Genomic DNA, 63,813 nt, shown 5'->3' with positions numbered 1-63,813 from the left:
TTTTCGCTCGGGGCCGTGGGGGCACGTGACCCCATAGGCCCCAACGTGGGTCCGCCCCTGGGTTGTGTTTGGCATACGTGAAATAAATGTGACTAGCAGGAGCTATTATCCTTCAATATGATTCTTAGTATTTATTTCCACCTTATTTTATTGTTTGATTTGGACGAGTATGCAATTAGTAGAAATAGATTTTGTTTATGTGTCATTTAATTTATGATTTTGTTATCGCATGCCAAACATGTCCTTAGTAGGTTTGAGAAAATATCTAAATTCAAGGAGGTAAGTTCAATTACCAATTATCGAAGGGGGTAAACTCAATTACTAATTAGTGTTGAGGGGGTAAACTCAAAAAACCCTTAAAATTTAGAAAACAAAATAAAGTTGTACGCAAAACTAATTTATTGTGAAGCTTGATGGATATTGGAATTCACTACTAATAATCTTAGTCAAATCTGATATCAAATTCAAATTATTATCCTCCCTTAATAACTCCAAGATTGGTTGAAAGCAATCTCAAATTTTTGTAAGATAAAAATGAAGAACTTTTATAATCTAAAAAATCCATAACCCACTTTACTTAAAATATCATGTAATTTGAATCGGTAAGTGTTAGTTTCTTAAGTTAACGGAAGTACAATTAGTTTGAAACATTACACCACATTAAAAGAGATAACAAAACTAATATAATGGTAACTCAAATATTCATGTTAGGGTTTCATCTACTACCCTAGTGGAAGAGTTAGAAATCCATGAAAATTAATAAATAGTTCAATCCAGAATCAACAAGTAAAGAAAGTGAAAAGAGGAAAACAATAAAACTGGATTTATGTCGATGAAACCCGTCCTCCTTGCCATTCCCTCTTTCCTTTTTCTAAAACTTATATTCGGTGTAGCTTTTGAATTTCTCAAAACTTTGCGCCCAAAGAAGCTAATGTTCACCTACAATTGAAAGTTAATTTGTGAGTGTCTGTCCTAGTCTTGAATTCTTCCCGTTTTATAGATTGGAAGAAGTTGATTTTTTTTGTTGAAAGGGAAAAAGTTGGTTGAATTAGAAATTTCTAAGAAACGTACCTAGACGACTTAAAACATATATCGCCTACTTCCTTCTTAATGTGTGGGACTTGGGAGGCAACATGGTCGTAGATAGTTGCAAACAGATTTCTCATTGATCTCACAAGATTACATCGATATTTAAAGACCAAAAATAACAAATTCTCAACTAACAATAACTAACTATCTAACAACTCATAACAAAATAATAACAACCATTTTGAAGTTATGATCCTATACACTTATGTTGGAAACACACCAAACCGACACACATACACTATTACCCCCTTCAAATTGAAGTGGTATGAGAACACACTTTCAATTTGGACTTGAGTAAATTGAATCGAGGGCTAGGGAGAGCTTTGGTGAGTGTGTCAGCAGGTTGATCGAGAGTAGAAATGTAATGAAGCTTGATCATTTTGGTTGCGACCAGTTCTTTGATGAAGTGAAAGTCAAGTGCCAAATGCTCGAATTTGGAGTGAAAAACTGTATTAGATGTTAAGGCAATGGCTGACACATTATCACAGTATAATTGGAGAGGAGAACTCAAGGAACAAAGCAAGTCCTTAAGCAAATAGCAAACCCAAACCACTTCAGCAGCACACTGAGCTAAGGCACGATACTCTACTTCAGTGAAAGAGCGAGAAACAATAGGTTGTTTCTTTGCTGACCAACTGATTGGACTTCCTTCTAAGTAAATTTTATAACCTCCCATAGATCGACTATCAAATGGACTACCAGCCCAGCCAGCATCAGCATAAGCTTGAATTCCAAAAGAGAAAGACTTAGAGATTCGAATACCATAAGAACTAGATCCTTTGAGATATCTGAGGATTCTCTTAGCTTCATTGAGATGAGAATCAGTTGGCTTATGCATAAATTTACACACTTGACTTACAGCAAAGCTAATGTCTGGTCTTGTCCAAGTAAGATACTGAAGAACACCAACCGTGCTTCTGTAGATAGTGGGATCAGTGAGAGTAATACCATCAGATGGTAAGAGTCTTGATTTAGCTGCAATGGGAGTAGAACAAGGCTTGGCACCAGACATATTGGTCTTCTCTAGAAGATCCAATATGTATTGAGACTGAGTGAGAGTGATTCCTCCCTTATCTCTTTGAGCTTTTAAGCCTAAGAAGTAATGTAATGGGCCAAGATCTTTCATAGAGAATGTGGTACTTAATTCATTAATATGCTGGTGACACAGAGATGAAGAAGATCCAGTTATCAAAATGTCATCCACATAAACAAGCATATAAGCCACAGAAGTACCACTTTTATAGACAAATAGAGAGGAATCTATTAGATTTCTTAAATCACAAACCTAGTAGGGAATCCACCAACTCTTCATAACAAGCTCTTGGAGCTTGCTTTAGGCCATACAAGGACTTGTGTAATTTGCAGACATAGTGTGGATGAAGAGGATCCTGAAAGCCAGATGGCTGAGACATAAAGATAGTCTCTTCCAAAGTACCATGAAGACAGGCATTGCTGACATCCAGCTACCTAATATCCCAATTGTTTTGAACAACAAGATTGAGAAGCACTCGAATAGTTATGGGCTTAGCTACAGGACTGAAAGTATCAATATAATCAATCCCCTCCTACTGGTGAAAGCCTTTGGCAACAAGCCTAGCTTTGTATCTCTCAATAGAACCATCTGATTACTGTTTAATTTTATACACCCATGCATCCAACTAGATTTTGATTTGGTTAAGGAGGGACAAGAGACTAGGTGCCAGCTTGTTGTAAAGCTGTGAACTCTTCATTCATGGTTGTTCTCCACTTAAGATCCTTGTTTGCTTGAGTAAAGCAGGTGGGAGTAGGTGGAAGAACTTGACACAACAGTATAGGAGATACGGGATGTTTGGTGGCAAGTAACATGAACTTGGCTCGAGTTTGCATATAATGATGATTGGTGGGAATAGATGGTATTGGTGATAGAATATGAGGAGATAGAGGAGGGACAACAGGTGATGGTTGGGGTAATGAGTTGGGTGGAATTGGTATAGGAACAGGCGAAGAAGGATGTGGTGGTGTAATGGCAGGTAATGGTCAAATTTGAGGGAAATGAGAAGTAGGTATGATAAGAGAGGAACTTAAAGAGGGAAATGGTGTAGTAGAACTAGATGGAGGTAAAGTAGAAAGAGGATAAGGAAAATGGGACTCATTAAACACCACATGTCTGGAAATATAGACTTTCCTAGTTGCTATGTCCATACACTTATAACCTTTATGATCCTGAGTATAGCCAATAAAGACACAGTCCTTACTTTTGTGAGATAACTTGTTAGAAGCATATGGTTGAAGCCATGTATAACAAGAGCAACCAAACACTTTGAGAAATATATAGTCAAGAGAGATATGAAAAAACTTCTCAAATGGATTTTGAAACCCAATAGCTCTAGTTGGAAGTCAATTAATCAAAAAATTTGCAGTATAGAGAGATTCCAACCAATAAGACTGAGGTAGATGAGATTGAATTAAGATAGTTTTAGCTACCTCAAGAAGATGATTGGGGTTTAGACTCAGCAACCCCATTTTGCTCAGGGGTGTGAGGGCAAGACATCTGATGAGAGATTCCTGTATTTTGAAGCATTTCTCTAAAAGAGGAATAAAGAAATTCACCTCCTCCATCAGTTCTTAAAGTTTTAACCTTAAGATCAAGCTCATTTTCTATCTTTGATTTGGAAGTAGCAAATTGACCTCTAAAATCTGATTTATTATGTAATGGAGTATCCAACAAAACGTAGAAAAGTCATCAATTACATTTGCATAATATCTGAACCCACTAACAGAAGGTACAAGAGAAAAACCCCAAAGGTCGACATGAAGCAATTCTAAAGGTTTAGATGCATTTGACATTGAAACAGTAAATGGAAGCTTTTTGCTTCTTCCTAATTGACACTCATTATAAAGTATAGGTTTGGGAGATGTATTATTTGGAAACAAAAAAGGTTTAAGCTTCTAAAGTGATTGAAATGAGGGATGACCAAGTCTTCTATGCCAAAGAGATGCATCTGAAGTGTGAGCGTAGAGAGCTGGTGTCTTATTTGTTGTCTTATTTTGAGTAAGGGAAATAGGGTATAAACCAGCTTCAGTTGGCCCTTGGAAAAGAGTCTTGGTCGAGTTGAGGTCCTTCACATAATATCCAAAAGGATCAAATGTCAAAGAGCAATTGTTATCAGAGGTAAATTTATGAACAGAAAGCAAGTTATGAGAGGCCTGAGGTACTCTAAGTACATTCTGTAAGATGAATCTTTTATTGTTTTTAAAATAGGAAGAAGAACCAAGATGAGTGATGATCATACCTTGACCATTAGCTGCTGAAATCCTCTCATTACTAGTGAAATTGGAAGAAGAAGAAGAAGAAGCTAGCTGGGAGAAATTAGGTGTGATATGATTTGTAGCACCTGAATCAGCATACCATGGGTTTTGCCCAAATACATTAGCTGAAGCAAGCATAACAGCTATGTTGGATGGTGGATTCCTTCCTTGATAAGAGAAGTTAATTCTATGATAACACTCCATGGCAGTATGACCGACCTTGTTACAGATTTGACAAATTGGTCGATTATTAGAAGAAGTTAAAGAATTCGAATATAAAGATCTATGAGGATTGCCTCTGCCAGAATTTTGATTATAGTGACCACCTCTTCCTTTGGTTGAGTAAGAACCTCTCATGGAGTTGTTATAAGAATGATTTCAATTGAAAGAATAATTGAAAGAACTGCCTTGAAAATTGTTCTTGAACTGAGAATTATTGTTAGCTGAAGAAGCTAATAAGGCATTACTATCAGAAGATGATGTTCTTCTTCAATTTATCACTAATTGTGATTTCTTCAGTCAATTGCAGATTATGCAATTCATTAATAGACGAGGAGGATTTCTGATTCGAATAGAGGTGGCAAATGCATCAAACTCAGAAGGCAAACCACTGAGAATACTAACAATCACCTCTTTTGAGGAAGCTGGACTTCCAGTAGCAGCAAGACTATCACAGATCTTCTTGATCTTAGCAAGAAACTCAAGAATCGAAGCCTTTTCTTTCTTGCAATCACGAAGTTGTCGCTCAAGTTGAAGAACATGAGCAGTAGAAGAGGTAGAAAAATGATTCTTCAAGGTTCTTCCATAATTATGCTGAAGAACTCGTGCCAACCACATATCAAACAACTGATTCAGATAATGTTAAATTTATCCAGATTAGAAGAGCTTGATCTTCATCCATCCATTCGAGATATTCAGAGTTGATTATCTCTTTAGCTTCATCGATATGCTTTTCAGGACAAGGTTTTGTACCATCAATAAACCCTAGAACTTTGTATTTTCTTAAAATTAGAAGAAACATTAATTTACAGGCAAGATAATTGTCTGGTTGAGGTTTAATTGGGATTCCATTTCCCATTGGATTGAATGAAAGAGAAGTAATCTTGTTGTTATCCATTGATTCTTAGTAAAGAAGAGAAAAAAAGAAGAATTGGAGATTGAAATTTTTATAGAGAGAAAATTTTAGATAGAGAGAGACGAAGGTTGAAGATGATGAACCAATAGCACTGATACCATAGTTGCAAACAGATTTCTTATCAATCTCAAAAGATTACATCGATAGTTAAAGACCAAAAATAACAAATTCTCAACTGACAATAACTAACTATCTAGCAACTCATAACAAAGTAATAACGACAATTTTGAAGGGGACTAAACCAACACACATACACTATTAGTAGATTGGGCAATCTGATGGATCACGTGTTGTTTGTAGGGGACTAATTGATGAGGAGATAATTTCATTTCAATGAGTGGAACCCAATGTATTTCTTTTACTACGATATAACATGTGACGGTAGGACACAGATTTTTCTATAAATATGTTACGAGAGAGTAATAAAAATACAACAATAATTATAATTATGTTAAGTTCGTAGTCATCCAACTCAAAACCAATTGGCAATGAGTGGAGAGGACCTATACTTTATATTCTTGGTTGCTAGTTACCCATTCTCCCATGTGGGACTATTCTCACACGCCCCCTCACGTGTGGGGTTCTTTGAGCCTAACACGTGTGTTCTTTTTCTCTACGGGTGACGTGGAGCACGTGTGGCTTTTAAGCCTATCACGTGTGGGCCTAGCTCTGATACCATGTTAAGTTTGTGGCCATCCAACTCAAAACCAATTGGCAATGAGTGGAGAGGACCTATACTTTATATTCTTGGTTGCTAGTTACCCATTCTCCCATGTGGGACTATTCTCACACGCCCCCTCACGTGTGGGGTTCTTTGAGCCTAACACGTGTGTTCTTTTTCTCTACGGGTGACGTGGAGCACGTGTGGCTTTTAAGCCTATCACGTGTGGGCCTAGCTCTGATACCATGTTAAGTTTGTGGCCATCCAACTCAAAACCAATTGGCAATGAGTGGAGAGGACCTATACTTTATATTCTTGGTTGCTAGTTACCCATTCTCTCATGTAGTACTATTCTCACAAATTAAGTTAATGTTTGAGAAGAATAATGGTGAAAATCTTATTGGGTTGTTTGAAGAGAGAGAAGATGAAAAAAAGAAAGAATAATGTGAATTGAAAGTCTTACGACAGGATAGAGAAAAATAGTTTGAAAATTTATAAGAATTGGGTAGTTATTTTGATTTTTAAATATTATACGAACCTCTTTAAAAGGAAGGTCAAAACATATTCAAAATGTTTAAACGTCTGAAATTTATAGATAGATTTTATGACATGACAACAAACTTACGCCATTCGATATGTAGATATTTAATTTTTTATTTTAATGTCCAATAAAATATTATGCTCGTAAAATATTTGATTGCAAAGTGCTCCTTCTTCAACTTTTCTTTTAGCTGATTAATTTTCCATATATTAAGACATGTATACTACCTTTGGACGTGAATTTCTTCACAATTATATGTCGCCCTTCACTTTTTTTTGTTGAGAATGTAACTTAGTTATTTCCATTGAAATTGACACGTAAAGACCGTCAAATATAGCCCAAAAATTAAGTACTTTACATACTCATTACAAATTCCAGCTTTCCCTAATTAAGCTCGGTTGTAATACTCCTTTTGTTTAGGTCCTGCCTCTCTTTTTGACAAATTGGTCCAGTTTTTCATCTGACAAGAGTTTCAATGACGCCCTTCAAGTGTCTACAATCCTCGGTTTTGTGGTGATTTCCCTTATGGAACCAAATTGTGGCATCTCTCGGGCACTTATCCTTTTTGCTTGGATTCGATAGAGGTAGTCTAAAATTTCTTCTTTTCTAGTCAATAGGGTGCACTTACTGTGCTCCAGCTGAGTTTTTTTGAACAAACCTTTATCACTTTGATGTCGATCTTCTTTTCACTCTTCTTCTACAGAGATCTTGCTCTTATAGTGGTTTGTGCCCCTCGTTTAATTTCAGGAGTCTTTCTTTACCTACTATGACATCTTGTACCTTGCCAATCATCTTTGCCGAAGTAGCAGGCTCTTTCTTCGCAATTTCGTGGATCAAGCTATTATTTCGAACTCCTCAATAGGGTGCACTTACTGTGCTCCAGCTGAGTTTTTTTGAACAAACCTTTATCACTTTGATGTCGATCTTCTTTTCACTCTTCTTCTACAGAGATCTTGCTCTTATAGTGGTTTGTGCCCCTCGTTTAATTTCAGGAGTCTTTCTTTACCTACTATGACATCTTGTACCTTGCCAATCATCTTTGCCGAAGTAGCAGGCTCTTTCTTCGCAATTTCGTGGATCAAGCTATTATTTCGAACTCCTCTTTTTAGAGTTATCCCAACAATGTTATCATTCAGGCATTGGATTTGCACCATCTTAGCTCTGGACCTTAACCGAAACTTCTTCAGCAACTCTCCTTTATTCTGGACTAGGCCCAATAGATTTTCCCAGCTTTTCTCAGGCATTTTGCTGTTGTAAAAGATTGTGTAGAATGTCACGACGAGCTATCGAATGACCTTATGGTTCCTTGAAGTAAAGTGGAATAGCAAGATTTGGTCGTCCCCTAGGATAGTGGGGAAAGCTCACCACATTGTTGACTCGTCGATGGTTTCCAAGCTCATCTTTTGGCCTCTCAGCATTTAGGATTTCCATAGTGAAGGGAGGTGAGGTGACTTTACCTAGACTTTGTATTTCTCTCTCTGCCATCTTCCTTTTTCACGTCTGCCAACTGCTGGATCATCGGAGATCCAAGTGCGGGTCCATCATTTTCATGGTTGATCTCTAGTATGGGAACGGGGGGAGCGCTCAACCCCTCTCTTTTGACAGAGCCTCTTCATGTTCCTTTTGTAACCCCGCCATCTCCTTTTGTTTTTCTTCTTGCCTTTTCTTTTTTGTTGCTTCTTCTTCCTTTAATGGAAGCCTTAATATGGTTTCCAGGTTATTTTCATGGCCACTGAACGAGGTCGAAGAAACAGCTGGCGTGGCAAGCAAGTTTTTCGCAAGGGATTGAATGGGTTCCCTTTTTTTTCCTCGATTTGTCATTGCTTCTTCATCCAATCCATTTCTTCTTCCAATTTCAGAAAGGTGGACTGCATAGCGTCTGCGTCCCGCCTATTTTCTTCCTTCAACCGTGCGATATTTGGTAACAGTTCTTCACCGGAAAACATGGTGAAATTCATGTTACTAAATGTACATGAACTTGTGGGAACGAAATGCTCAAGACATTGTTATTGGTGACCAACGAATGTTAAGGGGTTCCTAAAGTGTCTCCCCTTCCTTTAGCGCCAAAGTTATGATGTCGGGAAGTGCTTTTCCCAAATATCGTCCTGATGATCAAGACCTCCGATCTGATGATGAACTATCCTTATGTTTCCGAGTGGATTCAGGTGGGCAAGAGCCTGCGGAAAACGAAGAAGATACTCCGACGCTCAAGTTAGTGGGGGTATTTTTTACCGTTTGAAGATATAATTCAAAAGTCTGAGTTTGGAAGATGACCTTCGATCTCTTTCTAGGAATAACCTGAAATTCTTATATAGTTTTGGATGACCGCCACAGAGCACGGCTGAGATGATGTGGTGGCAAGGGCCCGATCTTGATGGTAGCCACGTTTATATGGTCGTTTGGAAGATAATATCTTTCGACTGCATATCTTCTTATATTGATGCTCTGACACATAAAGGTTCATGTATCTTTAACTCTATCTAGCCTTCCACGTCACTGATGTATTCTCAAGACATATTAGAGCCGAAGGAGACCAAGGAGACCAAGCTTACTCTGACTAATCTTCCTGCTCTTGTGTTCTGACAAGGGTAGGTTTCAGGTTGCAATTCTGACTCAGATCCACCCTCCATCTTTCCTCGAGGAAGAGTGAGGCTTAAGGTACTGAGATGACCTTTGCAGACCTCCCCCACTGAACCAAAGCAGGGTTCTTACTAGAGCTGGATTGGCTTCACTAATTTGCTTGCCTCTGGACTTGCGTAGGGTTCATGCCGACCTCCAATATTAGCGCTCAATTGGCAGACTTCAGTTAGATACACCTCCCTGGTGGCTTTGACGACGGTTGTCTACATGCGTTCTTGGTTAATCTGTTTACTTCTTGACTTGGTCCAAACTGACCAATATTTGGCTCACTAGTCATGAATCAAATGGTTGTTTCAAACCCTTCTCTTCATAGTTTTGCTAATGTCATCATTCAGGTGTGGGATCTACACCATCTCGTCTCTAAGGTGCTGTTTGTTTTTTTTTTTTGGGTCGGAATCTAAACTGGCTGAATCTGAATTAGCTGAATTGAGTTGGCTGAATCTGAAATGACTGAGTTATACTATAATTTGGATGTTTGTTTTTTAAGTCTGAATTACAAAATCTGACTTAAGATTTTGACATTTATACCCCTGTTTCACAATCTAAACAAACATAGCCTAAAGCCTAAACCCTAATTTCTCAATTCTCATTTGAGTGAAATAAAAGAGAAAATCAAAACCTAAACGGCTAAACCTAATCGCCATTTCTCTCTCTACCGTCTCTCTCTCAGCCTCTCTCTCTAACGGATGGAGCTCCGGCTATGGAGCTCTCTCCCTCGGCAAGTTAAACCCCTCTCTCTCTAACCGATCTTCAGGCTCTTTTCTCTAGATTCGCGAGAAACCCTCTCTCTAAATACCAAGTCAAAGAAAGATCCGTCCTCATCTACCTCTTCAACACCCATTTCATGAACAGTTTGGGTGGTGGTGGTGGTGCTTAAATGATCATCAACAATGGTGGAAACACATCCAGCAGCACCTGTACCAACTCGCCAGTATATGAGTAAATCAAAAGCTTCCATGGTTAAAAGAGACAGTGCAGTGAGTTTAGGATATTGGGTTGGTTGAGAAGAAGAGGTATGAAGCTTTTTTCTAGGGTTAACTTGTTGAAGTGAGAAAAAGGGTGAAATGGAAAATTGAAAAGTTAAAAAGAAGGATGGAGAGTCTTGTTCCTGTCTCGGTAGTTTTTTAAGGTGGTGGCTTGTTCCGGTGGTGGTGGTGGTGGCTTGTTCCGGTGGTGGTGGTGGTGGTGGTGGTGGTGGTGGCTGTAAAATGTTTGGGTATATGAGAATATTTATATTTTTTGGGGCTATTAGTGTCATTTAACTTATTTCAGATTTGGGTCTCTATATTCAGACTTGTTTTGAGGTCTGAAAAATGTGAGTTACTTTTCAGCTTATTCAGACATTTACACCATTCAGCCAATGTTTCAGATTTTGTAAATAAGAAAAACAAACACCTGAAATCTAAATTAATCCCAATTCAGATTTCAGATCTGAATTTTTTCAAAAAACAAACAGCACCTAAGTCTTAGCCAGAAGTTTTCTAATGATTCTCCTTTGCTCTAGACTAGCCCCAACGGGTTTTCCAGCTTTTATCCAACATTTTTGTTGTTGTGAAAAGTCGTGCTAAACTTCGTAACGAGATCATTGCTTACAAGTACAAAACAGTTTTACACTTCACAATTTTACATTATCAGAGAAGGGCCCTAAATAAAACTTTGCACCGAGCCCGCACTGATTTGCAATATGTTCAGAGATTTACAATATGTTCAGGATTGCCTTTCATTCGAAGGGTAATTTGTATCTTTGTACTTCATTTTCACCAGAGTTCACTCACAAAACTTGCAAATACCTAGTTATATAAAAAATCCCCTGACTTACCACTATATTCAAAAGAAATAATTCTGTCGCAGTATTTCTAACATTAAGAAAAGAAGTCATAATTCTTGTTACAACCACTAGATTTCTTGTTTGTATTGAAAATGTCTCTCGCTACCGCTCAGAGATTGTGTGGAGGATCATTTGTTCCTCGCCTTCTCCTAGGTATATGCAAGAATCTGTACCCGCGACTGATGCTTATACCCTTGGGAACTTCTAAATTTGAAGTCAACCATTTGGGAGATCACTTTGTTTTCTCCGAACAAATAATTGAAATGGAATAATAATGGCCTTGATTCATCAAGTTCAAATTTATAAAACATAACACAGGTGGAGAAAATATCCAAAACTCAAACTAAATAATAGATTGAAAATACAAAGTTGTGGGTTTCGGATAACGATTAAGTTGTACATTCTTCCTAACAGACCTTACTAGGAAAAGAACTCTACTACAAACTAGGTTCAGTTTTGATTGAAAACTCAAACTCGAAAATACAAAGTTGTGGGTTTCGGATAACGATTAAGTTGCACATTCAGCCTGATGGAGAAGAAAGTTGAACCCAAGCAAATTCCTCTTTATAGGCGAGTTTTGATTCGCAAGATTCTTCACACGTGTAGATAGTTATTGTTGCCCAATCAAGGGAATCTATATCGTTCTTCACACCAAAGTAATAAAGCAGTTGCGGCAAAATCTGAAAAATGTGAGATGTTATAAGCAATAGTAGAAAAATATTTTCACTGTTTTTCAATGGAAAAGATAGAGGCGACAATTACAGTGCAAAACATCTGTTATTTATTTTACCAATTACAATGTTCGAATCTCTTAGAAGACTGTATGAAACTAAGAAGAAAGAGAAATCCTAACCTGCATCTCGAAACACAGAGGGCCATTACAGCAGTTGCATTTGGGTATATCTGCTTTAGATGGCCGGCCACTTGACGTGGGCCATAATGGTTTTGCCTTGGCATCTCGAGAATACCTGTGGTAACATGGGAATCAATCACGTGGGGAAAGTATGCTTCTACAAGAAAATGTATATAGAATGCAGCAGCCATTTTTGGTGTTGTGGCAGAATAAGAAATCAAAACATGTACTCTTCCTACATTTCTAAAGTAAGTGTTTCTTGTGTTTTCTTTCCATATCCATAAAAATGAAGTGATCGAATATGTTGTATGTGTTCAGCTTCAACAACAGGGTAGCGGAGTAATACTGATGTAGCCATCGGCACATGGGGGCACCCGAAGTTTGCAATAAACTGGTATATCTATAGACATTTCAGCTCTAAGGTATACTATGTAGATGATACTCAGATACGAGTATCGGATAATCAGACACTTCAGTGGTATGATATGAAGTTCGGAACGTACTTCTTATGTGAACTTTTAGATTTTAGATACTTATGTTAGGAGGTAGGACCATGTAGTATTACTGTAGGTAAATAAATTTTATATATAATGTAGCAATGGTTGATTGAGAAGTGAAAAAAAAATTGCTAGTAAGAATACAAGACCTAATAACTAAGACAATAAAAAATATTTGCACGCTACGCTATTTACGCTAAATGTAACTGATACATTATACCGATTATAGGCTTTCGTGTTACATAACATGTACGATTTCCCATTTCGATGAACGTTTAAATTACAAAGCATATGGAAAGTTTGCTAAGAGAGTTGGTTTTGAAATTTACGAAACCAATTATGGGTTCCATAGTATTTGGTATGGGAGTTGAATTTAGAGCTATATGATCCATTCACATTAGGCCATTCATGCTACCTAAATGCTGCGGAAGTGGAGAAAAAAAATTCAAATGCATATTTACGGTATTCAAAACAGTTACCTTAATACTTGCTCAGGAGCTTTAGCAATGCGTGTGTGAAAAGAAGTCCAGCTCCTTTTATCATCATCTCCCTGCTTACGAGATTTAATGAGGCTACAGACATTTGATGAAAAGGAATTTTAACTATAGAAGAAGTACGAGCAATTTGTTACCTCGAAATCAGCCATCAACGTCTTGTATGTTTCATCCACTTGCTCCTTGACAACTAATGAGGTTGAGAAATCCTCCTCAGCTGATTCTGTATCGAATTCAGATTCATCCTCATTTATGATCTCAAACTCTGGCCATAGAGTAGTGGAAGCACCTGCTCGAGAAAACGGAAGAAAAGAAGAACCTTAATAGCTAAATTGGATGGACCTTGCATTACAAACGTTAAGCCACTAGTTCATGGAATATTTTCACTGGTTAAACGTTGTCCTCAACTTTAAACAGATTGCCTTCTTCCCAAAATATCAATAACTTACTCTTGCTTGATTTATCAGAAGACTCTCTTACTGTAATTGTGCGATAAATGGGCAAACAATGTAGCCACATCATATACTGTTTGTTATGGCTATTGAGGTCTTAGGTTTTACCCTTGTAAATCACGAAGATCCGCTTTTACATATTTGATTATTTGCAGGAAGTTCATCCCTATTTTAAAATGCTTGAAGATTGAGTCTGATCTGGAGTTATCTTCTTGCACAGTTTTAATCTTCAAATACAAATGTTAGATAACAATCAGGACAATCTAAATTGATAAACATGCCTGCAACATATCTGATGTGTGATATTAATTTTGTTGTTACTCAAAGAAAAATGAAATCTTCCTCATTTTACTGAGTGAACCAACCTTGTATGGTCTCTGTTGAAGTGATTCTTCCATTACTGGAGCTAGATTCAGATGACGGACAAGATATGCTAATTCGTTGACAAGCAAGTTTATGCCCTGAGCGCCAATGCCTAGCCTAAACAAGAAATCGATAAGTTTGTATAATGCCTCGAACGACTAAAATGATGAAAAAGTAATAACATTCACTACCTGGTGTTTTTCAGAACAATAGCGTGCACTTTGACAACTACTGCAGATCTTGTCTCCTTTCCAAGTACCACACCAAGAACAAAGTGCAGCTATACACAGACAACGATAACCAGTCATGAGATGATTCATCAGAAAACAAACTAGGCAAATGCATATTTTACAGAGAAAAATAATTTGCTTCCTCGTATTAGACTTCAACTTGGTTTTATTAGAGAAACCACTTGGATATGCTTCATCATTTTGGAAGGATATAAAAACCCCCAGAAAAGGGAAATAATAGTTTTCTGTTGCGACTTCTTTGGGAACAAGTTGGAATGCTAAACACAGCCCAATTTCCAAAACTTGACTACAAATTTATATCAGATTTGCGTCGTGTTTAGCAGTTAGAAAATTCTTAAAAGTTGTAGTACTTTTGAACCACGAACATGTTTTTGGGTATTGAAAATATCGAGAGTATAGACTAAATTATTCGAAGTTTGTTCTAGTTTCAGAATATCATTTGAAAATTCCAAACTGGTTACAACCTTCAGGCTCGAGTAGCATAAACTATAAAACATAAGTAAGGTTACTAGCTACCTCTAACTTCAGATGATTTACTCGTCTTGTCATTTTTTGGGGGCTCCGCCGAGTAATAATTATTTATGCGAGGCAGCTGGCAGCGGAAAACCTTCACACTAAGATAATCATTTTAGTGTCAAGAAATGTTTTAACTTTAAAACAGGAAAATTGTGCATAAAGAAATGATTGATCTTCACATATAATACCTTCGAGATGGAGATTCTGGTCGGCGTTTCCATTGTTGGTGTTGATCCTGGAGTAGACAAGCCATTGATGGGCACATGAACACAAACAACGTACGGTGAAATGTGTATTCCTTACCAGAGATTGGAGCATAAACCTAGTTATCAATTACAGTGCTCTCGTTAAGCTATAAAAATTTAAATCTTTGACATGTCTATGCCAATGAGGACTCTAATCACTAAGAAATTGTTTACCAAAGAAAAAGGAAAAACACAAAGCGAACTTGTGGGTGTGGTCCTGGACTTTCTTGCCCCCAGTGGGCTTGGGTCTCTCTCACTCTAAAAGCTAGCTCAAGAGGACAGCCTGTCAATCACACTTATGAATGATCCCCATTCACCACCATGTCCCACAACCTATATAAGACTAACACCAATTTTTCACACATTAGGCCTCGAAGACTATCTCCCCCCTTAAGAACCCTAAGATTTTGGTTTTCCTAGACTCTGATACCATTTGTGGGTGTGTCTTAGACTTCATTGCCCTCCAGGTGCTCTTGTTCTTCTCTCATTCAAATCGATAACTCAAAAAGGTGAGGTTTCGAGGGGGATAACTCTATCCCCCTCACACTTATAAAGTGACCACCACCCCGTCCCACAACCAATGTGGGAGTAACTACGACAATCTTTCGCTTCACGTATTTTATCTGAAAGACTATATCCCCTCTTCAAAGGACCTATTCGCTCAAACCTAGGCTCTAATACCACTTGCGAGTGTGGCCATGGGGGACTTCCTTGCCACAGGGCCTCTCTCACTCCAAAAGGTAGCTCAAGAGGTAGGGCTTTCTCTTACACTTATACAATGACTGACCCATCAAATAAATAATGGGTGCCTCATTATAGAAAAAAATTTCTAGGTTACAAAAATATTGGGTGCAAAATCTAGTTTTTCCCCGAAACCATCACCACCACAACTTCTCTTCACATTGGCTTTTCTTCTTTTTGTTCCTCTTCTCACCACCACTATCATCTTCATCTTTTTTTCTCTCTCTAGTGGTGGTTGTGGTGGTTGCGGTCGAAGGTGGTGTTGTTGGTCATCAGGTGGTGTTGTTGGTCATCAAGTGGTGGTGGTGGTGGGTGATCGGTGGTGGTGATGGTGGGAAGAGAAGAAGAAGAAGACGTGATTTTTCCAGGGATAGCTGGCAATGGCCGTCAACATGCTACCCTTGCCACCATGAAGAAAACTAGAGGTGGTGGGGGCTGGGAGGAAACAACAATAATATTTCACCCTATTTTTGTACCCTAGAAAATTATTTTGTTTCCAAAAGTGGCTGCGCAAATAATACCTGAAGCAAGAATTGCAGAGGCTCCCCACAAATGTCACAGATACAAGATTTTCCGGATGGAAGATTTTTTGGATCCAACCAAGCCTGCATTTGGAGAAGAAAAGGTTAGAGAAAAATATAATTTCAGCATCAACCTGAAATTCGATGAACAGAAAAGGGAGTCTTTTTATCATACAGGTGTGCCTCCAGCTTTGCTAGGAAAGAATTGAGGGAGAAGGGAATTGATGTTATTGGGCTTTTCAAGGAAACCTAGGGTTACTTCATCATCTTCTTCAACATCATCATCATCATCATCATCAATATCATCCTCTTGTTCCTCTTCTTCAAGGGATGAGATTTTGAGGGAACTAAACTTCTGCAAGGAATTTTGTTTCAATATGATCTCCATTTCTTCATCATCCATTTTGTGTCAAAGTATATCTTTCATAGACAACGGATGGCATAATTAGAAAGCAATCACACAAAATTTGAGCTGATAGGAGACAAAAAGAAATTTCCGAAATATGTAATCTACAGATAAAAAAACATCAGTGAAATTACTTGATTCAATCAAACAACCAAACTTGAAGTCCTTGATAACAAAAAAAAAACTGTCATCAATTGAATTATTCAGCAAATTCATGAATATGAATATGGTGGTGGTGGTGGTAGTAATAAAAGTTTTAATGGTGGTAGTACTAATTATCATAAAGCTAATGCTATTTATACTCAAGCCATCAAGAAAGATCCCTCTAATGCCACTCTCTACAGGTTTTTCTTTAATCTTAGTACTAATTGTGTATTACTTGTGATTGTTCTTTAAAATTAGTATCTAGATGTGGGTTTTGCCTACCAAGTACTTTTGATAACTCTAAACCGATGTGCTTCACCTGGTACATGCTGAGTACCTCTACATCCAAAACCCGAACAAAACCCTAGTTGTATTCGAATGGAGAGAGAGAGAGAAGATAGAGAGAGAGAGAGAGAGCGAGAATACCTGGTACCCACCCAAAAACGTGAGCTTCTTGATTTGTTTTCGTCTGGTTTCAGCAAGGGAGATCGTTCATGGAGGTGGGAGTTCGTCTGGTTTAAGTTTGGAGGAGGAGGAGCGATTTTGGTTCAGTGGTATAAGCGCCCCACATTTTAGTATCCAGCGCCCCATTTTCCCCCACTTTTATTAGGTCTGGTTTTAGTAAATGGTGTTTCGGTCATTTCTCTCTCTAACGGCACAATACAGTTAAATCTAACGAAGTTTCCTATCGATCACGTCTTTGACACCGCCGGCTTCTGGGTGCAGTTTCATGGTATCCCGTACTATTATCTAACTTCAGCGACGATTAACCGCCTTGCAGGTTGCCTGGGAAACTTCAAACCCACCACTGATGAAGAAGCAGCTAAATGGTCCTTATACGGGAGAGCCAAAGTGGAATTCAATATCTTGGAAGCTTTTCCTAAAAGGGTTAATTTAAAGTTATCTATTCAGGATCCCGTTTGCTAACCGAAATATTAGCAGGGAACTAGGATCTTTCTCGGGTCTCGACTATTCACCAAGATCAGGTGTTTTAGGGGCTTTCCCGGAGTCGGATGAACCTTCGAGGGAAATTACACCCAAAAACCTCTCACTAAATGACAATTTTGGTATTATTTTGAATGATTTGATACAGGTGAAACTCACACGAATATCGGATCAGCAGGAGTCCCCAGTCTCCCCACTTCGACTCAGTCCAGTCAATCCGATCACAGATCACACAATGCTCACTAATCCTAGGACAATCAACCATCAAACAGTCACAAAGGGGCCAACATTAATGGAAATTCCAGTCTTGGAGGACGACAAACAACGCCGTCAGTTCAAGAGGTCGGCGAAACTGATAACAACTAATCCAACAACACCAACGGTCGCGGCTACCGCAAAGCCGATGGAGGAATGAGTATACTATCGTGAAATTGTCGTGGATTAGGGAACGACACGACAAAGAACGCCTTATACCAGTTCCTTAAGGCCACTAGGCCGAGTATTGTATTTCTTTCAGAAACTAAACTACTTAATATGTCTACTTTACCGCTTTATAATAATTTAGATCTTCATAATAGATATCATGTTCCTGCCCAGGGTCGTGGGGGCGGGTTGATTGTATTGTGGTCTGAATCTTTAAATGTTACGATTAATTACTATTCTCAAAATGTTATCCACCTTACCGTTTTATGTAATACTACCAACTGTCCTTGGGACCTGTTTTGTGTTTATGGTCCGCCTAGACTCCAAGACAGGGCATCCTTTTAGGATGAACTCCTCATTAGAATATCTGGAATTAATCGGCCTTTTTGTTGTATCGGTGATATGAATGCTATGAATGTACAGGCGGATAAATGGGGAGGCTCAACTAACATTCCTTTCCTTGAACATTTTCAGCAATTTATTCAAAATGGTGGTCTGATCGATTTGGGATTCAATGGTCCAGCCTATACCGGGACTAACAACAAAGCCATGCAACACCTAACCAGGGAGAGACTAGAAAGAGCACTTTGCAACACAGATTGGCTAATCCAATTCCCGGACTCAGGATTATTTCATCTCCCAAGATATGACAGTGATCACGCACCTATACTATTGAAGATAAAAGCAGAAAATCATATCTTTAACAAAATCAACAGGTTCGAGGCTTTTTGGACAAAACACACAGAGTACAAAGATAACTTCCAACGTAACTGGGACTCATGCTAAGGTGAGTTTTATGATAAAATTCTGGAGGTTAAGGATCTCACTAGAAGGTGGAGCAAAAGAGCTTTTAATTTCATCAAAACAGAATTGAAGAATTGAAAAAAAAGGTTAATTCATATCTAAGCTCTTGACCCTACCGACGAGACTCTTAACATAGAGTGGCTATCAGGAAGAAATCCTTTATCTGGAGGAAATAGAAAGATCTAAACTAGAGCAAAGAGCGAAATCAAAATGGGTGCAAAACGGCGACAGAAATTCAAAGGCTTTCCATGCAGCAATGTCCCAAAGGCGACAAAAAAAACAGAATTCACAAACTCATACTGCAATCAGGTTCAGAATCAACCAACATAACAGAGATAGCAGAAGATATAACCAATTTTTTTCAGAATTTGTTCTCTGAGGAGATAGTGAATCAGCCCCCGATTGAGATACTGCAAGCATACAAAGCCATATCAGACGAAGATCTGGGCCACGTCTCAAGGATCCCAACGTCAGAAGAGATAAAGGCAGTCGTTTTCGAGATGGGGGCTTTAAAGAGCCCTGGACCAGATGGACTCTCATGTATATTCTACCAACACAATTGGGACGTTCTCGGAGGAGAGCTCACTCGTTACGTTCAGGAAGCGTTCCGATCAGGTTCAATCGACCCAACTCTTAACTTTACGACTATTGCCTTAATTCCTAAGGTCACGAGTCCGAGTACGGCCTCGGATTTTCGACCAATAGCCTTATGTAACGCCATTTACAAATTCATCACTAAAATTATTGCTAATAGGATTAGACCTTTCTTAGAAGACAACCTTATGTGGACACAAAATGCGTTCGTGCCGGAGAGACAAATATTAGACAACATAGTGGTAACCCAGGAATTGATTCACTCTATGCAACGGTCCAAGGCTAAGAAGGGAGGTTTCTCCCTAAAAATGGACATGGCCAAAGCCTACGACCGGGTTAACTGGTCCTTCCAAACCATAGTCCTGAAGGCTATAGGCCTTGTTGGCCCTTTATTGAACCTCATTGAGTCTTGTGTAACCACAGCCCAATTCAACATACAAATTAACGGGGGGCTCCACGGGGCTTTTAAACCATCAAGTGGTCTTAGGCAAAGGTGCCCGTTATCCCCATACCTATTTATTCTAACCTCTCAATCTCTTTCCATACTTATCCATCACTATGAGAGCATGAGTATTTTTACAGGTTATAAATTAAACAGAAGTTGCACTCCGATCTCGCACTTACTCTTTGCCGACGACCTAATCCTATTTGGAGATGCAAATCAAGACAATCTAAAGGCTATAATACAACTGATGGAGGAGTACACTGGTTTCTCGGGGCAGGCAGTGAACTTCACAAAGTCATCGATCTTCTTTGGGAAAGGGGTCCCTCCACAAATGCAAAGTCTCTTCACCTCCCAGCTTCAAGCACCTACAATGACAGATCAAGCGAAATATTTAGGATCCTTTATCCTAAAGTCAGGTAATAGAATTGACTCCTATAACTGGTTGACCGAGAAATTTAAAAAATCTTTAGCAGGTTGGAAACAAAGGTTAGTATCGCAAGCAGGACGGACAGTTCTCATAAAATCAGTGCTAGGCCCTTACTGTACGTACCCCTTCAGTTACCAAATGGTACCCAAATTCATTCTAAACAAATTAGAGAGAGAGGAAAGGAGTTTCTGGTGGGGACACGAAATTGAGGATCATAAAATGCATTTCATTCGATGGGATATTATTACTAGTGCAAAGAAACATGGAGGTCTGGGCATACGATCACTAGAACAAGTGAATGAATCTCTCATTGCAAAGATGGTGTGGAGATTCCTTAACAATCAAAATGCCATGTAGGTCCAAATTCTCCAGGCCAAATACCTCAACAAAGAAAATTTTTGGACAGTAGACAAGAAACAAAGAAGCTCACCATTCTGGTTGGCTATGCTCAAGATCAGAGATGTCATGAAATCACATATTACATGGGTAATAGGCAATGGTAAAGATATTTCTATCACAGAAGACCCCTGGTTACTAGAAATGACTAACCATAGACCCAACATTATTTCAACAATACCATCAACAATCAACAAGGTATCCGATCTAATTATTCAAGGCACCATCCAATGGAACCAAGACATTATTGGAACTTAATTTGATCAGGAGACAATCACAGCCATTAACAACATATTTCTGCCTCACAACAATCAAGGCGACATACTAATATGGAGTCTCACTGAAAAAGGAAATTTCACCACAAAGTCCTACTACGCAGCAATTAAAATGAACTCGGATTTACCAGAGGAGCTCACTGACTTCCCATGGGAAAAGATATGGAAGAAACAACATATGGATCCTAAAATACAACTGTTTATTTGGAAACTGATCCCCAAAGGGTTGGCCACTTTATCTAACATAGGTCGACGAATCCCTCTCATTGATCAGGGATGCAAAATATGTCTATCTAATGACAGTGAGACTCATGTACACTTATTTGGTGAATGCTTGATGTTCAAAAATCTCATACAAATCACAAATGATCAAGATATAAAGCAACTAGGTCAAAATCCAATTCAAAATCTTAAAGACATCTTAAACATAGGAGAAGGGGAGAATGAGGTATGGTTTAAGTATACTTATTTCCTTTGGATCTGGTGGAAGAATAGAAACGAACACCACTTCAGGAACAAAACATTGGATATGGATCGCATCTGGTTGACAACCAAGGTAGAACTAAAAAAAAAAAAACCTTCCTTATCTTATTTAGCTCCGTCCCTTGAAAGCTTGCAGGTAAACTCATGGAACCCTCCTGTACCTGGTCGTTTGAAAATCAACGTCGATGGTTGCTATCGACCAGGAGGTGCGTCAGCGGCGGCTGTACTCAGAAACTCAGATGGAGAAGTGTTGGACTCGAGGGCTATCATCTTCCCACTTATCTCAGCTATTCACAGTGAGACCAGGCCGGCAATGCTAGGGCTAGAACTGGGTGAAGACCATCTTTTATATCACTTCGACCTCGAAGGAGATTCGAGGGTTTTATACACCCTTCTATCGGACGACTCTGAGACCCCTCCATGGAGATTACAGGCGGAGATTGATTACCTGCATGGAAGGCTGAGAGAAAGGAACGTGTCTTTCTACCACTATGTGAGGGAAGCTAATACGGCCTCCCACAATTTAGCCGTTGAAATGTTAGCCCCTTCGGTCTAACGGATTAGCCCTTTCATTTCTTTGCTTATTGTATGTAGTCCTTTATTCTGACGATGTAACGGACTAAATTGATTTATGGAATCGCCCCTTTAAAAAAAAAAAATCTAACGAAGTTGGGGGTTTCAGTAATTAATTACTAATTAAAGTGGGGGTTTCAGTAAACGCATTATCAGAGTTGGGGGTTTCAGTAACTCTCTTTGAAAAAAAGGTTATTTCTCAAATGGCCCCCTACTTTATGACCAGCTTCCCGTAGCCCCCTACTTTATAAAAAATATCCAGATGACCCCCTTTTTTCGTTATCGTTAAATGTCCGTTAACTCTCTTCCCCATCTCATCACCTCTGTCTGCCACGTCATCTCTCTCGCCACCTCATCATCTTCTCTGATAAGGTCGTCGGCTGGTCAAAATTTCCGGCGACCTTCATACTTAGAAAAATAATTTCTCTCTCTCTCCACCTCACCTCTCTCTTCTCCGACGACCTTTGTTGGAGAAGAGAGAGAAAAAAATCTAAGTATGAAGGTTGCCGGAAATTTTGACCGACCGACGACCTCATTGGAGAAGATGACGAGGTGGTGAGAGAGAAGACAAGGCAGAGAGAGGTGATGAGATGGAGGAGAGAGAGTTAACAGACATTTAACGGTAACGGAAAAAGGGGCGCATCTGGGTATTTTTGATAAAGTAGGGGGCTACGCGGGAAGCTGATCATAAAGTAGGAGGCCATTTGGGAAATAACCCCCAAAAAAATTATCACTGAATTTTTTTGATGTTACGAAATAATTGGTCTCATTAGAAATATCAAAAAATCGTACCAAACAAACACAACATTTCGAACAATTCTTATCCAGACATAAACAACTTAAGATAAAAAATTTACTTCGTTGTGCAAGTTGCTATAGTTGATCATTTATGAAGGGAAAAAGATAATGCTACACATTATTGACTCTTCAATAAGATGCGCCCTTGAGATTCTGATCTGCAATATGTCGACTCCAAGAATTTTTTTTTTTACGAAGGGGAAAGGATACGGAAACACGAAAAAACGAAAATAATACTGATTAATGAAGAAAGTAAGGGTAATTTTACCATTCTTTGGTTCTTTGATGTATTTCCTGGAAATATGAGAAAATCTGACTCCTTTGAAAAGAGTTATTTGTTGTCGGATCTTCACCATGTGTGCTAGAGATTGCCAATGGATGTTGTTGTCGAGATTGTTGAGGTGATTTATGAGGTTAGAATTGCCACTTTCGATGTGCACATAATCCATGTGTTCTTCAACTGCCCAGTTTATACTATATAAAATAGCCTTAGCTTCACATTCTTCCCGTTTCTTGATCTGGTTGTATTTGTTGACGCCGTGATGAATTTGTTGAGGTGTTTGTAGACTATGCATTTGATTCCTGCTATATTAGACGGAAGAGTAAAAGAAGCATCCGTATTGATTTTTTACATAGGGGTTTGCCGGCGGAGCCCAGCATGGATTATTCTTTGTCACCTTGTGTTTGTTGGATTTGTTGTTTTGAGTAGCCATATCTGAAATCAGTTGTATTGTTTGTTGTGTGGTTGTGTTGAAGTTGTTAATTGATTTACTACACCTGGCTTTCCATATAAACCATGTAATGTGAGCAAAGAGTTTAATTTGATGTCGTTCTAATTTTTCCCATGTAATTATCCACTCTTCAACCGAGGAAATGACATCGGTCCGTACCGCAAAGTGAAACCAAATAGTTCTGGCATTGTCACAATGTAAGAGAGCGTGCTCTTTTGTTTCTATTTGGTTGCAGTAAGCACAATAATAGTTTTGTCCAATGTATTTACCAATCTTATTTTTCACTGGTAAGCTAATAGTACAACAATTTTAAAGAAATAGTTTAATACGCGGAATTTTATCAATTTTCCATATGAATAACCAGTTAGGGACCATACTTGAGTTGTTCAATTGGTTTTCCTTGATATATCTGTACATCGAGCTTATCGTATTGTTTCCGACTTCGTCAATGGTCATCTGAGTTTGTCCCCTTCAGTAGACTCAAAGTACGAATAATACTGCAAATCTGTGGGTCAAAATTAGTATTTATAGTTGATTCCATCCATTGGTTATTGTGGATAAGTTGATCCACCCACTTAACGTCAAAGTTAGTGTGATTAGTGATTGGAGGGTGGATGTCCTGGAATTCAGTAGTCAGTCCAGATGTTTATGTTGGATCCTTTATGGACCTCCCAAAACATCAAAGTATTAATTGAAGCAATATGTTTTTATAGATTCATCAGTGACTAGGTTTGGAGAGCCGGGGCGAGGAGAATTATGGTAGTATTTGGCTTCAGTAGTTCAACCCAAGGGTCCCATGCTCATTGAGCAATCTCCAACCCAGTTTGCCTAGAAAAGCTTCGTTGTCAATATCCGGAAGGCGAAGGCCGAGACCGTCCAACTGTCTTGGGGAGGCAGATTTTAGACCAGCTGATGGTGTGAATGGTTTTGGTTTTTCCCCACCAAAAAGACCGTTGGGCGGTCTCAATGCATTTACTTATGCCCTTGGGGAGAGCAAAACACTACATTTGGTATCGAGCAACGGTTGCAGCTATTGTTGATAGGAAATAGTGCGACCAGCTTGGGAGAGAAGGTTAGTGTGCCACTTGGAGAGTTTGAGTTGGATTTGATGGATGATGAAGGAGAAAGACTGGATCTTTTTGGCTCTGATGGACAAGTTAGTACCGAGATATTTATCCGACAAAGAAGATTGCTTGACTTTGAGGTTAAGAATCAGCATACGTTTGAATTTAGGATGAGCGTTTTTGGAGAAGAAAATGTTGGATTTGGCATTTTTGATCATCTGCCCTGAGGCTTAAGAGGCGGCAGTTTTTTCCGTTTGAGGGAAAGTTTCCCTTTGTGTTTATCTCGGATTCGGGATATGTGAAAGTTCCTAAGTTCAAGGATCTTTCATGGTTATCCTACCGATGTGATAGATCTTCTGGGAGAAGTTTCCTCCCTTAGACACATGGAATCCAAACTTGCTTAAACACTTCCAGATCTGTAACCAACTGAGATCTCTAAGGATATTTCGGGATTGAGTCGGTAAGTCAGTGCGCTTCTGCCTGCCAGTTCTGGCGTAAGGCATCGACCGAACCTACCGGACCCCCCTCATTCCTCTATAGGCCTTGATGAGACATGAAAATGTCCCATCTGAATCTCTTAACTCGGGTTAGTTAGTCCAGTTCGAGTTGTTACTCTGATGTTTTGCTTGTGTTTCCTTACTCAGGTGTTTTCTAAGGAGTTTAGCGCGAAAATGGATAAAAGAGGGGCATTTTGGTCATTTTGTGACAAGGGTAGCATGTTAATGTTGGATAATGTTGATGCTCGGATGAGAAGAGGGGTCCATGGCGAGTTCGTAGGAGAAAACGGGAGTCCAAACAGAGTCCGAACGAGCAAGATAGACTAGGTTAAAGTTTTGGTCAAAGTCAATTGACAAAAGACCAAGATGGACACGTGTCGCTGACCAGAGGCGCAACATATTCGCGTGCGGTATTCACTCGGGCAGAGAGGTACAAAATTCGGGATTCTTAGGGGTTTGATCAGATAGAGCCGCATCTAACTATTTTGTGGATGCTCCCGCGAGATCCAATGGCCCGGTTAGCTTTCGTCCATGTGGCAAGATCCGAATGCCTGTTGCAAGCTTTTAAAGAGCGCCGAGAAGCACTGAATCCTCCGTGTTTGACCTTCACGTGAATGGCCCAAAAATCTTGGGAAATCCTTGCATCTTCTCTACTGATAGTTTAAGAAAGTTTCTCTTTTAATATAGAGAGAGAGAGAACAAAGAACGTGAACAGAGAGAAGAGAGGATTTTTTATAGAGATTCTATTGTGGGCTAATTGAAGAGGAAATCTAGAGAATAATATCAGAGAAGGAGAATATTTGATAGAGATGGAAAGTGGGAAGGTTTGAGATTTGAAAACAAGGAAGGTTTGAGTCCCACGGTTATGGAAGGTAAGGCTACTTATATTCATTTTTATCTTCTACTTATATGGAAACAGGGGATTATGGAAAGATTGGAATTCGGTATAGATCATGAACCTAGAAAGAAATATTATTTCTTTCTCCAAACAGAGTAAAAATCGAGTAGAAATCAAACAAGACAGAGATGAAGACGGATAGAAACCGAGATGGAAAGAGCAAAGTGAAGGAGATTTTCGAATAATTTTGACAGTGGAGTGAGAGCTGGAGATTTTGACAGAGATTCATGAAGATTTCTTTCGTTAACAATGGAGGAGGATTCAGAAATATTTGAAGGAGAGAAGATATTTTCTAGAAAAAAAAAGACCTCTCGGCTGATTATAAAAGAAAAGAGAGAGCAGCCATTGAGGACATCTCTCGATTGGGGGTCAAAATCAGCCTCTCAAGCTCAATTAAATAGGAATATTAGAGAGAGAGAGAGAAGAATATTAGAGAAAGAGAGTTGTCATCATCATCATATCACGGTTTAGAGGACAAAACAGAGAGGGAGAAAACATCACCATCATCACTCGTTTTTTTTTTCTTTTTCTTTTTGTTTTTGTTTCTTAGTGAGAGAGAGAGAGAGATTACAGAGGAAGAGAGAAAGATTGTTTAGAGATTGATATTACAGAGTTATAAAGAAAGACAAAGAAATTCGGTTTTGATAAACTATTATCTTCATTTTGTTTTTGATTTTCTTTTTGTTTCTGTTTTCTTGGTGAGAGAGAGATAGAATACATAAAGATAAAGAGATTACAGAGAGTTATAGTAGAAAGAGAGAAAGAAACAGAAAGTTAGAGAGAGAAAGATAGTTGGGGAAGACGAGAAAATCGTTTTCCCTTAGGGTGCGTTTGGCTGATAGATGGGAAAATCAGAAGGAAATCATTTCCAGCAAGAATAAAAGTTATGTTTTCTCCTCTCTTTGCTTCTTACTTTATTTTCCGAATTTTATTATAATTGCCATGAGTAAATAACTCTTTTATCTAGGGTCTTAGATGAAGTTCATCATAATCATTTTCTCGGTACAATTTATTAATAAGTTTTACTGTTTTTAATGATAAAATCTTCCGGGTTTTTAGACCATTCATGGACTAAAATCTGAGTTATATAAAGAATTCGCTAATTAAATCCAAATAAATTGTCGTTAAAATTGTTAGGAGGACGGATTCAGAAAAACCCTAGGTTATCTCCCCCCATTTGAGTTCATACATTTGTTTTAGTATTTTATTATTTTATCTTAAAAACTCAATTTTAAAAAGAAAAACTGTGATACTTCCAAGTCTTAGAATAGGTTTAACTAGTCTCTGAGGAACGAACCGGTCTCTCCGGAAATATTACAACTTGACACCCGTGCACTTGCGGGTGTAGACCTATTTAGGAAACTTTCTAGGCCCATCAGGCCTAAGGGCTGATCTGGCCATGCCGAGAGCGTAACAGGGCTGGCTTCCTCTAACCGATTTCCCAGTTAGGGGAGTGTGGCAGATCGTCAAGGATTCAGCGGTCCTGTTGCCTTAAGCCGGGTTAACCCGTTGGACTTCAGGTCTGATCTTGACTCTTCAGACGTTAGTCAACATCTGGACATTTTTATGCGTCATCAGGACTGATACCTCAATCACTAAAACTGGGGGATAGGATAGAAGCGTGCCTAATGCTCTATCGACTTAATCCTGAATGCTATCAAAGATCCCAATCATTTAGAATCCTACGTATTTATTAAACATAAGCTTCGAGAATCCCTCCCATAAGGAGGAAATTTCTTATAAACAACCTACAAGCCCAAAAACATAATCTATCAAATATCCTTGCACAAGGTAACTTTTATTAATCAGACATACAGGATAATCCCAAAGAAGAATCATAATATTTCACAACTACGAAATTGTAGTTTCAATCCAACGTGGTGGATCTCAGCCGACTCATCATCATCGCCTCCCTACAATCGGTCAAGGCGGCCTATAAAAGGTAATTAAACTGCCTCGAAGAAGGCAAAAACAAAACGAGAAAACAAACTCTCTCAACACAACGTGTAAGCTACAACTCCATAAACTCGTATACTCAATAGTTTAACTACAAGGGACATCTCAACTCGGATTCAACATAGTAGTCTCAACACCTTGACTGATTCTAGAAACACAAATTCTGACGTCAGCAAATTGGTGCTAGAAGGAGCTTTGACTCCAGCAAAATCATCATCTTTCGTACCCCAATCAAACTCGATGCCTAGCGGAATCCTATACACTCTTATTTTACTTTCAAGATTACTTTATAACCAACAAGTCCCTCACAAGAATAATCGAACACCGATATCAGATTCGATGAAAGAGGATGCTCAGAAGCTATAGAGATTACTCTGGAAACCCCTGAAAAACCAACCAGAAAAACTTGCTACTAAAGGAAGGCATTAATGAACCACAAGACCTGATAAGACTGAAGGGAGCTCTGAAGGTGAACCGATTGTCGAAGTAGGCTACGAAGCCATGAAAGAAGTAAAGTCAACTCATACTAAAGGGATCGACATAAACGCCGATATAACCTTATCGGTGCAAATCAAAGATTCTTCTTTCAAAGGTCACCTATATCGGCAGTATCTGTTCGAGGAAGAAAAAGAAGATTCGGGTTGATTCTTGAGAAACCATCGACATATCTTTGCCTTTGGAACCGACGAAGTGCTGGGAATCGACCAGTCGGTCATATCTCATAAGTTGACATCAAGGAAGATCACAAACCAGTAAAACAAAAGAAAAGAAACTTCACACTAGAGAAGCATGTTGAAATAGCTAAACAGGTAAACAAGCTACTGGACTCAAGAGTAATATGAAAAATGCACTATCCTGATTGGCTGGCAAACGTCGTATTTGTCCCTAAAAAGAGTAACACTTGGTGGATGTGCATTGACTAAACTGACCTCAACAAGGCCAATCAAAAGGACAACTTTTCGTTGCAATCAATTGATCAGTTGGTTGATTCCACATCGGGCCATGCTTTGCTCAGCTTCATGAATGCGTTCGCTGAACACCACCTGATGATACAAAAAATGGTCATCAGTTACCTTAGGTCAATGATACAAAAAACTGACTTACCTTAATCCATTCATTAAAAACACTCTTTTCACATTTAACCATTTTTTCTTCCTCACTCTATGTAAATTCACTTGCATTTGTAATGATATAGCTAGTGTCTGTTTTTTTATTTTGATTTGTGATTCAATGTGAGGCACCCCTATAATACCGCATCCTGGTAACTCTTCTTCCATCATTTTCTCTAAATGAGAAAGATATCCTGATCGAAAACTATTTCCACCTTCCAATATCCACCAATGGCGATTTCGATCAGACACTCGATTTGTTTGTCATCTTCTTTAGGTAGCCATATATGTTTTGGTGCTTTATAGCGACATTGTGAATCAGTATGAGGTGTCATCTGGAAGTATAAGAAACAATTATGTCACATAAAGTTCAAATAAGTAACCAACATTCATGATATTAATATTCGATGTAATTCGAAAAAGAAATAAACCAGTTATTTTATCTAATATGAAACATTTTGAAGATAATAGTGAGAGGAAAGTATGAGATTCAGAGTTCCTAGATGTCTGCAACTCGTTCGACATTTTAGATGTTATTTGATCCCTCCATGTAGACCACTGTCCTGAAGAATCGATATACGATATTGATCAACATGTGGTTGTGTATAATTTAACGTATGATGGTCTAATGCTTCTTCTAATGGGTCTACTGACATTTCTTGACGTACATATCGTATTCACATTCCAAGCACCTGAATATTTCATGTTAAAAAACTATGTAGCAGTGGTAGGTGTGTGCCCTTCTACTAATTATTTAGATGATAGTGTTGACCTCTATATATTGGGCAAGAAATACTTCACTATTAGGATATCCAACATCAACGAGGTAATCGACCTAATAAAAGAAACTACAAGTTATAATTTGCATTTAAGGTGGGACAAAAGGTACAAAAAAGCTAATCACTGAAGCCACATGGTTATACAATGCAGAACTTTCAATCCGTTTATCTTTTTAAGGCGTCCTTTAGAACTAGAGAATTCGCCACTGATCCCTCCTAACAAGCCAAAATGTAATGAATTGCATATCTTGACAACACACTCCTAATACATTAGGAGCAATATCAATCTTTCTTGTACGATAACGATGTTTGTCATTTTCTGGCACACATTAATTCTTGGTAGTGGCTTTGGGGAATAAAGAATAATCTCCGGAGAATACAAATTTGGTCAGTTAAAATTGCCTTATAGTGTATATTTATGTTTTGACCCTAACATAAATCTGATTGTTTATTAACCCTTAGTCTTCATCTTCATCCCCACCTTACCTCCGAACCCAAATTTCTACCACCACCATTATCGTTACCTGGGATCAATCCACCACCACCATTTAAATATCTCTCCCTCCTTCTCGTCTCTTCCCCCACCTCTTTCTCATATTCCCCTGCTTTGTCTCAAAACCCCATCAGATCTCGGATTTGTTGGGATCTACCTTCTTAAAAAAAATTCATTTTTCACATAATTTCACTTTCTTTCGTGATAGGTAAGTAGGTACAGATTTCATTTTTTATGTGATTTCGTTTCATTTGTGGCATTTTGAAGAGAAAAAAATCTTCTTATTTTTAACTTCTTTCATTTTCTCTGGTTGATTCATGAAAGATTTAACTTTTTTATATGATTTTGTTTCAGTTTTGTACTTGATTCTTTGAGTTACTGAAGAAAAATGACAATTTTCCACTTCAAGATCCGAGCTATATTGGCCAAGTTAGGGTTTCTGTTTGTAGTTTTAATAGATGATAGATAGAGAAATTATAGAGAGAGATAGTGGGTTCTTGAAAATATGAGATTTTAACAAACTTCCATTAATAGATTGGAAGCTTGAAGACTTTATCTGTTCCAATGAGAAGATTACTTCGTTCTCTTTAGTCTTCTTCTCTTACTAGCTATAATCACCTCTCTCTGCTGTAAAATCGCAAGTTGTCGAAGTTTCAGTTCTTTTCCGACTGAAAATATCTTTAAGGTTGGAACAACCATTGCCAGAATTAAACTCCACATTACCAAACTTTGCCAGAGATTGATGAGGAAGAGTCTTTCCCCTTTATCGTCTTCTTTAACTTACTCGGATCCGTTGGACTTTTTAGAGAAAGAAAGTATGAGAAAGAGAGAGGACAACAGTGGGTGAGAAGGGGAAAAAAGGAGAGAGAAGAGGTGACAATGATGGTCGGAATGGTGGTGGGAAGTTGTTGTGGTGAAGGTAATAAAAATGATAAAGATTAAGGGTTAATGTTTGACCAAGTGAGTTCTTGGACTAAAATAAAATATTCCCCCCGAGAATATACATAAAACACGGATTCCCTAGAGAATTTATTCCCCGGAGTGTGTTCTTTATTCCCCAAAGCCGCGGTCTAATAATCTTACATCAAAGTTAATTTTTTATTCGGTTAAGATAAATTTCTTACTTAATTCAATCTAAAAATATTACAACTCAAAACATAAATAAGATGTATACCTTGAACCATTTCCATTTTGAATCGGTTGAGTTTTCAGAGACAAGCGGTTTTTTGAGCAAAATTGATTGCAACTAGATTACCCCGTTTAACACGTTATTGAAACATCTGAAGGAGTTGAAGGAGATGTCCTTCGACCAAGGTGACAATGCGAACAATTTGTCGGATAGGACAATTGATGTGGAACATCATCAAGTCCGATTGATTTAGGGATCGTAGAGTTGTAGCTAGAGATCAACTACGATTGTCGAATTACGAAGTAATTCGCGGCTAACTTCGATCGGATCCTACAACGGGTTACACATAAGAGTGACAAATTGATCTAGGATATGACTAGTGGGAATGAGATATAATCATGGGAGTGTCCCATAAACATATCTCACAGGCCTAAAAAGGAATTAGGCATAGATAGTACAAAAAGGCCAAAAACAGGGTTTTGGGCCTAGATCGGTTCGGGTACTTCTAGGACTCGGATTGGGCTGAATTTTGGAGGGTTGGTTTCTGATATAATAAATATTATATCTGCCAATTTTCGTGGTGTTTGGACACCTCCTCCTTAGGTAATTGAGAAAATACCAATAGTTGCTATTTTCGACTATTTCCCTAAATCTTATTCTAAAGGGTGTTTTAGGAAACCTAAAAGGAGGTGGATTCTTATTAGGGTTCTATATAAACACTCTTAGGGCAGAGAATAAGGTGTGGAATTTCTCTCTAAGCTTTCTTACTCTACCACATCAAGTAGAGAGGAGAAAGTGAGCTAATTCCCATTAACTATCTATCTAGTCAAGAAGAAAGGAGTTCTTCTTCCAACCACCATTGGTGTGCTAGCTATACAACAAGGTGGGAGATCAAATTGATTGCTCGTGTCCCAAGTAGAGGAGCTACACTTGAAGCTCTTGGTCTTCTTTAATCAATTCAACTAGTTCGAGGGAAAAGCGATTAAGGTAATCTACTATCTCCATTAGTTTAATTACTAGTTTTGCATGATGATCTTGGGGATACTAGTGTTAGACATTAGATGTCGTTATCCGCTGTAAACACTAGTATAAGGGTATAAATCCCTACAGTGGCGTCAGAGCCTCTTGCAATTAACTAGTTTTTGCTAAGAATCGAACTAATTCATATATGATATGCTTGATAGTTTGAAAATTGAGTTTATAAAAGTATTTTAAAAGGTGTTTTTAAAAGTATTTTAAACTCATAAGTTGATGGGATTCAATAAATTTTCAAATTGAGAATCAAATTGATGATTGAAAGTGTTTTAAAAACTCAATTTGATTGAATTTTGATCTAATCCATGCTTGATTAAGTTGATAGTTATGTTTAAAAGGTTTTTTTAAACATAAGAATTTGATTGATTTTGAATGGGATTCAAGAATTTTTTAAATAGATTTCAAAATTTGTTCTTGGAAGAGTTTCGAAAACCTAGATTTTGATCCAAAATTGGTTTGATTAAGAGTTGTTTTTAAGTTTTGGAAACTTTTGAAAAACAAAAATTTGGAATTTTAGAAGTGTTCTAAAAGGAGTTGTTTTGAGTTTAGGAAACTCCCAAAACAAATTTGGAAAATTTTAAAAGTTTCTAAAAGTTTCAAAAAGAATTTTAGAAGTGTTCTAAAAGGAATTTCAAAATTTTAGAAAAGCTTTAAAATTGGAAAATAGCAACTTAGAGTTGCATAAGAAAAAAAAAATTTCTTGGAAACTAGGGTTTTGAAAAACCCTAGTGTCCGGCCAGGAAGCTTCCTGGCCGGACCGGAAGCTCCTGGACGCGTCTTCTGGACGCGTCCAGAGCAGCTGCAACCAGAAGCTCCTGGACGCGTCTTCTGGACGCGTCTAGAGCAGCTACTGGGGACGCGTCTTGGAGACGCGTCCAGGTCGCGTCTAGGACGCGATCAGCAGCTGCAAGGGAGCTTCCTAGACGCGTCTGAGACGCGTCCAAAGCTCTCAACCAGACGCGTCTTGGAGATGCGTCTGGGAGGTTCTGGGTGTCTCGGACTAGGTCCGAGACACCTAGTGCTGGTCCGGTCCAGCACCAGACACGTCTAGGACGCGTCTGGTACATGGACTAGCGTCCTGGTTCCGGCCAGGACGAGACCAGGCCTTGATAGGCCTCGGCCAGGACATGCCGGCCCTATGGGCCGTGCTATGTCCGGACCTAGTCCGAACCCTTTTGTGGGCTTGGGCCGGGACTTGTCTAGGACTTGTCCCGGGCTTTTTCGAGGCTTTTCGGACCGCTAAAAGGGACCATCATTCGAGTGGGAGTTTTTGCGAAAATTTCTTCCGATTCCAACCAAATAATTCCAAAATCAATCCGGGCCATCCAGAAGGCCAAAACGGATTTCTCTTTAAATTGATTTATGAAATCATGAATCGAACCAATATTTTTTCCGAAATTGACCCGGGCTTTCAGAACCCAAAACGGAGTTTTTTTTAAAGATGATTTTAGAAATCATAAAAGATAAAACCGGAACGCACCATTAGTTAAATTCTTCGAATTTAGACTTAAGGACCGTAATGTGACATGTGATGTCAACAAAAGTATCTCCCAAGATAATCATGCATATATAATTCTTAGCCTTGATATATTATGATTGCATGTGATGTGAATGCGGGAAACTAGTATGGCCATAGATTTATTTCTTTATTCTTGTTTTAAGCACGGATGGGTGCATGCTTTGTAATTAATTTTAATTTCAAGTTTATACGATCTGCGAATCGTTAGAGTCTTGTAATTAGAGTTTAGGGTCTATGATGAGTCCATTGAAGAAACTCGAGGATGAAATCCAAAGCCGAGTGGGAGAAATCAATGGAGGTTCAAAGATGGCGATCTAAGACAAACCAAAAGGCGAAACAAGAAGAAAACCAAAGGAGATTAGATCTTCTAGGTTAGGGGCCATACTAGGATCCATGTCTGCTTGATTTACTTTCTCGCGCGCATTTACCTACTTATTTACGCTTTATGTCGTGGATGTTAGTTAGGCTAAATAGTTCACTATAACAAATGCCAGACTAGCGTAAAAGTCCCCAAAACGTAATCTTGAGTAATCGCCTATCCAGATTAAGACACTCGTTGCCCCCTTGTTCGAGGAAGGTGGGTCGGCCTTCGCAGAGTACCTCCTCTACCTTGGGACAATGCGGGTAGGTCTATAGAAGAGGCCTACACGTCTAAATGGTTCTACTCAACGAGATCAGCAAGAGAGTCTTGGATACTCGAGGCAAAAGGATAGATTAGTCATTCATTAATGAAATCTATCAACCAAGAGTCATAAGGTATGATCAGTGAAGTAGTTCACTCACCCGGAACGACGGAGTCAAAGGGTAGGGCCTTCGTCCGCTTTACTCCGAAGAACTGAGATCTTGGAATCACTTATTCAATCGGGGAAGATTTTATTGAATAATGTGGGAAAACTAAGTTTTTCAAAAACGATAACGAGTTTTAAAACTTTGCCATTTCTTTATGTAGAATTAAGATGACACATGAAAACGGTTTCAACTTTAAAATCACACCTAAGGGAGGTGTTGATCCACTTCCTAGAATGGAAGAATGAATCCGAGAATAGTTCTCAGATTCAAAAGGAAAGGTTACTAGAATACCCAATCCCAATGTTGACTCATACCGAAGAAGGTCAAAAGCCATTTGCAAGCAATCTTATAACATTCTCTTTGGAAGAGTAATGGATGCTAGCATAACCATTAAGACAAACTGAGGAAGAATTTCCCACAGAAGTCATAAATGGAGAGGTACGAGACCTCCAAGGCAATCTGGAAGTCATCCTAACGGAAGACAACAGAATACATCTATCACCCAATTCAATATCGATTGAACAAAGATAGATAAAACCTTAGATGAGTCACTCAGGTTGTTACGAACAAACTGAGCAGAACATACGGGAATATCCAATCTAAGAAAGGTTCTTGAGATTTGGTACAAAAATCTAAGAAAGAGCTCTTAAGATTCAAAAGGGCAAAGGGTCAGTCAAGTGAGACAAACATTTGATCGAAGAAAAGGCAAACAGTTACCGAGTACATGATCAAGAGTATTTCTCATTACTATGAATGTTTCCAAACAATGGCTAGACCATTCAAGAGGAAACTACCCTTAGCACCTGGAGGACATAAGGAATGGAATTACGAATTCCGATTCCAACATCCTTGTTAACAAAGTTAAAAACAAGTAGCGTAAAATTTCTTCATCAGGTATTTTATACCGGTTGTACGGCTTGGTAAAGCTCAAGGAAATCACATACTTGACTAAAAGAAGTAAAGATCCAAGAGGGAGCAGAAGCAGTAATGCTAAGGATGCTGAAAGGGATCAAAGTCTTCTTTTAGACACTGATCTAGCTTAGAACTTAATAGTGATTATTTTGTTCTTCTAGAAACGTCTGATGTTTTAAACCAGTGGTAAAATTAACTGAAGGTTAACATTGATAATGGCTAAAATCAAAAGATTCAAACTCATTAAACTTCAGCATTGTCAATTAGGTCTTAAGGACTAAATTGACAAAGTCACCCTTTTCAAAAGGCATAAAGACTAGTAATCTATTAGGACTCATACAGTGTTATGCAGACCTATAAGTTTACTTGCAGAAGCTAACGAGAGCTACTCCAATATGTACGCTGATAACTTCATGAAGTATGGAAACGTACAAATCATAAAGTATAAGTCAGAATGTTTGAAAGGTTCAAACAAAGTACAAACCGAAGTAAAGAATCATTTTGACAAGAGAGTTTAAGTCATCCGATTAGATTGGAGTGGTAAAAACTTGAGTCAAACATTTGATAACCATCAAAGGAGTTGAGAAGCCGATTCCCAACTCGCTCCATGGAACACATCTGTGGATGGTGGATTCAGTGGGAGTAATCGAACATTGCTATGCATGATTCGATCAAAGATGGGTTTAAGCCAGTCTTCCGAATATTTTGGGATATAGTCTAGACATGATTGTTTTCACACTTAACCTATTCCGTCTAAAGCTAAAACTTGTAAAAACGTTACAAAACTAGCTAATATCTGACGCAATTTCTTTTAAAAGAAATTTGGGCTTCTTCCACAACCAATCAAAAGAACAAAGTGTTTGTTGCTCATGATAGTATTCTTCTAGTAATTAGCACACCTAGTAGTCTGGGAGAAAAGTACTAATTATTACAAGAATAAGTGGGAGAAAAGTACAAGTCGATTTAATTCGGTCATGAGAAAAATCATGGAGGGTCATGAAGAACAATCATGAAACTTGTATAAGACGATTAAATTCGACCAAGAGCAACAAACTGCGGCTCCTCGGAAAAGGAAAGGTTAAAGATATGATCTTGTAAACCCACCGCACAAAAGCGAATGGCATTCGCAGGAGAACTCTCAAAGCGAGTGAAAGTGTCTCTAATGGAATATCTCAAAGTAGTTGAGAAAATTTCAAGTTGTTGTTCAAAAGCCCTGAAAGGTCAAAAATAAAATCTTAAAGACTCAGAAAATAAAGGTTATTTCTGAAGAGATAAAAGACCTGCGCATAAACTGACTCTAGATTTTGGCTAGAAGCCAAAATCATCGTGGAATCCATATCTCGTCAAGACTTGAAGCTTGATAATTTAAGTCAACAGAAGACCTAAATTGGTTTTCCAAAGTAGAAAACTGAGAAGGATGGAAACATTCATGTTTCCCGAAACTAGACAAGAAGAATAAGATTCTTCCAATCAAGTTATGTCCATAGGCATGCTTCAGAAATCTATCGACGGATTAAAAGCACGCAAGAGTTAGAATCTTCGATTCAAAAGGCAATCAAAGAAGTTTGATTCCTGAGGAATGAAGATAATCTTGAATCACGAGTTTCAAGAAGGTAAGTGGGAGAAACAAACCTTCCGGGTCCGTATGCAGAGTACATACAAAAGATTGAGTACGACATAAGATGTTATGTAATAGTGAACACACTGACTCAATAAAAGGACCACACACAAGGATGAAATGCCATTTTGGGCATCTGAAGATCTATAAGCATAGATTAAAAGGATGATAGGATTAGAGAGACTCAGTACGCTGAGATGCTTGAGATCCGAAACAGAAAATCTAAGGCTCGGAAAGTCTAAAAGAATTTCGACCCAAAACTCATGACTAAGAGCGTTGCTAAATCGGAGTTTGAAAAGACACCGATGTAGCAAACAAGCATGAGAGGGAGATTTATGTTCGAATACATAAAGTCAATCATATTGGATATGATTAGCATTTGAATATCCAAATTCGGATTTGAAAACCGAAACACTACATAGAAACATCCTAGAAGGCTAAAGGATGAAGTAGTACAAAAGTTGAACATGTCATCGTAGCAAACTTCCAGACATGGAAGGAAAGTAGGCTAAAAGTGTTTTAAGCCGGGAACTGTTGCAAATACTACATAAAGAATTAAATGCCTTAACTCTAGTAAAAGTTACTAGAAATTATCAAGGTTGAAGATAACGGTCTTCAAATTAATTGATAATTAACAAAGTTTAACCGGATTACACCCGTAGTCAAACTAAACTGTCACCTAAGACAAAGTATGAGAGTCATACACGAGTGTAAGGCATGAGGCATAATTTTAAACCTCGACAAGTAAAACTGAGTGGGTAAAAAGAGTTTCACGGAAGAGGCTCAGATTTACAACTCTCGTTATCAGAAATAATAGAGTTATTTCACAAGTCGTCTAAATTTGGTTTAGTGTTTAAACGACAGTCCATTGATGATAAAACATTCCGAATAGGTTTGTCAGATACGTGATCTGATGAATGAAACCCTATTAAGTGAACTTGGAATATTTATTATCGAATCCCTGGTCCAGGTCATTGCATGGACAACAATGACTCACGAAGACTAGCACGGGAGTCGATGGGATAGCGCAGTTTCATGGGCTATAGGAATAGTATATTCTATTCGACTACGTGGGTGTGTAAAAGGTTTATACACTGGATAACCCTCAAATGAGAAGTACATCACTCGTGATGAACGTCAATACTTCTCATAAAGACAATTGGAGAGATTCCTCAAAACATGAGTGCTCCACTCATCTTATGAAAGGAATGTCCGACTTTGGTTCCGTCAAACGCCGCGCCGTAAAAGGAGGTTATAAAGACGGATACTGGGAAGGACAGGATAGACATGAAGTTAAGTGGGAGCGCAAGAATGGATTGTGTCTAGCTAAATCACATTAGGTACAAAGTGTCTCAAGGCCACTTGATGAGTAGCAACTGAAAATGCGTGGCCACACTCAAACGGATTAGGAGTTAATCGTTTGTATTTTACAGTTGCACTCGGATATCAAGAAAGTCTGAATGACGTTTAGTATCAGATGGGATACTAAATTGACACGGGAATCGAGGCATTGCACTTGTTCTAAGTCCAAGTGGGAGTCTGAAGGAGTTGAAGGAGATGTCCTTCGACCAAGGTGACAATGCGAACAATTTGTCGGATAGGAAAATTGATGTGGAGGATCATCAAGTCCGATTGATTTAGGGATCGTAGAGTTGTAGCTAGAGACCAACTACGACCGTCGAATTACGAAGTAATTCGCGGCTAACTTCGATCGGATCCTACAACGGGTTACACATAAGAGTGACAAATTGATCTAGGATATGACTAGTGGGAGTGAGATATAATCATGGGAGTGTCCCATAAACATATCTCACAGGCCTAAAAAGGAATTAGGCAAAGATAGTACAAAAAGGCCAAAAACAGGGTTTTGGGCCTAGACCGGTTCGGGTACTTCTAGGACTCGGATTGGGCTGAATTTTGGAGGGTTGGTTGATGATATAATAAAAATTATATCTGCCAATTTTAGTGGTGTTTGGACACCTCCTCCTTAGGTAATTGAGAAAATACCAATAGTTGCTGTTTCGACTATTTCCCTAAATCTTATTCTAAAGGGTGTTTTAGGAAACCTAAAAGGAGGTGGATTCTTATTAGGGTTCTATATAAACACTCTTAAGGCAGAGAATAAGGTGTGGAATTTCTTTCTAAGCTTTCTTACTCTACCACATCAAGTAGAGAGGAGAAAGTGAGCTAATTCCCATTAACTATCTATCTAGTCAAGAAGAAAGGAGTTCTTCTTCCAACCACCATTGGTGTGCTAGCTATACAACAAGGTGGGAGATCAAATTGATTGCTCGTGTCCCAAGTAGAGGAGCTACACTTGAAGCTCTTGGTCTTCTTTAATCAATTCAACTAGTTCGAGGGAAAAGCGATTAAGGTAATCTACTATCTCCATTAGTTTAATTACTAGTTTTGCATGATGATCTTGGGGATACTAGTGTTAGATATTAGATGTCGTTATCCGCTATAAACACTAGTATAAGGGTATAAATCCCTACACCATCTACTACTTATTTCTCTAGAGCGAAAAAAACCTTATTTTTATAGTTCTATTCTTTATATGATGGGCGAGAATGTGCAAGAATATCGCTACCATCTCCTCTACATGAACCTCATTTGTATCTTTACTCTACCTATAATACGCTACATTTTATACAAAATGATATAAGTATTTATGTCCATTCGAAATTATTCATTGCATACTAAATCACTATCCCAAACACTTATCTGCATTTTCTGTATACGTAATTTATTCGTAAAAATAGATAATGACTTCAATACCTAAGACTGATAATAATGTTCGACTTGTTTGACCACCATTACGGACAATAATGTCAACATATTTAAGAATAGCCTGAAATGATCTAAAATAATCAAGATTTTTCGTTTTCTCAATGTGGTTAGACGAGTCACAACTGCATATGAATCACATGTCAGGTAATTGTAAATTTACCATTTTATTTAAGTTGGAAAAAAGAAGACGTGTATCCATTATGCTATAAATAATACGCTTTATTGAATTTGTAATTCTATGAACCAAATAAACCCTATAGTATTACTCCTAAGATATCAAACAAAAACGTTCTATAGCATTAATTCTAAGATATTTAATAGTTTTCAACACAATAACCCGTCATCTTATCACTTCAGTTATTTGACCCAACCACCAACTTCTTCTTTCGGATTTTATGCCTCGATACCAAAATATTTAATAGTTTTTAACACAACAAGCATCATATTATAGATGCCCTTTTATTTCTCTAATAAACTTCCTTCCAATGAAATCACACTTCTACATAAACATTAGCCTTCAGCTAATCTCTTGTGTCATGTTTCAACAAAAAAATTGTGGCCAATGTGGGCCCTAGTCACACTTAACACCAAATTAAAATTAACAACTAGTTAAAAAGGATTAAAGCAAACCCATGTCTCAAAATTTTATTGACCCACTTTCATGAAAGAATGATCCTCAATTGAACTTAAGGTCTCACTACAAGAAAAAAGTAGGTATAGCGACAAAAATTTTGTCGCTGAACAACATATTTTTGTTGCGGAAAACTTTTAACGACTAAAAATATTTTTCTTCACTTGGTCGTAGCAGCATCGTCAGGAAAAATATTTAGTCACCAAATAAACTTTTGCTGCAAAAAAGGAAACTAGTGACAAAAATTATTTAGTCATAAATTCTTTTTACATCAACAAAATTGTGTTGTTGTTGAAAGTATTTTCTACAACAATTATGTCTGTCTCCAAAAATATTTTAAGTGACAAAATTATTGCCCCAAAATAAATTTTTGTGACAATACATTTTGTCTATAATGTTTTTGTATTAACAACAAAAACTAATTGTCACTAAGAAATTATTTTGGCAACAAAGTTACTTTGTTATAAAAGTTTTTAGTGACTAAAACAATTTGTTGCAAATTTTATTTAGCTACGGAACAATTAGTCTCATAAACTTCGAAACATTGTTAAACTATTACAAAAAACATGTTTACTAACGAATTGTTTCACTGACATAAAAGATTTGTCGTTGTAAAAGTTTGTAATAACTAAATAACTTTGTTGCAAGTTTAATTTAGGTACAAAATAACTCATCTGGCTACAATTTTTTCAACCTAAACGAATTTTCTTACACATATTATTAAATATAATAAATGTTCAAATACAAACTTAGATAAAATTGAATCAGTTTAAGAAAACCAGAATTTCAACTAATGTAATAAAACAACCAAATGATTTTGAGAATATAACTAGAGTTTTGATTTGCTACATCAATGTCGTATTAAGGTCACCTTCTTCATCTCTACCTTATTCAACAATAGTAAAGAAATCCTCATACCTTACTAGATTTTGATGAAACTCTAATAGTGTTAGATTCTCCAGGTAGCATCTTGCATATTGCTCAGGGAAAGGTGCAACTTCATTAAGATAAATAGATGATGACAACTGCTTGTTACCACACTTTCTTCTTCGATAAGAAACTCTGTGTATCAATTTGACCTGCGAATTTAGACTTATGAGTAAAAAAAATATTAAATGAAAATAACAAAAGGCAAAAATTAAACACATGTAAGTGAAATATAAACAGACAACGTGGCCATACAGAAGGAAATACAACATTACCATTCATTTAGAATCTTGTTCAGATCCCGCCACGTCTTAGAGGAAGTGCCCCACATCATTTGCCAAGGATGAAAGATGGAATCAAAACACGAATCTGTCGAAGAACTAAGCATCAAGGAATTCCCTTTTACATCTAATCAGTGAGATGGATTTGTTACATAGTAATTTCTTTATCACAATACATTGTAAAAAATTTATTGCTCGTCTATTGCGAGGGACAACCTTACTTCCTTTCCTTATTGTTTCCTTTCTTGGGTAGCTGCATCTGTTGCTTTTCCATTTCATAAAAGTTTTATTTACCAATAAAAATATTAAGGAATCTGCATATACCCACATTACTGGTCCAACTTAATCACATTTTATTCACTATCTCTCTTAGTAAACACCATCGACATTCAACAATTCATGAATTCCAGATCATCATGTCACCATCATGTAAGAGATGTAAAGATATCTTTAGATTTTAATAAATGGTAGAAGAACTAAACCAATTGAAAAACATAACTACTTGAACTGTAAAATAATAAAAACACACGCCTCGTTAACTCAATGGAAGAAATTGTTATCATTTGTTACTGTTTTTTCCAACAAGAAATTCATCTAACGTTGCGTTAGTGTAACGCCCCGGATCTAGATTTTCACGTCGGTCGCCATGAAAACCTAAACTCAAAGCATTTCTTCGCAGAACAGTAAACATAGTCGATATATCATCAAAAGAGACAAATAATATCCAATGTGAAGCTCATAAGAATCAATAAATCATCTAAAAGAAATCCATTAAACTTTCTTAACTCAAACAATGTTTCTAAATCATCGACCCGTAGGTCGGACAATAACGAATGAAATAAATAACTGTCTAGGAGGCAAAACTCCAAATAACTACATAATCTCAAAAGCGAAAACTAAGAAAGAAACTCCGAGCTGACGAACTGAAATCAAACTGGTGGCGCTCCCCGATCTCTATCATTTGAAAAATAGTAGGTTGGGTCAGAACCCAACAAGTAGATTTCTAATTACCTAAGGTCTAAATAGATCAATTCAACAACAAAACCAAATATCAAACAGAAGAAAGACAATAACATAGTCCATTGAGTTACACCTTTCGTGTCAACACAACTGAAGTCAACCTGTTACACGGTTGAAAAGATTCATACAATACAACTTTCCTTTTGGAGGGGCATAACCAATTTTGAGGTCCACGAGATAGCTTCACTTAGCATCCGTGTTTGCATCGACTTAAACCTCTCAATAAACCATGGATACCTCCCAAAAAGGGGATCCGTACAACACGAGCACTTCACATATGAGCAGGAGGCGAGCCAACCTCTAGTTGGTAAATTATTTCTCAAACTAGAAGTATGTGGTCAACAAGAATGAACTTGTGTTTGCATCGATCATCCTGTAGAGCCAACCACCGATTACTTATGGATTACAACCATCAATCCATATTAAAACTCAAGCCCCTGGTCCACTAGGTTGTCCAATATCACATTGACAAACCCGTGTTTGCATCGACCCACATGTCGAGCCAACCAGTCTTAGTTCAATCCATTAACGGAACTCACGATCATGGTCCACCAAGTTACCTAATATCACATCAGTATCTAGTGTTTGCAATCGACCCACATGTCGAGCCAACCATTCTTGGTTCTGACTAGCCTATGCTTTCTAGGTTAACAACCTAAAGCAATATATCACACACAACTATTGATAACACTTATGCTCTAATATCATACATATAATCTCATACAATCAAACAAGTCAAACATGATAAGTATTGGTTATAATACCACTATAACCTATTACGATGAGTTTACTTTTATAAATATGTCTAGAGATGCAAAATACTACATCTAATTGATCACAAACATCAATTATCAACAACAATCACATAAACACAAATAATCCTCAGCATCTAAGCTGATGTCCGGGTGTATTTATACTATATTAATATAACCTAAATAACCTAGGTTGCTGTCGGGGTATGTATATACTCCATTAATATAACTATAATGGTCTAGGGTTACTATATTGTTGTTGTAATTAGTTTCTAATCATAGTATATGTCTATTGTATCACTAATTGGTTCTAAGTTGATGATAACCTAATAAACAATAATGGTTCAAAGCTATTATAGTCCTACTATTCAAAACTAGGTTAAAAATTGAAGAGGCCTATGTAAATCCTAGGGAAGAAGAAACCTACTTGAGATGTAGCACCAAGAAGAAGAAACTAAACCCTTTAGCAAATCCCTTTCAAGCTCCTCCCTTTTCTTTTTCACTTTCTCTCTCTAAAACCTCACTTTCTCACTCTAGAATCTCATTCTCAACCTTGTTTTCTGCGGGTGAGAGAGCAAGAAATAAGGAGGCTAGGGTTACTATTAATTAAAAGGGCAAAAAGAGAAATCTGTGTATATGCTATGTGAACCCACATATTTTCCTAACGGCACCCTCTAAAGAAAACTGGGTACTACAGTTAGCAAGACCATTTAGTGTACTGATGATCATTCACGGTTCACCAGATTAAAGTAAACCTGAAATGATAAAAAAAAAATCTAATTGATTTAGAGAGTGCACAGAAGATAGAAATAAATAGAGAGAAAGACAACCAGAGAAATTTCCTACTTGGGGTGAAATCATAGACATACCTCCAAATTGAGGAAAAACTCTGAGATTCAGTTTTCTCTTAACCTAAAACCTATGTTATCGACTAAGGAGAAAACTTAACTCCAAAAGTTGAGCGGGAGAAAATTTGACCCAAATAACTAGTTTAGCGGGAGAGTTTGGGCAAAGCGAATTTGCTCCCCCAAATAACCGGGACACAATTAACCACACGATGTAATTGACACAAAGTCTTCCATCTTCAGACTTCAGAAATTGTTGCAAATACCCAATTGACCCTACGCTGAAAATACTTGTTCATACTGAAAAAAAAGTATTTGATGATTTGCAGTGTTTTTCCCTTCCCAACTTTCACATTTTGTAATAAAAAAACTTTCCCTCACTCATTTATAATAAGTACGGGGTACATTATAACAAAATACCAAGTCACAGGGCACATTTAGGGTACGGTCAAAGTTCATTGACCACAGTCAAATATGATAGAAATATGATCTGACATACTAAAAAAATAGTCGAATAAGATCTAAAATCACTTAAAATAAAGAAATATTTAATCTCTAATATAAATTATTACATTATTTATTCTTTTCTTCGAATTTACATTTAACAATTTGTACACATGTTTCGATGAAGCTCTAAGATTCTTGTTGTCTTTTTAAATCGTTAAATTTTAATTGTCTCCCCAATGGAAGAGATAACGAGGGGATGAAATTATAAAATCTAACATTTTTCGAGTGTTATAGGATCTGTGTTTTAAGTTATTAACTAATCAATCTCTTGAACAGGTGTTAGTTGTAGGCATTTCCATCATTTTGGTCTCGTTGGACCAGTTTCACTTTTGTTAATTTTTTTCTAAATGAATTATCGCTTACAACATTGTCATGACATCTTCACATCAACTCAACAAAAGAGTGATATTTGAGACTTAGGAAGCCCCAAACCTTTTACTGAAATGTGTCTTTTTTTTATGATTATAAGATTTGATATATTTCACAGTAAAATTGCAAAATTTAAAATGATTTATTCTTAATTGTTAATGGAAAGGTGATTCGTCGTACTAGTACTTCATTTAAATGGTGTTGTTTTACCAAAATATAATATTTTGCCAAAATGTTTACAAGGACAATTAATTTTTGTGAGGAAGGTAATCTAACAAAAATTGTAAATATACAAAAAAACAAAAGTTGTAAATAGAATACAAATCAATTTTTGTACTTGTTCGGGAATACAGTCTTGGAGAAAATAACTAGTCATGAAAATTATTTTTGTCAACATACATTACTTTGCTACTACTATTTTTAACGCCAAATTTCTTATGTCGAAAAAATTTAGCTACAAAAAAGCAAATGGTCATAGAAAATATTTTCACCAGCCAATTAATATAGTTGCAGTTGTTATTTTTTATGAATAAAACTAACTTTTTGCAAAATATATTATCTCCAACAATTTTTTACTTTGTTACCAAAACTATTTTTCTACGACGAACCATTTGGTCGTAAATGCATCTTCTTGCAACGAAATATTATTTTCTCTCTAAATTATGCCGCCAAAATTTATCTTTGACATGGGAGGAAATTTTATTTTGTATTCTTACTTTTGGCGACGATTATAGCAACGAGATTTTGAAATGGTTGCTAAAATATTTTTTCAGCGATAATGGGTCATTTTGTCACCAAATGTCACTTTTACTGACGAAGTTGATATCCTTGCTAAAATTTTGGTCGCTACACTTTAATTTTTCTTGTATTGTCTATATATACAGAAGAATAATAATATAAGATGTGAAATCAATAGTTATAATTTTAACCTAGTGAGGTGGATTCTCTTCAACATGAGGTTAGAGTAGTCGTTGTTTGGTGCAGTAGGTTTGTTGGTGTGAGCTTATTACTTCTATTATTGAAGACGACTATCAACTTCTTCGACACAACAAGCATCATTCTATCAATTTAATACCCACCACCTACTTCTTCTCGATTTTAAACCTTCTATCAACCAAACAACCCACTTGTCAATTGCCATGACTACATGTTTTACACTTTCTCCATAGTACTGGTGATAGGGTGATAAAGTGACAGTACATGTTGTACGTGCTTAGTTCTTACTAGATAAACATATAAAATTAAGGTAAGATTTATAGTTTTCATGATTTAATTGACTTGTTCTTAAATTCTGGGATTTGAGGACATTTCTTAGTTCATGAAATTTTATGGTTTATATTACTGGAAATTAAGTAATTTTGAAATTTAAACAACTTTAGAGAAGTTCATGGTTATAGTTTATCAACCGAATGACTATACGAAGGACTGCTATTTTTATTCAACTTTCGAGCATTTCTAGGCTACATATATATTACTCTGATGAACTTTCTTGAAACAGAATGTTGTAGCTAAGGATGTCATTTGGAGTTAGGAGGAGAAAGTTATGTCCTACCATGGTATTGGGGGACGACTCTTTTATTCAAACTCGGTGACGGAAAATGTGTTAGGTACTTAAGTTATATAGTATCATGAGGTAATCTCTTCAATGATTGCAAAGGCCCTTGGTGACAAAGTGACTTACAGGCTAGGGGTGAGACACTTTCTAGAAGAGATGCTACTGCTAGTATGCGATACAACTAGCTAACGCTATATAGATTCTTCTAAGGTAGCTCTCCGAGAGTGCACTATGTATGGATAGCAATCATTTTTATTGATAGCTTAATGTAAGAAAAAGTTTTGTATAAAGTAAAAACAAATTTGATGAATCGTTTTGTCACGACGTTTATAACTTATTAAACAAACTTTTGAAAACATGATGGATTTTAAGTTTTACGTAAATTTGTCTTCTCTCTCTCTAGAATCCAATATTTTTATTTTGAGTTTCAATCGAGTCATTGATTTCGAATTTTGTAGAAAGTGGAAGGGTTTCATCAAAGGATAAGTTAAACATATAAAATTAATTTAAGAGTTGTAGTTATGATGATTTAATTGACTTGAGGATATTTCTTAGTTCATGGAATTCTCAGGTTTAACTTATTGGAAATTAAGTAATTTTGAGATTTAAACAACGTTAGAGAAATTTATGGTTATAACATATTTGTGACGCCATGTGTCCCAAAATAAACACGACCACGCCCCAACAATTCATGGACGAGACAAAAATCGAACCGGTCGCACCTGTAAAACTTGTTATGCAAACCATACATTCACATAGACAAACATACACTATAAAGCGGAAGCTAAACAAACTCAACTCAATTTCGGGTCGAAACTCGAACCACAAAAAATACAAAAGCCTTTTAAGACAGACAAACCATTTATAAACAAGTCTAAGTGTTACGTATTGATGAGTTTGCTAAAACTCATTTATTTATCATCAATGTACATTCGTTAGTCTTTAGTTTTGGTGAAACTAATGAAGTTAATTACTTTTGCAGGAATAACACATAAATGTCAAGAAGCCAATAAAAATGGAAAGTAATGTGTACTTTGGTACCAAAGATAGTCAGAGTGGTCATTTCGCATGGACTTAAATGGAGAAGTATCCATCATTCCACGTAAAGATCCTGTATTATTAAATTGGCAATTCAAAGTGGGAATTTAAAGTGGGACCCGCCACTACAAACAAACTACTAAATTGAATTCAAAGTGGGTGTTTGGTGGTTTTGAGAATGGGCCCCACGAGATTTTCTCATTCAAATGAGTTGATAAACTCAAAGCCGGGCAATGCAATTCGAGTTGGATTACAGGTGGTTTTGAGGGTTATTCTAGTGGAGAGATTCGAGGAGATTACAAGAAGAATCGCTTGGGGAAAAAGATCTGGCCGCTATTGAAGGAAGCCTGGTGGGTATTAATAGGCGGCTGGTTTAGGGTTACAGGAGAGGAAAATTTGATAGATAATTTCAGAGAGCAAAGAAACCAAACTAACAGGAAGAAAACAGAGAACAAATAAATTAATTGAAGGTAGCGGTGAGCAAAAATAAAGGAGGATACCAACTACAACTTTGCAGGTGGAAGGAGATCGACATCGAAGAATCATATGGGTGAAATCTTATTCTCTTTCTTTGATTTAACTACTATCATTGTTGTAATGGAGTGCTAGACTTTTCTCCTAGAGTGAAAGATGAAGCCATGAATATGAATAAAATCGTGTTTAATCTCCATGATTCTCTTGATTGTGCTTTGCTATAAGAAATTATTGAACTCTTATTAGTTTTTCATTTGATATATTTTTCATTATCTATTCTTCCAATTTGATATATCATATTTAGATTTGAATCTTTAATGATTTATGCTTATTAGTTGATTGATAATAGTTAAGTTGTCATTGTTTCGCTAAATTGAGTTTAAACCTTTATATGATTATGTGCTTTAGAAACTACATATTATCCGATATTTGAATGCAAGTGGTATATCAAATATTGAGTTATAAAATAGATAGAGTATTATGAATGCTTAGATATTCTTTTTATGAATGTTTATTGTGGATTCCAAACTCTAGGATTTTTCTTATATTAGTTTCCTTCCGATTGAATTATTATTTTCACTTTATTACTTTATTTATTTATTTATTTTTCATCAAAAACAAAATATCAAAGTTTTTTATTCACTAGTTTAGGATTAAAATATACTTTCGACTTGTTTTCGTGGGATCGACCCGTACTTGCTAGGTCTACACTACATAGACCCGTGCACTTGCGGATTTTATTACAAAATATGGGTTTATTTTAGCCTATTATTTAGGTTAGATTAAACTCGCACCACGTATATACATATTCGAGTTTGGTTTCTGAAATAACTACATAACTTTGAAATAACGAAAAGTCAATAAACGAAAACTAAAGAAAACAACATAACATTTCTAGCCTCCTCAGACAAGATCACCGGCTAGAATACAAACTCCGTCGCGAGGCAACGTCAAAGCACCTGCACATTAACAACTGGTAGGGGGTCAGAATACTCACCGACACGAGTTATTCTGGTAGAAGACCAATCCAAAACCCATCACGTTTTCAAAAGTTTATTTAATAAGTTCTAAACATCATGACAAAACGATTTATTAAACCAGTTACTATATATACTATATATAAAACGTTTTCCTTACATCTAGCAATCAATAGCAAGGATTAGATGCCCACCCATGGTACGCTCCCAATTAAGAGAGAGTACCTCAGGAGAATCTATAGTGCGTTAGATAGTATCGTTCCATAATGACACTAGCTAACGCACTAACATCTTCTCGAGAAAGAGACTTACGCCTAGCCAGTAAGTCCCTCTCCCACCAAGGGACTCAACAATCATTGAAAAGTTTACCTCATGATACATATATACCTTAAGTACCTAATACGTTTTTATCACCGAGTTTGAACAATAGAGTTGTCCCCCAATACCCATGGAAGGATCTGAACCTTATTCTATTAGGTACCCTGTCATGCATCTAATGCAATCTTTCAAAATCAGTTACATTCATTTATCAAAACCAATATTCATATTCAATTCATTATCTTATCAAACACGGAAGTGGAACGACCAAAAATCATATCGCATACAACGCAGAGGGATTCCCAATCAATGTCACCTCCCAGGCGAGCGGTCAGGGTGTACGACCCTAAGTCTCGAGCTAGAGGCACGAGCACCAATGGCGAGCAAGTGAAGCACTCTACTCCCAAGGGTCTCATGACTAGTGTCGCCCACCTCATCGGTCTCACACCGGTCACACCCATGTCCATATGTCATCATATCCTCAATGGCTACGTGTCCGTAGGTTGACATAATCCCTAGTCAGGTACATACAAGAAAATCCCAAGTAGTTCGCAATCATATTAAAACAATTCGAAAATATTTCTCATATTGCATCAAAACAGTTCAAGCATATTTCATTTCATCACTTAAAATCGAGTTCCATGCTACCTAAACTCTAGTTATAATGACGCATATATAACTATAGGACCTAGCATATTTCATTATCTATAAAGCCATGCTGGAAAAGGATTCAGAACCCCCACCTAGCGGTACTTCAACTCCGCCGAAACTGTAGCATGATCGTCAACGATAAGCTCTGGCTCCGCCCTCTACCAAAACCATAAAAAACCGATATAAACACTAGGTTCTTAGACAAGAATCTTCGTACAATAAAAATAATAGATAAAACAAAACAAAGAAAACTTAAAACATAAAACAAATTCGTCATATTCGGAAAACTTCGAGTAAGTAATCGAATCGATCTCTAACTTCATAACCAAGTCCAGTTTAGGTCGATGAGACACTGTTTGAACGTTATTCATATCCTTACCGTTTTATTATTGATTGACTTCGCCAAAATCCAAGTGAATTATACTTGAAAGTTACAAAACATACATGCAGCAAGCCAAACAGCGCATTGCGTACTAAAACAATCATAACTCTTTCATCTGAACTCCAAACAACTCGTACTATACTTTTCTGGAATCGTCAAGAGACGAGCTACAATATTGATGATGACTCAAACAGAATTTGAAACTTCTATGACTAGCTAAAACAATAAAATAGTGAGTTGTTCTCAAATTTGTTGAATAGCGCACTGCTCGCTAAAACAGTCGTTACTTTCTCGTCTGAGATCCAAATGACTTGTGTCATGTCATTATAGAATCGTAACTTCCTAAGCTACGACTTTCGTTTTTCGGTCAAGTCCGTTAGAATACTCTACAAGGCCTAAAAATGCTAAAACAGTAGACCGAATGTAACAGTCCCTTACACCGTCGTTTGGTCGATAAATTACAACAACTAACCTCTCCAACTTTGTTTAATTCCAAAGTTACTTAATTTCCAACAATATAAACCCTATAATTTCATACAACTATGAAAATCCCCAAATTTACAATCTCAAACCCTAGAATTTTGAAACAAGTAAATTATATCATCAAGTTAGGGAATTACCTTAATTTCAATGAATTCGAGTTATAATAGCTTCCATTTGATGAATCACATCTAAATCTTTTCTTAATTCGTCAAAATCTTCAAGTTTGAAATGAAAAACTCACTTAAAACCCAAACTTAGTATATTAGAGAGAAAACAGAAGTTTCTTAAAGAAACTATAACAAAACCAAGATGACAACTCTTCATAACACTTACCATCAAAGAAAATCGAATTACCCTCTGAAATCCACTAGAAATTCTTCCTTTGATTTGAATTTCTCTTGAAGAAAACCCTAGTCGTCGAACAGAGAAGATGAGAAAGAAATATGATATTTTGTTCTTATCTTAAATCGGCCGAAATTACACTTTAGTCCCTGGTTTTGGCAGGATCGCAAATACCCCCAAATTGCACTCTTTGCTGGTTTAGCCCCTCTTTTGACATGAGCCAAATGCCAAATAATCCCTCAACTAACTTTAAAAACATGGGATGTTACAATATTGACATAATTACTATATGAAGGACTTTGAACTTTAGTCTACTTTCTGGGCTAGATATATTACTCAGACGAACTTTCTCGAAACGACAAAATCGTATCTTAGGATATTAGCTTTCCAAATTGGTATGGTATTTCATTTGGAGTTCGAAGGAGAAAGTTATGAGCGTTAAAATACACAGCGTACCGTAAAAAATGAGTGAATCGCTATACTGTTTTCAAGTTTAGAAAGGCATAGAAGTTTCATAAGCTTTTGAAATCTTTATCAGCCTTGTAGTTCATCTAGAGTGGATTCCAGAAAGGTATAGTAATAATCATTTGGACTTCAGATTAGAGTGTTAGGGTAGTTGAAGTGCACAATATGCTGTTAGGAAATTCTATTTTGTTGTTGTGTGAATTTGTTATTTCGAGGATGATTCACGTGAATTCTGGCAAATATTATGAAGAAAAAAACGATGAGGACACAAACACCTTTCCAACGATGTAAGAATAGACTGAAAAGAATAAAATATGAGGGAGTTATGATAAATTTTTCGAGACCCTCTGGAATATATTTTTAGTGCATTAATTAGGTAGTTTAGTTTTAGGTCTTCATTTTATTTTATTGTTTTGAACTATGTATACTATTTTGTTCTTTTAAGGCTCTGTATATCCAAAACATGACGATATTGCATTTTTATTTTTGTCGATTCTACCTTACCCTAGAGTGTGTGACTAAGGAAGAAAGCTTGTTTAGAGCGTATGCTGGGGTCTTGGGTTATGCCAACACTAAGGTAGGGGTCTGAATCTTTTTCCTCACCATGGTTTTATAGATAAAGAACGATGTTATGAATAATAGTTATATACATCATTATGATTAGAGTTTAGATATCATGTGAATGATTTTAAATGATGAACTGAAAATGTTAAAGTTGATTTACCGTGGTATGAGAATGACTTTTGAAATATTTAAACTATGATTTGAACCACGTTAGATTTTCTTCTATGTACCCGACTTTTGATTATGTCAACCTACATGCATTTAGAAATTGAGGTTAGGATGACAAATTGACATGGCTCTAACCCATGTGAGACCGGTGAGGTGATGAGACATTAGTCATGAGACCTTCGGAGTGAGTGTTTAACTCGTTCGCCATTGATTCTCGTGCCTTCAGTTGAGGCTCAGGGTTGTACACCCTGACTCCTCAGCTGGTGCGGTAACATTGATTGGGATCCCTCTACTTTGTGTGATATTACTCTTGGTCGTTCCACTTCCATGTATTAAATAGGAATTCTGCTTTTGATATAAAAAAGTAATTGATTTTGAAAGAGCACACTAGATGCATAATAAGATATAAAAGAGAATAAGGTTCATGTCCTACCATGAGTATTCAGGTACAACTCTCTTATTCGAACTCGGTGATGGAAAATGTATTAGGTACTTAAGTTATATAGTATCATGATGTGATCTCTTTAATGATTTCAGAGTTCCTTGGTGAGAAAGTGACTTATCGGCTAAGACGAGACTCTTTCTCGAGGAGATGCTAGTGCATTAGCTAGTGTTGCTATGGGACAATACTAGCTAACGCATTATAGATTCTTTTGAGGTGTCTCTCTCTTAATTGAGAGCACGCCATGTGCGGGCAACTAATCTCTACTATTGACTGCTAGATGTCAGAAAAAGATTTGTATATAGTACAAACAAGTTTGATGAATCGTTTTGTCACGATGTTCTGACATATTAAAGAAACTTTTAAGAAAATGGGTTTTAAATTGGTGTTCTACCAGTATAAGTGTATAACTCGTGTCAGTGAGTTATTTGGCCCCCTACTAGTTGTTAGTGTGCAGGTGTTATCTTTTTGTTCGATGCTATGATTCTTGGTCCATAGAAGACTCTTTTGCGTTAAAGTCTTCTTGTATAAACATATGATGTATATATATCACACTTAGATTTGGATTTAAGTTATTTATGTTTTAGAAGGCTTTTGCTTTGTCTTGTGTTCGGGCTCTGTTTCGAAGTAATGTTTAGTTTGTTTGAGTTTGTTTAGCTTCTGCTTCATAGATATTTAGTGTATGCGAATGTATGGTTTGCATGACAGGTTCTACAAAGGAGAATTTGCCAGAATTTAGTCTCGTCTGTGAATTGTCGGGACTTGCTCGTGTCTATTATGAGGTACCGGTCGTCACAATTGTAATGTGCAAACCTTCTGATTCCCCAAAGAAAGTCGCATTTGTAATGATTTATTTAGTAACTACAGATGTTGCACTAAAGATATTAATCATGCTCTTACTGAGACGAATATGAAAACTTCCAACAAGTAGTTGCAACTCGTTACAATTTACCTATTTGTTTAGCTATTTTATGCATCTCAAGCTCACCATTAGCTAACGTTTTAGCTATGTCATCTAGTTGAAAAGATTGCAATTAGTCTCATTGTGGAGGAGAAGCACTAACAAAATTGACAATCATGCAGATCTAATAATGGGTAACAAGCAAAAAATCAAAATCAAACCCAAATCATCTCAATTACTCGTATGACTGTGTCAAAATAATTTGTATCCAAATGAACTTGTTAGAACCAAACAACTGACAAGTATAAAATCATATTAGACCCAAATGACTTGTATTGTTTTATCAAAATAACATGTAGTAAAAAAAACTATTCCACACCTAACAAGTAGCAACTAGTATAAAACCAAATCATACACTCAAATTAATTTTATACTGAAATCCCATACCTAAAGGACTTGTACAATTATATAACTGTATACCAATAAACTAGTCCAAGCCTAACAACTAATAAGTATAAAATTAATAAATTACAAGTATAATTTGTATAATTTATCAACATTCAAGACGTTAGAGCTTGGTATCTGGACTTTACAATGAAGATAAACTTATCACTCATAAACCTAATATGGTTTCGAGTAGGAATTCTAAAATAAGCCTTGGAGAGATAAACAAAAATAAGCCATAATCCTTATATGATTTTTTATTTTAAAAAAAATTTACTGTAAGTTTGATTTCAACCCAACCCCATAACCTTTTGAATCAGGGGTAGATAAATTCATGAACTCCACGTTACAAAAATTAAGGTTATTGACAGCTAAATTATAACGTCGACAATAAGTATTCCCGGCGGGGGACAATCATAAAATGGATACGATTAAAATCAACTAAGGGAGTTCAAATTTAGGTGATTTAACGCGATATTTACGCGTGGAGTTTGTTCTAATAGGATTTAATTAGTTAGTTAGTTCAACACCCCAACTCACATTACTTTGATAAGAGAGTCCATTAATGAACTTTGTTGTTTTAGAAAGATGAAGGTGATGGTAAGTTTAAAATTTAGTTCATTTATTGACCACAAAATAGTGAAAATTGATTTTAGTCTAATTGGTTTATTTAGACAAATATTCAGTAGTAAGATTCAATATAACTCTAACAAGAGTTTAACAGTGATGAAATTGGACTTTAAACTTACAAAAATTGACAAAATGGAAGTTGAAATTAGAAATTAAAACTACTACTTTCTCAAAGATAGGCCCTCACAACTAAAGAATAAAAAATCCCATCTCTTCATAATTGGTTCACTATTTCCAAAATCTCAAGTACGCAATCAGAAAGAAATTTCTTCACTATACATGCACAAACTCAAAATCTAGCTAAAATGAAACCCTACCACATCATCTTTACACATGATTTTGCATAATATATTCATCAGGATAACATATACTAAATAACGGCAGTTAGATGTCTTTAGTGATAAAATCAAACTAAAAAAAAATTAACTAAAAAAAAAATCAGATAAGAAATCAAACTCTAGTTCCTTACTTATTTATCTAATGTACAAGAGAAAAAAAAGGAATTGAGGCAGTAGAAGAAAAAAGAGAAAAGCAGAAACATCATACATGGTTTTCAGTTGTTGATATGAGAGAGGGGTTGAGGAAACAAGAGTTTAGCTACAATTGAGACCATTAATCTATAGAAATCCGTCAAGCAAGGAGCGAGGAAATATAAATGTGTGAGGAAAGAAGAAACCCTAGTTCCTTAACTATCTATCTAACCTAGAAGAGAAAAAAAAAGGAATTGAGACAGTGTAAGAGAAAAGAGAAAATTAAGTAGGAATATCTACATTTCATCAAAAAAAAAAAGTAGGAATATCTACCTTGTTTTTCAATTTTTGATAAGAGAGAAGGGTCGAGGAAACATGAGATTTTAGCTTCAATTGAGACCATTAATCTATATAAATTCATCGAGCAAGGAGTGAGGAAAGAGAGATGCGTGAGGAAATATGAGTAGAGGGGAAAAGCAGTTCTCGGGCTAGCTAGGGCATAAGAGGCTTTGGGCCAACAACTTCAAGAAACCCGTCGGCCTGGGTCAAAAAATAAAATATTTCTGCTAATTTATTTCAACCGCCGACGGTATGGAAAATATTTTCTATAGGAAAATAAATTACTAAAGATTTTTTCCCGTGTCAAATGAATTTCTCGAAATTTTTCCCAATGCCGCGAAAATTTTCACAAAAAAAAAAACATTCGCCACTTCATTACCGGCAAATATATATAATACCGTCGCCAAAATTCCTACCACCTACAACTTCGTCAGTTGTCGGCCAACTCGTCGGTGAAACCAAAGGATGGGTGGTCACCATGGTGTTATGTGTCGATGATTTTTCGGGAAAAGCATTGACATTGGTTTTATCATGTCGACGGTAAGTAATACCTTTGGCTATAGGCGTAGTATTAACGGTAATAAACTACGCCGTCGGTAGTACGACGTGTTTTTGTAGTGCCAATTGAAGTTTTACCACAAACCCTAAAGAGAGAGTTGAAAACTAAAACTAAAAAATTAGAATCTTTAAATGAAAAATTCCTATAAAACTATATAATAGGTTGAAAAGTATAAATTATTAAGAAGATACCCCAATATAAAGTAAAAGAAATACTTTAAATATGTAAAGAACAAAGATACCCCAACTTCTCTTAAAAAAAAATATATAATCGAGCATGGGTAGTGCCCAAGCTGATCTTCATGTGTTGTTGACCTCTTGTTGTTGCTGCCACCGATGTTGTTGGTGTTGTTGTTTGTTGTTGATGTTGTTATTGTTAACGTCGTTGTTATTGTTGTTGTAGTTGGGGAAAAGATGGTAGAGTGGTTATGGTGTTGGTAAATTTTAATGTTGGTGACCAAAGAGACAAGATTGTTTTTATAATCTAGCTTCTTTTTCCCTCTTTTCCTCTCTCTCTATCCCTCTCTTCTCCCCCTTACTTTTTCTCTCTATAAACTTGATCTGGTGAGATTCATCTCCTCTCCCACGAAGCAGCAGATCTGCTGCTTGAAGAAGAAGACGAGGGATTATCAGCAGTGCATCTTCTTACTCCTTCTTCGTCGTGCAACAACAGATTTGTTATTCTCTGATGAAGAAGACGAAGGGGTAAGTTTATGTTATTTTTTTTCGTCGCGTCATCAGAGTCTTGAACAAAGAGATTTTGCGACGAAGAAGCAAGGGTTGCTTACCCCTTTGTCTTCTTCCTTCAACAAATCCTTGATGAAATATGTTCACTCTATTTTGAGAGAGGGGAAAGTGAGAGGGAGGAGACAGGAGAAACAAGAGAGCAAGCATGAGAGAAAGATACAAGTTCAACATATAAGGTTTTAGCATTAACCGTGGTTGCTAATCTTTGAAAGGATCGGAAATTTTTCGTAGAGGTTTTGTGTCGTTCGCCATGATAGAGAAAGACTGTCTGTCTCTCTCTAGATTTCTTACCTCTCTATCTCTCCTGTTTCTAATGAAATTATAGGATCAAGAAATCTAAAACTTTTATTGGTTGCCCGACTGACCAAGTGTTGCACCAATTTCAGTTGACTATGAAATAGCAGGGATGTACACCTATTATGTAAAGAAGGCTAAAATGAATGGAAGTTGACTGATAGAAATATGTAAAAGGGGTCCAAAATGGAACCTGAACATCTTCGGGGGCATTTTGATGAGATGGTCATATTTTGGGGGCCGTTTTGGTCAGATGGTCATATTTAGGGGGTCAAAATATGCGAAGTCTCTCATTTCTTCTGCATTGATCTTTCTCCCTCTCATTCTAGTTCATGTTACTGCCCTCCTCAATCGACATCAGCAAGGAGGATCGAAAGCAACTAATTCTAGGGTTTTCTCAAGGATTTGCAACTAGGGTTTTCTTCACTTTCTCTCTCAAGGATTCGGTTGGTTTGGTTCTAACCACAGCAAGGAGCCGAGCAACTAGGGTTTTCTCACATTTCTCTCTCAAGGATTTGGTTGGTTGAACTTTCGATTTTCGAGTACTCCAACGTTGGGGATACTCAGATTTCAGGTGAGTACTTATACTTTATTTGATTTTAACCACTTCCATGTGTAATTTTTTAAAAAATCTAAATGTTCTGACTCATAGAGATTATTGATCCTTATTCCTCAGGTTTTAGATATAATTTTGCTTTCCCTTTTTTAGAAATTCATCTAAGAAATTGATGATTCTCTTTGAGGACTGTAGAGATCGTTTAGGTTGTTGGCTTGTATCCCAACTGTTTGATGAAATTTCTCATTTTAGATGTTTGTGTTCAGACCACTTGAAGGTTAAAAATTGCTAATTTAAGACTTCAATCGATTGATGATTATGAATTATGAACTATGATTCCTTTCTTACAAGTTATGAATCTTAAATAACTTCAAATTTTGTTAATTCGTCGAATGTTAGTTTGTCGATTGATTGATGGTTATGATTTATGAATAGAATTGTGATTCTTACTTAAGAATGTATTGTTATCACTAGAAATTACATTTAAATAACACTTTTACGTATATTACATGCATCATAGGTAGAAGCCTACTTACACTGACTTTTCGTTTAATATTTTGGCTAGAGTGAAGTTAAAGCTTAGCCTCATCTTAGTTGAAATTCTGGATCTTCTCCTGGTTAGATAAATTCTCATTTTGTCGAGTATTTAAATTTGACGTTTTGGTTTGATTGATAGTTATTTTTTTTGTTAACTTTGCTCTTAGGTGTTTGTGGAAATGTCCAAGTGATATAGTGCATATAGCAATTGTATTCGAATGCTACACTAAACTTATTAAACTTTGATAAAGTTATCATTTTCTATGCTAGATAGGTTCTTCATATTGTTTTCAGGAAATTCGTCTTCAAGTGAATTAAACATCAACCTTATCCAAAAATTATCACTAAACTAGGTAATTGCTTTAGGAATTTAGTTACTAATAATGGAATAAAGTACCTGAATCAATCAACCACTAGGTTAATCAATGTTCTAAAATAAGTTTTGGGCTAGCTAACCAAACGATGGTCATAGTTTCTAGAAAGAAAACATGGTCTAAAATGTAAACAACTACTTCTGGGGTAGATAGGTAATATTAAGCTCCTATTTTTTTGGTTTAGATCGGCTAAAAAATTACTATTTGCGGTGCAAATTTCAACTTCAATTTGGATAGAAAGTAAATAAATTAGTGGCGTAAATGTTACTTAAAATTGCATCTACCAACGGAAGGGGGGAGCTAAAAATTCTGTTCAGAAAATGTAAATAAGCATGTAAAATTATGTTGCGGATGTCTGATAAACTTCATGCTCATTTTGCAGAGTATATTATGGCAATGATGCGGCGTTTATCAACAAAGTTTCCACGGACTCTTATGGCCTTGATGGATACTCATGTCCACCAGCCTTCATCCCAAACCTACTCTCTGCGAACTATTGTCCATAGTGTACAAGCTCAACAATATCAAAAGCAAGCAATTCCAGGTGATTTGTCGAAATGGGGTTCACTTGGTTTCTTTAGAAACTCAAGCTTTGCTACTGGGTTCTCACCCCTGCAAGTAAAACCACTAGATTCAATTATTGACATTGAGAGAGCGAAAAACTTCTCGCCCGAGGACCTTGCCTCCATCTGGGATGATGTAATTCTTGAAACCTTTTGTAACTTTTTTGCATATACTTGTTTATTTCTTGACTTATATGTTCTTAATATTTGAATGGGTTATTCGATCTGTTTGTGCATATATTCTTTAAATTTTTTAGACACATTTGTGTTATAGAGTGACAGTTATAAATGTCTAAGTCATTTCCGCTGTTTTTCTCTATCAGTATCACTTGGGTAGAGGACACATTGGAGCAACCATGAAATCCAATTTGTATCATCTTATGGAGCAAAGAGCAATTCCATGGTAACCTGTCTTATGTTCTACTGTGTTTTCCGTTTTAATATATGTTCTTTCTTACCTTTATTATCCCGTATATCTTGTGCTAGCCGGCATTTTGTCATTCCGTTGTGGAGAGGAAGTGGTTATATGACCATGTTTGTTCAAGGTTCGATTTCAAACTGCTAAACTCTACCATCTTGCTTTAAATTTACTTGCTAGTAGATATACTTAATAGAACATCTAAATCTGCTAGTTCTCGTGAATATTCCTGAGTCCTAAAAAAGCCTTTTTCTTCCTAAGTTCTACCTCGTTTTTTATCTGTAATAGTTAAACTATAGGTAACATAAGGCAGCCATTTTGTCCTCCAAAAGAATGAATGCCTTCTCATTCCTGAGATTTTTCGACATACTTGCTCCAGGTTTTCATTACTGACTCCGTTGTTTAGATTTTTTGGAAGCCTCAACTTCATGATCCTATTGCTCCTTAGTTGTGGGTGGACAGTAATTGGAGTCAGCGACTCTCCTAATGTTATCATTTCTGGGATCCATGGAGAATAGGTTCCTGTTGGTCTTTGCAAACATTTGATGCATTATCTATCTTCAACCCTTTGAGAAAAACACGACAAAAAGAAGAAAACAGATCCATGGAAAGACCCCTATCATCTCCAGCCTATACCTATAGGAACTAGAAGATCACCCAATGACGCTGTATTCATCCAGGGGTCGTAGCCTAGCCATAGAACCCTATAACTTTGTTACATAAGGGAAAAGAAAGCATTAATGTTTATCTTACTTTATTTTTCGCTTATATGACGAGAGATGAATTTCAGTGCAGATGCCACATATACTTTTTACTGGACTTGAGGATTATAAGGCAAGAGGAACTCAGGCAGCTCCATACTTCACTGCAACTTATTACACTGAATTTGCAGAAACCAAAGATACAGTGCTTATTCGTGGGGATATAGTCTTCACTAGCAAGCTCACTGACTCGGAAGCGCAATGGCTTTTGGAGACAACTCAATCTTTCTATCTGAACGATGTCAGGTATAGACTGGTTGAACGTTTTAACAAACAGACCCACGAGTTCGAGTTCAAAGATGTATTGCAAGCTTTGGAAATGCCGATGGGGTGATCTTTGATAATGGTAATAATTGGTTTATGGGTCTCCCTTGAACGAATTTTAATGGCAGTTTTGCTTAGAAAATAAGGTAATACTATTGATTATTGAGTTTTTTCAGGGAATATTATCCAATTTTAAATACCCATTAAAGAGCAAGAATCAAAGGTCACATTAAATACTGATGCAATTTCAGTACTCAAATTCTTAACCCTAGATGTGGAAAACTTTGTCTCGATGCCCTTTTCTTTTCAGCATCTACTAGGATATATGCCCCTTACTGAAATGTGGTCAATTTTTCTTAGGGGAGTAGGAAACTTATGGCCACTTCCCCACAGAGTATATATTTGAGTTTTTTAAGCTTAATGTAAACTAAGAGCTCTAGTTTATAAAAATGATAATAATTAAGTTACCTCCTAATTTTAAATTTTGTCTGTTAGTTGTTAAAACAAACTGAGGAGACTCGTCTTTCGCACTTTATTTTCTGACCAGTATTTTGTATAAATCTCCTATAATTCTAGTTTGTTTGGCCGCATTTTTAGTGATTATTTAATATAATGTGCTGTAACATCTAAATAACCCCATTTGTTGCAAGCCTTCACCTATTCGAAAGAAAAGTAGTTTCTCCTTTTTCATCATATCATTTCTAGAGGTGTGTCTACTAATTCTGAGTTATAGGAGTTGAAGTTTAATCCAACACTAAATTGCAAAAGTTGTTCGTTTGACGCTATAACTAAAGCTAATTGTTTCTTCATTTTGCGATTATTGTAAATAATGATTGAACACTACTATGTAAGAACACCTTGGTGCAAAGGCTTACAAATCTCTGAATGTCCAACTCGTGCGAGCTTTCTGTCAGTCTAGGCCAGACTAGTCCACCGGGTTCAAGTGGAAGCCTAGCCCAGACCCGTAATCCATTCGGGTTGGGCCTCTCGGTCTTGGGTTGGCTCAGATCAATAAGCAACGCTAGGGTGAAGTATCTTAACTCAAATATCTTCATGACCATGTTTTTAAAGCATGTCCATCAAATAGGAAAAGAGCCGTTAAGATCCTTTTCTCCACATCTTCTTGTGATTTTGGCTATTCTTCTCCAGACAATGGGAATTAGAAGAAAATTGGAAAACAATCAAAGAAACAACCACCCAAGTGCTACACCACTTGGACTCATGTCTTACTTAAGACATGTACTTGTAAAATTTGGGTATATTCAAATTTATTCTACAATTTGTGATTAACTGAAAATTTTAGCTCTTATATTCATCTAGAATTTCATCTTTCTATTCTCTCTACTGACTTGAAACTAATCGTCCACGACGACCAGACGGCTGATGACCCGATTAGTAGTGCCACCAAAAAAAAAGAAAATCTCCTCCTTTCTTCTTCTTCCACCACCATAGCTTGACCAACACCATAGTCCAATTGACTTCTGTTCCAGTTTAGAGAGAGAAAGAGAAGAGATGAGACAAGATGAAAGTGGTAATGGTGGTGTTCGTGCTGCGTTGGTGGAAGAACAAAAGATTTTTTTGCGAAACTAGTTACCTACCATTGCATGTCCCATCATCGTTGTCCTTTCTGATATGTAGAGATAGAAAATAGGGAGACGAAGTTACTTTACATATCAAGGGCAACAAAGAAAAAAAATAATATGACCAAACATAATGGTTAACTTTGCGAGTCAAATTGGAATGTTGAACAAAACAAGTAGAACAAATTTTCCTGTTGATCACAAATTAAATTGGGTCCAAATTGAAATTGCCCTTTTATCACAAATCAGAATCTGTTACAATAAAGGAGTGCCTATAGGGGCCCAAAAATTACTCTTTGATGCCGAAGTGGTACTCTTTGATGGCTTCCTGCACCCCCCACAGACTGGAGCAGTATGAGGGCAAGCAACTGAGCCTAATCCACACTAGACAAACAACACAGACTCAAGCTAGTCCAATTGTCACGGCCTTTTTGTCCCGTTAGATCGACCCGACATATTATGCTCAAAACACACGGGCCGATAGTGCGGAATATCAAATACTAACGTGCCGTGCGGCGTCATGTACTCCCTCCTAGTATACAACCAGCCTTCCCGAACATATTCGGAGCATCTCGACTATCAAGTCATCTTGGTTCCCAACTAATATCGTGGCATGACACCATCGTGTCCCAACATACGAGCATAGCTCGAGCCGTCCCGTATAACGCTTCCTTGAGTCATAGACTCTCGCCCACTATAAAGGATACCAACATATGTGCGGAGCACACCAAGCCGCATATGCGGAACTTTCCATCTAGTCTCAAGCATCTGACACCTTACATCTCGACTTACCATCCGGACATTGGGCATAGGAGCATCCATCTCTAATAAGCTTTCACATGCCCAACATAGCACATCAAGGTTTGGCCCCTAGAATAGCTCAATCCTCCTTATGGAATATGCTAGCACGACGCACGCCTTGCCATGACATGAGAACATGTAACATGACTTCTGAAGGAACCCGCAGTAACCTATCTCCAGGTACTGTCCCGAGCCATCTCCTATGACAAGGGAACCCGTGCAATATGCTTCTTCAACA

At 37.0% G+C, this 63,813-nt stretch overlaps 2 protein-coding genes and 2 long non-coding RNA genes across 4 annotated transcripts; 2 read left to right on the top strand and 2 right to left on the bottom strand.

Moving 5' to 3' along the window:
- Positions 1–7,146: 7,146 nt before the first annotated feature.
- Positions 7,147–9,714, bottom strand: LOC147557082 (uncharacterized). The gene is made up of 2 exons (XR_015233847.1): positions 7,721–9,714; positions 7,147–7,475 (listed from the first exon to the last, which is right to left on the bottom strand). It is a non-coding gene; the product is annotated as an uncharacterized LOC147557082 (long non-coding RNA).
- LOC147557081 (uncharacterized) lies at positions 7,596–13,655 on the top strand. Its single transcript, XR_015233846.1, has 4 exons — positions 7,596–8,156; positions 8,431–9,719; positions 10,819–12,283; positions 12,354–13,655. It is a non-coding gene; the product is annotated as an uncharacterized LOC147557081 (long non-coding RNA).
- LOC147557080 (uncharacterized) lies at positions 11,502–17,254 on the bottom strand. Its single transcript, XM_086658101.1, has 11 exons — positions 17,092–17,254; positions 16,291–16,535; positions 16,116–16,199; positions 14,797–14,930; positions 14,609–14,706; positions 14,033–14,121; positions 13,844–13,958; positions 13,164–13,315; positions 13,012–13,082; positions 12,036–12,150; positions 11,502–11,862 (listed from the first exon to the last, which is right to left on the bottom strand). Exons 2-11 carry the CDS (start codon positions 16,516–16,518, stop codon positions 11,704–11,706), a joined length of 1,245 nt encoding a protein of 414 aa, XP_086514227.1. The 5' UTR covers positions 16,519–16,535; positions 17,092–17,254; the 3' UTR covers positions 11,502–11,703.
- Positions 17,255–57,916: 40,662 nt separating this feature from the next.
- LOC147557079 (ATP synthase F1 complex assembly factor) lies at positions 57,917–61,428 on the top strand. Its single transcript, XM_086658096.1, has 6 exons — positions 57,917–58,295; positions 59,571–59,887; positions 60,075–60,154; positions 60,238–60,296; positions 60,960–61,276; positions 61,371–61,428. The coding sequence occupies exons 2-5, from the start codon at positions 59,579–59,581 to the stop codon at positions 61,262–61,264; spliced, it is 753 nt and encodes a 250-aa protein (XP_086514222.1). The 5' UTR covers positions 57,917–58,295; positions 59,571–59,578; the 3' UTR covers positions 61,265–61,276; positions 61,371–61,428.
- The last annotated feature ends 2,385 nt before the right edge of the window (positions 61,429–63,813 follow it).

The sequence above is a fragment of the Eschscholzia californica genome, unplaced genomic scaffold, assembly GCF_041429995.1.
Source record: "Eschscholzia californica isolate CP2 unplaced genomic scaffold, dmEscCali1.0.p SCAF_2, whole genome shotgun sequence".
In the NCBI taxonomy this organism is placed as follows: domain Eukaryota; kingdom Viridiplantae; phylum Streptophyta; class Magnoliopsida; order Ranunculales; family Papaveraceae; genus Eschscholzia; species Eschscholzia californica.
This window is presented reverse-complemented; position numbering and strand designations above follow the sequence as displayed.

What these genes read in the sequence shown, in the direction of transcription:
- LOC147557080 (XM_086658101.1), bottom strand. Translation starts at nt 16,518, where the DNA reads ATGGATGATGAAGAAATGGAGATCATATTGAAACAAAATTCCTTGCAG. An exon ending in CTCTGCAATTCTTGCTTCAG is followed by an intron (nt 14,931 to 16,115) that starts GTATTATTTGCG and finishes ATTGATAACTAG; the next exon opens with GTTTATGCTCCAATCTCTGG. An exon ending in CTCTGTGTTTCGAGATGCAG is followed by an intron (nt 11,863 to 12,035) that starts GTTAGGATTTCT and finishes CACATTTTTCAG; the next exon opens with ATTTTGCCGCAACTGCTTTA.
- LOC147557079 (XM_086658096.1), top strand. Translation starts at nt 59,579, where the DNA reads ATGGCAATGATGCGGCGTTTATCAACAAAGTTTCCACGGACTCTTATG. An exon ending in TTGCCTCCATCTGGGATGAT is followed by an intron (nt 59,888 to 60,074) that starts GTAATTCTTGAA and finishes TTTCTCTATCAG; the next exon opens with TATCACTTGGGTAGAGGACA. An exon ending in GAGCAAAGAGCAATTCCATG is followed by an intron (nt 60,155 to 60,237) that starts GTAACCTGTCTT and finishes ATCTTGTGCTAG; the next exon opens with CCGGCATTTTGTCATTCCGT.